The sequence below is a fragment of the Setaria italica genome, chromosome V, assembly GCF_000263155.2.
Source record: "Setaria italica strain Yugu1 chromosome V, Setaria_italica_v2.0, whole genome shotgun sequence".
Classification (NCBI taxonomy): domain Eukaryota; kingdom Viridiplantae; phylum Streptophyta; class Magnoliopsida; order Poales; family Poaceae; genus Setaria; species Setaria italica.
This window is the reverse complement of record NC_028454.1, coordinates 37,149,786-37,220,849: the sequence shown is the minus strand read 5'-3', so window position 1 is coordinate 37,220,849 and position 71,064 is coordinate 37,149,786. Positions and strand designations below refer to the sequence as shown.

Here is a 71,064-nt window from a genome sequence, read left to right as displayed (position 1 = left end):
TTGGAGCTTGAAGTCAGTTCTGGTTCATATTTTTCTGTAGATCGGGCTTTTCATACATATATGTTGCTTTGGTTTGCCCTGAAACGTGGGAAGCTGGCTAGGAGCGGGCCAGTTAAGAATGATCATAAATGTTCCTTTATCATGTTGAAGGTTGACGAATTCAGTTTGGTGGCTTATTGTATGGGTCTTGATGACTGGAGCACATGGGCTGGACTTTTCTGTAGCGCAAACGTGAGTAATATTCTATTTTCAGTTTGCAGGTTGAGTTTTCAGGAGCTCTTGCTGTAGCTCGGCTGAGCTCCTTGACCTTGACGGTCTTGTGATTGCAGGGTTTGTCCATTGTTCTTTTAGATGTGGATTTGGGGCCGCAGTTTTTTGGTATCCTGGTGCTTGGTGTGGCCCTTTATTGTTCTTTGTTTTCCCTTTTGATCTGCTCTTGCAATACCTCAATACCTGGCTTCTGCTCTTTTAGCGGTGGTCACGGTCTACACTCACAGTTTAGCCGCAGTTTGTATGATAAGAATGGCAGCGATTTTAGTGGACTAGTCATGGCAGAAAGAAGGCACTGCAATCATCAGATATGTTCAGCTAAAGTTTGTCTGACGAACATTTTCCTCTTCCACTCGGTTTCACACTTCGTCATCAGTGTTGTACTGTTGTCTACATTGACCGGATGCTGAAGCCAGGAACGCACTCCTGTTGGGTCAGCAGGCAGAAGTCAAGTGCAGGGCGACGTTCGTGTCCACTGTCTACCTTCCATTGTTCCATCTTCCATGAAGCTGGCTGTTATGGATTAGTGTCACGACCCGAAGAGCCATGAAGAAGCACCAGAAGCGAGCATCTTGAAAGCCAAATGTTTGCTGACTGAAGATGCCGGAGTTGCAGATGTTCAGATCATTCAGAACGGTGAGTAGTAGTAGTTGAAGCTTATTTGGGCCTCGTGTGTGATCATGAGTCCTGAATGTGCCGTGTCGATGGGCTTGGGCCCAGTGTAACGCTGTCGAATGCGAGCGAGGATATTTACGGCGACGATGAAGAACGAGACCAAAGCATGATGTTCTTCCCCCTCTCGTCGGCTCCATCCGTATAACATCCAGCTTTTTAGAGTATTTAAAAATATGAATTTTTATTTTTTTAAAACTAAATCTAGTCTCCTTCCTTAAATATTTAAAAATTATTTTACAAACAAATCTTGCATAAATTATCAGCATGTGTGCTGCATTTGATTGACTTTAGGAAACCTTCCCTCCTTCCTAAGAATTCCAGAAACGAAACCTTCTCTCCTTCGTAAGAATTCATGAAACGAATCCTTCCAAATATCTTTCCCCTAAGAAACTTTAATATAATAATGTCCAAACCCATATAAGGCCATACCCATTCTTAGACATTAAAACCATAACTCCCTCAAAATTTCTATTTCCATGTTTCATCCAAACCTATACCTTGAAACCTATTCCAATTTGTTAGGAGAAATATTAACGACCTCCCCCTCAAAACAACAACCATGAAGGCCCAGGCCCACCTGCGGTAATGACGATTGCCACCGGCCTAGCATAGGCAGGGAACATCCCGCTCCGTCTCGCCCGACCCAGGGTCCTAGGGTCGGACACTCCCAACCCCTCGATGGCAAAACTCCACCTCGCCCGACCCACGGTCCCAGGGTCGGAAGCGCCCAACCCCTCGCCGCAAGACTCCGCCTCGCCCGACCCCGGGCGTAGGGGGTCGGACTCATCCGAGCCCACAAGACAAGTATCCGCCTCGGGCGTAGGCCAGCGGACGAGGGCGCGGATCTCGTGGGCCCCCCACTGATCTCGCCATAAATGCGCCGCGGCTCTGGCGCGCAGAAAGGCGCCCGCGCCCCTCGACGTGACCCGCCACAAGTACCCGAGCGGAACACTGTAGCCACGACCGCATAGGCTACAGTGGCTGCGGATCTCCCTGATTCGCCATAGGGCACTCATGGCATGCGCCGCCTAGCACAGGAGGGAGCTCCGCCCGTTCTCGCGCCCCGCGTATTCGGCGACAGGGACGCGACATTCGTATCCCGCGAGCCATAAGCAGGACAACAGGGGTCAACCGTCTCCCCCCAACGTGCACAGTTGCCACGACCGAACACCATCATCATGCTTGGCGGCAGCGGTCGCTAGGAAGATCGTCGACAGGATCCGAAGACAGCCGTCCTCCTCCGGTGGACGCGCTGATAGGAGCCGAAGGCTGGAGCAGGAGGCGGCGACCCGGGGACTTGGTCCTTCTCCTTATACTTTACTTAGCTTAGCTTATCTCTTTTACTTCTCCACACACCCGGTTCACCTGTAACCCTGAGCCCTCCCTGCGCTATAAAAGGAGAACCAGAGGCCCCAATACCAGGAGGACTCTCAAGCCAACAGAACCCACACACTCACCTCTAGAGCATTAGTGCACACCCAAGAGACTTGGGACCGGCTCCCTCTCTCGCCTGTTTGTAACCCCTACTACAGACCCCGCGTGGGCAACATGAGCAGCTCCTCATACTGGACGTAGTGCTTTCCTTGCCCGAACCAGTCTAACCCCGTGTCTTCCCACACCACCATCCGAAGCCTTACACGCATAAAAGAAATTTACTAGCTGTAGTCTTGATCCACAAATCTTGACAATGACACAATTCAAATTTGGATTTAAATCCTCATAAATAAATAGAAAACCCATTCCAAATCCTAACCAGGCCACAACCTCCTTTTTGCCTATTGCTTCTTCCGGCTCGGCGTGCCCCACCCTCCTTTCCCAGCCCAACTCCCCCTCCTCCAGCCCAACACCCCGCCTCTAGCCCACCTTGCTCCGGCTCAAGGCACCACGGCCCAGCTCGGCCTGCCCAGCCTACCATAGCGACCCGGCCAACCTCGCGGTCAACGCTGCCGCCGCCAGCATCCCCTCCCCGCCATCGCGTGCCGCCGCCGCTCCAGCCAGCCTCCGCCGCACGGATCCATTCTCCCCGCTGCTGCCACTATTTCCCGCTGCTCCACTGTTCCCCGCCGTCTGCCACCTCTATCGCGCCATTAATGCCAGCCAAGCTTATCCCTACTGGCCGCCGGAGCACATTCCCTTGCCCGCCTTCAGCCCCACGCAAGCTCATGCACTCCCTCCTTCCCATATCCCCTCTCCTCCCTATCCCTGCCACCTGACAAAGCCTGCCTCGTCCACGTGCTGTTGGTATTTCTTAACGTTTACGAATAAATCCTGGTGGGGTTCGCTAGGATAGGCGAGGAAGGAAGAGTTTTCTAAAATGTGATCTAGGATTTCTTTTCATTCCGTCAGAGTTTTGTGTGCAAACGAACCTCCAGCGGCAATGTCGAGATGTAGGGCAGAGGTCATGTCTAAACCAATGCAAAAGATGTGTAATAATGCATCATCAGGTATAGACAAGACTGGGCTTGATGCTAAAAGGCTTGAAAATCTAGCCCATGCTACACCTATGCACTCCTTCTCTAATTGCTCAAATTCAAGAATGTCACTCCGGAGAGAGGCTATGTGGGATAAAAAAAGAATGAGTGACAAATGTCATCTCGGAGCTTTTTCCAATCACCGTTCACACTCCCCATGTTGTGAGTGTACCATTGCCCCGCCTTCTCTGTGAGAGAGAAAGGAAACAATTTCCACCTTAAGGTTTCCTGTGTCATGCCTGGGACTACAACACGAACACAGTTCCTCGAACTCTTGCAAATGACGGTAAGGGTTTTCATTTTCAAATCCAGAGAAGGTTAGTCCCCAAACCATGGCAATGATGCTAGGATGGAGGTCATAGCCATAAGCTATGATAGGCTGATAGGCTTTGAAAAGGGTGATGGCTCTAAGAACTCATATTTAGGAGCAGAAAGTTTTGGGATAGAAATATTTTTCATCATAAAGAAAGGATAAAATAAAGAGAAATATAAAATAAAAGATACGAGGACGAACTAGGTTCGAAGATAATACAGCAACCGTTCCCCGGCAACGGCGCCAGAATGCTTGTTGGCATCTCTTAACGTTCACGAATAAGTCCGCAAGCGCACGGATATACCGTTGTAGCACTTCACCCGAAAAGTATTCAGGGTATCGTTATTTATATTCTCCCAAAGGAACAAATGTGTAAAAGGTCTTCTAGCTGGTTTGTCCAAGGACAACAAGAGTTAGGTAGGTGAGGGTAGAGAGGATTCCTATAGCTTAGGGTCTTTGGATAAGATAAACTCAACTTCTATTGCTTACTTCAGGCACCGGCTTACACCTGGTCTGCCAAGTGTCTCCGGCCATTAGCTCTACGTCGAACCTGAATGTGGAGGGACACAAGGGATGGATAGGGCTGTCACTACCTGTTGCCTACCTCTCGGACCGTGGGGAAAGGTAGCAAACAAAGGCAACCTCAAGACTAGACACCACATGTGTAAAAGGAATCGATGTGTAAAAGGTCTTCTAGCTGGTTCAAACAAGGACATGAAGAGTTAGGTAGGCGAGGGTAGAGAGGATTCCTATGGCTTTAGGGTCTTTGGATAAGTGAGGGATACGAGTACCCCGTGGGTCCCCACCAACCACGATACTGGCCGGACCTGATAAGTGAACCCGCCCGACCAGGGCGTGCGGGCTAAGCACATGAAGATACTTGGAGTACACGCTAAGGAGGCCGAACGATTCAAATCAGCCTGGATATTACAAGACATGTGTTGTAGTCCAACTCATATTACCTTCCATGTAACCAAGTAAATTAGATTCAAACCGACTTGTAACCCTAGGTCGCCAGCCTATATAAGGTGGCCAAGGGAGCCTCCCGAGGGCAATCCAATCCAATTTGTAAAACACGCACCAGCGCAAAGTAATACAAGCCACCAAGCATACAGGACGTAGGGTATTAATCTCCGGAGGCTCGAACCTGTCTAAATCCCTCGTATCCCTCGTGTTCTCACGATCACCTTCGAGTTCTTGATTTCGTAATCCCCTCCACCTACAAATCAACCACTTGGGTAACCCTTTGGTGGACTGCTGGGCTATTAAATCCGACAGTTGGCACGCCAGGTGAGGATGATTGTGAAATCTCTCCCCGGCGAGCTTGATGGTATCCTGCCCTGACGTCGTCTTCCCCGAGAGCTTGAAGGACTTCCTCGCCAATTCGATCCAGCTCCGCTTCGGGAGCATGCCGGTGGACTCTGACTCCACCGCGTCTTCCATCGACTCGGCATCCGTCACCAGCTCAGCAGCCGTCGGATCTACTTCGACGGAGCAAGATCTTCATCCGAGGATAATCACACCGGTTACCCAGCAGGTTAGCTCTCTCTCTCTCTCTCTCTCTCTCTCTCTCTCTCTCTCCGAGAGGATCCCCAACATCCTTATGGCGACTCGCCCAACCACGCCCTCCGATTTGATCGCGGGGCTAGATCGCATCAGCAACACCATCGCTGAGTGTATCAACCTCTCTGAGGTGTCCCTACGCCCAACAAGGTCAGCGCAGGGTCCTTCCCTCGCCCCGTTTGGTTTAAAGAACTCGGCTGCTGTGTTTTCCATGAAACTCGCGCAGTCTCTTCAGATCCAATCTGGAGACCCACCCATACCCACCCAGTTTCCAGACTGCGGTGAGTTCCAGATCCCCCACATCGTGCTGACTCCTAATCCCTATGGAAGCGACGACGAGAGTAGCTCCACCAGGCTAGATCGCGAAGCCTTCGTGGTTTCTGCCGACGATCCACCAAGGGATTGAAGCGTCCCCACATCAGCGGAGACTAAATGTGATACAAATATCAGTCCCAGGAGGCTGATAACACATTTATTCAATAGATAGTTCAAATACCGGACAACTCCCGAGGGAGTGGGCGCGGAAGCCACGCCGAAATGATAATCAAATAAATAACAGCAGCGAGCCAAGCTAGTGTTAAGAGACAACACTCGGGACTACACGGCAGCGGAAGCATTCTGCAAAGGCCAACACCACAGGCAGCGTTGGGAGCGACCTCCTACTCAAAATTCTCGGCGACGAAGTCTGGGTCTTCCTCTATAGCAACAAAACAAGGGTGAGTACGAAAGTACTCAACAAGTCCAACCCCTTCCACGGAGGGGGATACAATTAAGAATATGCACAGGATATAGCAAGGATAAGGTTAAGGTTTATTTGCCATAAATCTAGGTTTTTTCAACACATCCAAGGATTCATTTTTAAAAGAGTTTTCGCAAAGCATTTCTTTTAGTAACTGAATCATTAAGTGGGGTTGATCCTACACAAAGAATCCAAGTTTTAATGCTACCGGACTCCCCGTCCGTAGTAGCTCACGGCACAACTGCCGGACACTTCCAAAATTCAACACACGCCATAAAAATTACCCAACTCCAAGCACTAGTTATGTGACCAAGCCGTAACTCGTCCAATGCTGTGGACACGGCTACCCGGATAGGTTTTAACTCTGCAGAGGTTGTACACTTTTCCCACAAGTTGGGTACCGCAGCACGAACACCTTAGTGTCGGTGCAGATCCTAACAAAGCTATTACCCACCTTAGCTAAGACTGACTAGTCAACACGGAAGCAACCAAGGGGTTAACAACCTACCAACGAGGTCTTAACCGGGACCTAAGTCACAAAGATCTTACTCCCTTTTCCATGGTCTCCCGCTGCTCACCAGCTCTCCTGATGACTAGTAGACTAGCTAGTGGGATTTATGCTAAGCTGTTGCCGCATACAACGGTCGAGTGGTAGCACGATGGATTGGGTTAGGCAAGATGACACATCAACTTGGTCCTTAACCATGACAAGATGGATATCTCCCAACCTTGCTCAACCACAAAGGTACGAGCCCAACTTATTGGCATTTCACACAAGAAACACCCATCCATCTCATCTAAGCATGTCTTTCCTTCACTTCCGAAAACCCATTTTCCCAGTTTAAAACACTCACACCTTTACTCTTTAACAAAACACAATGTAGTCATGGTTGAATTGAGTAACAAGGTCCTAAGCATTCTAGCAGTAATTATCATCCAAACAGAGCAAGTCATATTTAGAGATAATTATAGGACAAGCAAGGAATAATCATAGCAATCAAGGGGTGGCTATCCAATCATGTTTCAGCGGTAAAACAATATGCAATTTGTAAAACAGGCCAATAGGTTGTGTTTGAAAAACTAGGAATAAATATGCATCAAAGGGTGAGATTGGACTTGCCATCCTCAAAGCCTTCCGGGAGTTCCTGCTCGCGGTGCTGGTCCTCGGCCTCGGGCTCGTGGTCAAACTTCTCCTCGTGCTCCTCCTCGGGTACTCCGCGACCTACGGCATACACAATCGTGCACACAATAAATAAAAGAAAATTAAAGTTTTACCCGTTGAGCTCCGAACAGATAACGTGAACGAAAAATAGAAGGAATGAGTATTTTCATGAAATTTGGATATGACTCGGCGGAGGTATATTGTAGGATGACGTGGTCAAATTTGGGGTTAATTGGAGGAAGTTTGACGCATGAAATGATGAGATAACCGTGTATTTAGGGGTTAAAACAAGGCTTAGGACTAATCTGCGAGAAACCAGGGACCTATTTGTAAATACTTTTGGGAGGTGGAGGGGCTGATCTGTGGAAAGAGTATGAGAGAGTGGGAGGGTTATTTCGCGAATAGAGAGAAGTAGGGGGTTAGATCGAAATTGGGGAGGTTCTTCTTCCTCCTTTGAACCGTGACTTGGAGAGGAGAGAGGAGGGGAAATCCTATGGGGGCGGCCGGCCATGGCTCGCCGGCGACGAGATTGGACGGCGGGGGAAGGTGGAGGAGGCCGTGGGGACTCCATTTTGCCCCTTACCTTGGGGTTTTGGTGATGGGAAGGTGGTCTCCCGGCGGTGGGTAGGGAGGTGGCGGCGCTACTATCCACCGGAAGGCGGTGCATGCGAAAGGCAGGCTTCTCGTTGAGGTGATGGTGGGGCGATCAGGCAAGGTCGGGACTCTGACTGCTTTTATAGGCGGCGAGGAAAGGAGCCACCGGTGGGGGCCTGGACGGGGCAGACGTCGCAGCGCGACAGCGCGGCCTACGGTGCCGCGGCCGATGCAGGGCGGGGTCACCGCGGTGGTGGAGCGAGGACTGGAGGCGGGGCCGAGCAGGTGCGGTGGCGGAGTGGGGGCCAGAGGCGGGGCCGAGCAGGCGCGGTGGCGGAGCGGGGCTGGTCGGGGACGAGCCGGCAGCACGGTCGTTGAGGCGCGGCCGGCCGGGGTCGGGGATGGCGCGCCAAAAGCAGCGGGCGCCGGGCATGGGCGGGTCCGGGCACAGGTGAGACTGGCCAAGGGAAGGGCCGGCCGCACAGGCGCTAGGGGAGTAATGGCGCTTGGGGGGCCGGCCAGGAGGGGGGCGCTAGGAAGGGGGGGCCGGCCTGGAGGGTGGCGTGCGTGACCAGCCAGGGAAGAAGGTAGGAGAAGGAAGAAGGAAGAAGAAGAAGGAAGAAGAAAGAAGAAGGAGAAGGAAGAAAAAGAAAAGAGAAAGAGGAGATAGGAGAGAGAGAAAAAAGAAAGGGAGAGTCTGCGGTGATTGCGGAGAACGGTCGCAGCACGCGCGGCAGTTTGTCGACTGGCACGCGGCAAAATTTACGGCGAGGATAAAAAGATGGTTGTCGGCTTTGGGTGCTGAGACGACGAAATCGCCGGGAAGATTAGACTCTCGGGAGCTCAACGGTAAAAAGATTTTGAAAATAATTTTTAATGGGTGATTTAAGTTGGTGATTTTTACGGATGTTACAGGGATGGAGAAACCTATTCTCAGGAAGCAGGCTGAAACGCCAAGAACTAGGACAGTGCAGTACAACACCAATAGGAGCAAGCCGACGCCCGACAATGCTAACAAGCTGCTGCTAACATGGGAGCTGAGGCAGCAGGCGACCAACGCCGATTATCGCCCATCACTCACGCCGATCCACCGCGCACTAACAATGGTGACAACGCCGATCAGGACGATGCCCGGGGTAGATGCAGGCGCCGTATACGTGCCCGCAATCTACAAGCCAACCTCGAGGAAGCCGGCCGCTACATTTCCACCACACCCCAGGCTAACCTGGGGCCTGCCTTCGCCGACCTGGAAAAACCTTCTAGACTTGGAGCCACTTCGGCGGATCCGAGCACGTATCTGCATCGCTAGTGCCTAGATCGAAGAATGGGCCCGGAGCTGGTCAACACACTCCTGGTCTACATCTATACGGCACCCTCGAAGCCGATCCGCTCACAGCAGATCCGGTCACCACCGAGGCAACCATAGTAAACGCGAGGGAGGTCGGCTGGAGCCCATCCGCAAAGAGGAGGTGAAGTCCTCCTGATTTCAAAAAAGGGCCCCCAAGGTCCTCATTGCTAAAGCTGATCCTGCCAGACCAACCACCTTCCTCTGGGAGGAGTTTGATGACTCCATGAATGCTCGGTGCCCCTTCCATGAGGATGCACGTCATAATCTCTGGGACTGCATCAGTGCCGGCCCTAGGGGTGGGGCAGGAGGTGCGATGGCCTAGGGCCCAGGCGGGATGGGGGTCCAACTCAAGTATAGAAGACCAGACCCCATACGGCCATACGCAGTATGCCCATACTTGATCGGTAGCGCCGCAACGGCTCCTCGTCGCGTGTGCGTGTCGCCTCGCCTCCTGAGCCGCAAGGCGCCAAGCCAACGCGGCAACGCCACATCCCCGAAAGACGGTAAGAGATCGCGGGCGAGATGGAAAGAGATCGCAGGGTGCCAGGGTCACAGTCGCAGGCGAGATGGCATCACAGGCTCACGCCGATCGGGATTCCGGCGACTGCGAGACGGCGATCAGGATTCGGAATCGGGCGGGCGATCACCATTGACCATTCACCAGTTTTGCAGTTCACCACGCGACACGCCGCACGCAAGTCAGTCCAGGCTGTCCAGCGAGGTATGAAAAAAACTCGAGCTAGGCAATTAGGCTGCATGCCTGCATGATTGCACTGATATATCATATATTCATATATAACCTGTTTTGTTTATTGAACCACACTTTGTCTAGGCCCTAGTTTTTTTCCCTGTTCAATTTTTGTCTAGTACTTTGTACTCATATAGTCATATTTTTCTTGTAATTTAGGTCAGGTGTAAGAATTTTAGAATGTTACCTAAGAAATATTTGTCAGGGCCTGCGAAAAGAAAAACAGTTTGTTCAGTCACAACAAGGTGCTTTAGATAAGTTTTTTTCAGCTTCAAGTAGTGCTGTGCGTGATGACAACCCTATAGATGCATCTGATAATCAAGAAGAAGAGCAACAACAAGTTAATGATAATTTAAGTGAACAAGTTGATACTATAAAGAATTAAAATTTACAGCCTTCCTCTCAACCTGAAAATTCAATTGATGATGTGCAACCTTCTATTCATGATGTCTTTGATCCTAGAACTTGGGAGAATCTTGATAATATGGGTAGAGATATTTTGATTAAAAAAGGACCAGTGAGAGAATTGAATCTTGCGTTCCCTGTAGATGCTCACAACAGACATTTTTCATATGCTTACTACTCCAGAAAGTGAAGCAATGGTGAGGTGATTGATAGAAAATGGTTGGTTTACTCTAAACATGTGGACAAAGATTTTTGTTTTTGCTGCAAATTGTTCAAATCAAATCAGAACAAAAGTTTGGTAGCACATGATGGATTGAAGGACTGGAAACATCTTAGTTTAAGACTCAAAGAACATGAGAATAGTGTTGAGCATATAAGAAACATGAATACTTGGAATGAATTTAGGCTGATTTTGTGCAAAAATAAAACAATTGATGATGATTTGCAACGAGAAATTGCAAAGGAGAGAGAGCGTTGAAGACAAGTTTTAGTAAGAATCGTTTCTGCTGTCAAGTTTCTTGCTAAACATAATTTGGCTTTCCGAGGGCAAAATGAGAAACTATATCAAGCTAACAATGGTAACTTTCTGGGCACAGTTGAAATGATGGGTGAATTTGATCCTGTGATGCAAGACCATATTAGGCGGATTCAAAATAGTGAGATTCATCATCATTATCTTGGGCATAAAATTCAGAATGAGATGATTTTTCTTCTTGCAGATTGTGTGAAACAAACTATTTTAAAGATCATTAAGGATGCCAAGTATTTTTCTGTGATTTTAGATTGTACTCCAAATGTAAGACATGAAGAACAAATGACTCTAATTATTAGGTGTGTCAATATGTCGAGGAATGTTCCAAGGGTAGAGGAGTTTCTTCCTAGAGTTCTTGAAGGTAGATGACACATCAGGATTGGGTCTTTTTAATGAATTAAAGAATGTATAGGCCTCTCTTGATTTGAATATTGATGATGTAAGAGGACAAGGCTATGATAATGGTTCAAATATGAAGGGTTATCACCAAGGTGTTCAGAAGCGCTTGCTTGAAATTAATCCAAGAGCACTATACATGCCATGTGCATGTCATAGTCTGAATCTTACTCTTTGTCATATGGGAAAATCTTGCATGTAAACTATGATTTATTTTATATGTTATATATTGTTTTCATATAATATGTCATTATTTGGGATCTTACTATTTGTGATATTTGAAATCTTGCAAGCAAGCTATTTATTTTTTTGCCATTATCCAACGTATATACACCCTGTTTGCAAAATCTACCAAAAGGTCGAAGATTTTGGTTGACAATGTCCCAGGATTGACAGTTAAGTCATGGTCTAATACTCGCTGGGAAAGTCGAATAAAAAGTGTTTAAGCTATCAGATTCCAAACTCCTCAAATAAGATCAGCTTTAATAGCGCTAGAGAAGGCTTCAACTGATGACCCAATGGCAGTTACTGAATGTCAATCTTTGGTGAGTGCACTTGAGAATTTTGAATTTCTTGTTGGTTTGGTTATTTGGCACGACATTTTATTCTCTATAAATAAGGTTAGCTAGAAGTTGCAATCTAAAATAGTGAGTATAGATGCTACTCTCAAAAACATTGAAGGTGTCATATCATATTTTAAGAAGTACAGAGATGAAAGTTTCACTTCTAGTATGGATACAACAAAAAACATTGCATCTGAATTGAATATAGAGCCAATATTTCCTACAAAATGTCAACGAAAGAGAAAGAAACATTTTGATGACCAAGATGACCACGACGAGGAAATACAACAGTCTGCTGTGGACTCCTTTAGAAGAGAGTACTTCCTAGTTATGATTGATTCTGCAATTGCTTCATTGACTAGTGAATTTGAGCAGATGACAGCATTTGATAATGTTTTTGGGTTCTTGTTCAACTCAGAAAATTTGAAATCCTTGGATGAAGCTGATCTTTGGTTGCGCAGCAAGATTTTTGTGGAAAAATTTTCTCATGATAACTCATCCGATGTTGAGATCAATGATTTTTTTTTTCAGAATTAAAGGTGTTGCAAGTTACTTTGCCAGATTCTTTGATGTCGGCACCAGAGATTTTGAAGTTTGCTATGGATGCAGATTGCTATCCAAATGTTTCAGTTGCCTATCGAATTCTTTTAACTGTACCTGTGACTGTTGCTTCGTCCGAAAGAAGATTCTCAAAATTGAAATTGTGAAGAACTATTTGAGATCAACTATGTCACAAGAAAGGCTAAATGACTTGGCTATATGCACCATCGAGAAGGATATCTTAGACACTATTGATCTCAATACCATCCTTGATTATTTTGCATCAAGAAATGCCCGAAGAAGTATCTTTTTATAAGAAGCAGTGAATATGATGGAGTTCTATTCTTCTTTAAGGTAATCATATTAGTTCTAGAAGTACAAATATATTACTCTTTTAGTCTATGTTGTTTCTCGCTCTTGATAATTATCACACATGTTAAATTAAAAATATATTATTGGATTTTCTTTTCCTGTACAAGTAAAATTAGCCTATATATTATTAAGATCTTATGGTCTAGAGGGGCCGTCGCGACGAATTCGTCAGAGGGCCCTCAAAATCATACGACCGGCGCTGGACTGCATAGTCGTCAAGAAAGAGCTCGGCGCCCCGGTGAAGTACAAATGACCTCGCCGCAACAACTACCGCAGGGACAACAATCGTTGCGACAACCGCCACCGCGATGACCGTGATGCCCCTTCATTGTTCGAGAGGTCAACCAGCCAGGCACCTATCGACCCCAATGGGCAGACAGCTCAGGCATCCCCAATCCATGGTTTCTAAGACAATTAAATGCATCACATATGTAGGTTCAATGCATGGTTGATTTGTAAATTAGCTTTGATTATTTTGGGAAGACGAGTTTAGTTCGTATTTAAAGAAAAATTTTAAAAAGCTTGTATTTTCCTCAAATTCTATTTAATTTAAGATTTTCTTTCTCTTAGATTATTCCAGATGTAGATTTGGCTATCCAAGATTTCTTTTGTCCAAAATTTCATATGTTTATCCAAGGTTTTCTCTTGGACATCTCCATATTATCTCGAGGGTACGTGCCAGTCTTGTGATATTCCATTTTTATGTGGGCTCCTAATGGCCCGTATCGAGATGAACTTGAACAAACACAGATGACAATGGAGACATGATCTTTCTTGACGAGGTTCATGTAACGACCTTGTTAAATCAGCCGAGTTAATCTCAATCCAAGTCCCTAATCCCGTTGACTCAGCTCCCCTGAGCTTAAGCGCTCCTCCAGTTCCCGGTCCCGACCCCTGAAAACCCAACCAAAACCGCCGGTTCGTTCTGAATCCCAAAGGCAGTGTTCCTTTCCATCTTGGAGCAGAGGAGAAACCGAGACTGACTGGTGGACCCGCAAATCTTTTCCCTGGATCTCCCGAGGCAGACGCGCCCGAGCAGCATGCGCCCGCTTCAGAGCTTCTCCGCCGCGTGGCTTGATCTCTCCGACGCCCGCCGCTTCGCCCAGTCGCCGGCCACGACAGGATGGATTCCCGCGCCCTCCTCCCCAATCGCAGCGGAAGCCCCTCTGCAACCCTTTCTGCCTCGCCTCGTCTCGCTCGCGCCCTCGCCGGTCGCGCCATGGTGCCTCGTCGCTGCCGTGGCAGTGCTTTGCCGCTGCTGCGTCAGACCGCCTCGCAACCCGCGCTCATCATCTCGCCGAATCCCCGGCTGCATGCCCCGATGACCTCCAGCTTTTCCGCCTCTCCACAATCGCGCCGCCCACAAACTCGCTACGCGACGATTCCTCCCTCGCCAACCCTGACTCCGGCAGCGACAACTCCTTTTCCGCCTTGCCAGAACTGTGCCCCGGCAAGCCGCTATTTCGCGCTCGCCCGCGCAGCTGCAGCTCGCCCTGTCTTTTCACCTGTTGCAACCTCGCTTGTAGCGCCGTTCTCCCTGTCACACCAATCAAATCCGCCGCTCGACGATGCCCGCCTCCGCCAAATCTCAACCCCGGCAAAACCACGCCTGCGCCGCCTTGTCTCCAGTGCCCAATGGCTGAAGACGCTATCTCCGAAGTTCTGTTCCGCCGCCCATCGCCGCTCAATCGCCGCCATGGCAGCGCACTCCATCCTTTTCTTCCGGTCTTCGTGCTACTCCAACTCTCTCTCTTCCGCGCCGCTATAAAAGGGAATGCCAGAGTTCCACCGCAGTTCCTTCACCTTTGTTATTTCAGCGCCCCTACTCTGAGCACACTTGAGCAATCCCACAAACTCTTGAGAAGTTACCCTCTCCGCTCAAACCCGCTTCTCCCCAATCCACCCAGCCGTCTGCTCCTCCGCGCTGTGCTAGAGCTGCCTTGTTGTCCACAAGAAGCTCCGTCGCCGCCGGAGCACCGCCGGACATCGCCGACGCCTAAGCCTTAGTGCTTAAGACCTTCCGCCCAAGCCTGCTCCTTCCCGACCCCAAAGTTTCACCAGTAGACCTGGAGGTAAGCTGCCGACCCCTTACCGTTTCGCCCGACCCCTTTTTTCGTCTCGCCCGACCGTGTCTGTTTCGCTTGACCCCTTTTTTCGTCTCGCCCGACCCTGTCTGTTTCGCCCGACCCCTTTTTTCCGTCTCGCCCGACCCTGTCTGTTTAGCCGACCCTTATCCGCCTCGCCCGAGGACTCGGCTGTATCCTTTTCCTTGACCTGAGGGTATCTGTGTAAAAGATCTGGGACTTCTCTGCGTTAAGTTTGAGGGCCCCCAGCGCAGCTATTCCTCTAGTTTAAGGGTCAGATCACAAGTTTATCCCCATCCGACCCCTTTTATCTTGCTCTCCACCAACTAAAGTAAACTTCCCCACTTTTTCTGTAGCTTTGCTACAAGTGTCCGAGCTTTAACTGCAAGTGTTGTTGAAATAACCGTCTAAACACTAACTCCTGCATTGCATTCGTGTAGAGTTACACCTAGCTGACGGCGTCTACGAGCTACACCTGGCGCCCGAAGATGGAGCTGTAGCTGAGCTGCCAATCCCAGAAGCCGAAGCAGCCCCAGCTGAAGACCAGTTCCCTTCCTCCTCGCTTGAAGGCAAGCCCCGGAGCATGAACCCCAAATTGCTAAACTTGCACATGCCTTCCTCCTCGTGTTTGTGCATTTACGTATAGGAGTTGTTTGCAACCATAGATGCATGACATAGTTCCTTTGATCTGAACACTAGTTTGTTGGGCCGAGTAGTTGCTATGCTTAAATAGGAAATCGGTAAAAGTTGAGTGATTTCCTGTCACTCGCGAGTTATAAGAGTTGGTTGTTTCTCCTTCTGTTACAACTATAAGGACGACAGACGGGGCAAGATTTTGGTTAACTCTTTTGGTGGTCAGCTGATCGCCCCGTCTGTTTACTGAATCTGTTAAGGCCCGACAGTGGTGGTGTTCGTGATCAAGTGTTTGAAAGTACTAACCTCATACTCAGTATGGGATGGGGAAGCCTAGTACCTGATTGAACCTAGACGTGAGCGGTCGCTCCACTGTCCTTGGAACAAAGTTCCCCTGCGGCCGCACGTGGTGGCAAGTGTGGTCACAGAACGGCAGAGGCCGGGTCTGTGGAACCTTGCACCAAAGGAAGTGGACCCGACACGGGTTAGGGAATTGATGGGGAAGGCCGACACAGGAAGCGACCATCGGTGGTGCGCGGATGTCATGAGGTTAGGTTCACCATGCATGGTTAAAGAACTCGAATCGATTTGTCTGCCTCTCACAGTTTGAGACTGCTTGATCATAATGTCTTACTGAGTAATGAAGGAATCTGATGATGACATGGTCTTGATGATGAGCTTATATACATAAAGTTGGATCTATGCTTGCTTAGAGTAAGTTGCCAACATAGACTGGTTAATGAACTAGAATCTGAGCTAAAACTTGAAAATAAGGACCCAACATAGTCGCTTTTGGCAAACAAAACCCCTCAGCCAAAGAGCCTTGCATGTCTAGACGTGGTGGAGTAGTTTTTCCACCGGTCGGTTAAGTGTTGTTGAGCTTAGAAGCTCAGCCTTGTTTGTGGCTTCTCTTTTCAGGTGAAGTTGCAGCCTCTGAGCTTGCTACTGGCACTTGGCCACCCCAGCTCCCTCCGGGTTGGACGGTCGAGTGGGATCCTTCCTCGGACGGCGGGGAATGGGATCACTGATGTCCTGGCTGCCTCACCAGGAACATCCGACCCCGACGAGTAGCTTCCGCTTTGGTTTTTATCTTCTGTTGTTTTCTTCAGAACTTGTAAAACTCTGATTTATAACCGAGTGTGTAACAACTTGTTAATCTAATGGTGGACCTGTTGTATTCTCTGGAACCACTCACCTTCGTGTGGGTCATGCTAACTCGGTCCTGTTAAGTGGTTAAATCGGATGAAATCCGACGGTACTTCGAGTTAACTTGACTAAGGCATGAGTGTCGCGTGTCAAGCGGCTTGATCGTGCTTTAATTAAATTAATCCGAGGTGGTTCCGCCACAGTTCAGCTGAAGCCTACATCCCCGGGACATTGACTACGGGCGCTCCACCCCAATACCGCAACACCGACTGCTCCGGGGTCCCGGCATCGTGCTGCCTCCCACCTGCGAGCCTGTCACTATGTCGTCATGGTCACAAAAGAAGCCCTCCTCTCATATTTATGAAGAGGCTTAGGTTATAGAGATGGACTCTTCCCTATACTACTAAATACAACTCAAGTCCTATCATAACCGGATTGTAGAAATATTCAACACAATATCTAACAAACTTCACCTTGGAGAATATTCCACCATCTTGAAGCCATCAATGTGCGAATCTCCATGTACACCGGACTTGAATTGTCACCTTTGGCCGTTCCCTCAAAGCTGCCCAAAGATACACTGCTATCCTTGCAATTCCCAACTCCGTGACTCCATCTGCAACTGTGCATCCTTCTTTTCTATCACCACAATCTTTGCCGAGCAAAATTAGATTCTTAAACAGCAACTGAATCTAACACCATGCTCAAGCTGACTGCACACATGATACTGAGAACCTCACAATCGCTATCAAAGTCACATATAGGAATTGCCACATTAGCATGCTCTTCCGTTACCAGCTACCATACTACGTTTGACGTCTTACACCATAGTCTCCTACAGCCCTGACCAACCAGATTACTCTAGTTGTAAGTACAGATACCACAGTCAATACTTCCTTCCAGTTCAGCCCTTTGAAGCTTCTTCACGCCCTTCAATCCACACTTCAGAACCCCGCACGTGCAACTCGAATCGATCCACGCCCGTGCTAATTTGGAAGCACGCAAACTCCTATGCAAACCTACATCCTAAGCTCGCGGCGCGTGTCCCACGCCACAGAGAACAACAACCCCATCAGCCACCACGCTCCTATGTCGTCATCGCTGATCCTATCACTGCCTCTGACCACGGTATGATCAGCCTGTCGCCGCTGGTCTCTCCGCCGCGCACCACGGTATGTTCACCCTCCAAGTGAACTATCCGCTAGCCGTCTTGAACTGTCCGCTTTATGCCCCGTGAAATATTCAGCCCAGTCTATCCATCACAGGTAGACACCTGTCAAGCTGCTCTACACCTCAACCATGTCAACTTACCACTGACTCTATCGTTCTTGAGCACCCACCGAACCGCCATCGAACTCCAATCAGTTGCCTTGGGCGCCACAACTGAACATTGTCTTTAGATCGGCTCGTCGCCAACGAGCCTGCAACACCGGCATGAGGTATGGTCTGCCGATCACTACCTCTCCTCCATTGCCTGTTGCAATTCTCCATCAGCTTCCGCGACGTCCTATCGTACCCTTTAGCTCCGCTGTACACATAGCCCTGCCACACACGACACACCTCATCACCATATAATAATCCGACCGACGTGACTCGTCGATCGCCAGACTGACCACCCTCACCGCAGACTGTCTGCCTCAGGTTCATCACAGAACCTAGGCCTTGTTTAGTTGCCAAAGTTGGAAGATGCCAAATTACTGTTACAGCACTGTAGCACACTGTAGTGTTTCGTTTGTATTTGTGAATTATTGTCCAAACATTAACTAATTAGGCTCAAAAGATTCGTCTCGCAAAGTACAACAAAACTGTACAATTAGTTTTTAATTTCGTCTACATTTAGTACTCCATGCATGCACCGCAAGTTTGATGTGATGGGGAATCTTCTTTTTGCATAGTGCCAAAGTTGGAAGTTAGGGTGAAGTAAACAAGGGCCTACATGTCGTCGTCGAACCGCCCTCGCACAACCCTGCAGGTTCACGCCGTCTCCTGTGCAGCTCCACCGTGACACACAACTTTCTGTCAAGCATGCTGGCCAACTAGCCAACTAGCACCCTCACGTTGTCTCCATGTAACCAATCACGTAGCCCCAACACACATTAGCAATCCAGAGCCAGCACGCATGCACACGTACATCCACTTTTTAATGCCAATGGTCATCCTGCTGATCGGTCAACCTGACTCCATGTAGTACCGAAACTTGATCCCGATGCATGCCAAAGACCTGCTCCACCACGACGTTTGACCCCGCTGCCTTGATGCACGCGCCCGCTCCATATCCAAAACGGACACCGCCGCCCAATGGAACTCCATGCAACAGCACAACACCATGCATGAACCCCACGCAGGATTCCCAACTTGGACAAGAATCCACGGTGACTCCGTCCGAACTTGACTCCTCGTGTTGCATCAACTTCGACGATAACACCCGCTAGTAAATTCTAGCCACCGTGGACGCTCACGTCGACCCGCTGCGACCATACGCGGACAACCTTCACGCTCCGATCACACAGCTATGCTTCACCTTACGCTGAATCCGCTTCGCACCAACTGCACGTTGCACGACGCCTTGTGGATGCATAATCCTCCCGACTCTAGGTGATCTTCCGCACAGTCTCTAGACCAATCCAAATCATAGCTCTCGACATAAATTGTTAGAAAATTAGCCCTCGCGACGATGAGCCGCCTGCTAATCTCCACCAGTGGAAGTGTCGATTGGATCTATCGAGACGAACTTAAACGATCACAGATGATAACGGAGACACGATCTTTGTGGACAAGGATCAGCCAAAGCCTACAGCCTCGGGGCATGACTACGAGCGCTTCTCCCCAATAACGCAACACCGGCCGTCGGTGTCTCGGCATCGTGCCGTCTCCCCCTGCAAGGCTATCGCTATGTCGTCGTGGTTACAATAACAACCCTTCTCTCATATTTATGAGGAGGTTCGGGTAACAGAGTATGATATGAACTCTACACTATACTGCTAAATACAACTCAAGTCACATCGTAACCGGATTGTACTAATATTCGACGTAATTTCTAACACTGCCCACCTATCTGACGTCCCTTCCGAAGACGCAGAGCATTTCCACGGGAGCAGAGCCACGACACCGCAGAAAGCAGAACGAGCGATGCCACCCATCCCTCTCATGATTCATCCCAGCCGGAAGCGAGCGCGAGGCTACGAACAGCACGGGTGGCGCTGTCGAAACACAGAAGGGAAACAAGAGCCGTGGCGGCGGCGGGCACACGGCTGGTAGCTTGGCGGCGAGCGCGCGGGGGTCGGCCGCCGCCTGCCGGGTCGTGCTCGAGACCATGTGCGCTAGCCTGCTAGGCGGTTTTGCGACACGAACGGGTGCGTTCCGATACGATCCCGAGTTCCCCCACCAACTTGCTGCGAAACGATCCCGGTCGGCTGTCCGATGGATTCGCCGCGCCGCTTTGCGCAGGTCGTCGGCTCGCGAACGCGAGAGTCCGAGCAAGAAGTGGGCAATCTCGCGCCTAAAGCCTCGTCCAGATACGTGTGGCTTTGTGATGCGACTAATCGCCGTCCCGTCAGTTTCTGGGGCCACCTCCTCTTTTGCTCCCGGTCAGCCTCATACTCCCTTTTGCTACTCCCAGCTCACAAGAGCCCCTTGTCGTTTTACCAAGTTGAGAATCAGGAACATTTCAATCAACAACTTGGGGCGAGGCCCAAAGCATGTCGACCAGTTAGATCTCTCCGTGGATTATGGATAAATATCTGTGTGTGTTCGAAAATAGCTACTCCAGCGGATAAAGCCTGCATTTTGCTGTGCTGTTTTTGCATAAATAATATCTTGATCATCTGACTTTTCTTTGCACTTTTTTGTTGCGACTAATTTGCATTACCATTTGTAGCAGGATTTTCTCCATGCGGGTCTCCATTTACACGCTATGAGCCTCTGAAACTTGCTTTTCCATGTGCTCGGACGATGCACCAACCAGCGCACGCTCTGTTGATGTGGCACCTGGCCCACTCGGTGAGACTTTGAGCGCGAATGTTCAACACTTCAGCTCTGGTTTCAGATAACTACTTGTGCAGAGTAAGAAGACATACTGCCTTTTATGCTGCTTTCAGGTGCTGGTCTCTATCTCTCTCTCTTCTTCTTCTTCTTCTTCTTTTGGGTTCACGGTGCTTATTTGATTCTCCGTCTCTCTTAAGGACAGTCTTTATTGGTTCTCTGTCTCTCTTAAGGAGAGTCTTCACCCCTCTCTCTCCATCCATAAAAGGAAGAGTCCTGATCACAGGGCAAAAAAGGTGTGGCCTAAATACAGGCATGGTTTCAGCAGATGCTGTGAGGGTTATCCGCAATCCGGTTTCCAGTACTTCACGCTACCTGCAGCCTACTAGTACTAGTCCTGATGTGATGTCATTATCCTCCGCCTTATCTGGAATAGCCTGTTAACCTAAGGTTAATTTTATCGTAGTAGTAGTAACCACTAACCAGTAGGGTAGTGGTACTATTAATCATGCGAGAAGCATGAGGCCGGTGAGCTTTATCTTAGCTTTATCCTTATAATCTTCGAGGCCCGAATCGATTCCTGCTAATCCAGAGCACTTAGTGCCCTCGACGGATGGTCCAAATTGAAGCATCGGAGCACAAACAAACTTTTCATGTTCGGCAAGGTTCCATGCTACCCTGATGCCCTGCCCCCTAAACCTTGTTTACCACTAAGCCAAAGCAAATCACTCGTCATAGAATAATCACAAGCCGGACTCGGCATGTTTATCTCGCTCTGCCCCCAAACACGGATCGGAGATGCCTCGCTTCTCTATTCAAATTAGGGCACTCGAGGCCGCTGCTGCACTATCACATCCATTCCCATATGGAACTCGAGCCGAATTGCTCTCGCGGATGGATGCTCCGTCGGCCGGCCGGCCGGTCCCGTCCAACTACCTACTCGCCGGGGGGGCCTAGTCTATAGTCTAGCCGGGCCGGCCGGCTGGAATCCCGTTGCCGTCGATCTCTTTTTCCCCGGCGATCCAACCGAATTTTCTTGGCCCGGTACGGCGACGTCACCGGCGACTTTCCAAGTCACCGGCCGCAACTTTCGTGTAGGCGGGCGCAGCTTTTGCGTCGGACGGGCACTCCCGGCCTGCCTGCTTTTCCGCCAGCAGATGCAAAGACTTCGAGTGCGGAGAGAACCAGCGGGTCGGGAGTTCTTTGGGCGACGGCGACACGCGCGGCGTTTTTCCTCGCCGCGCTGAGGCTGACCCCCGGCTGGTGCAGTGGTGCTGCCTCGCTGGCTGGTGTTGACTCGTGTGGACGGACACTTCCTCTTGAGCACTGCGTACTCCTCCTACGTGAGAACCGGCACCTGTAATGTGATCGCTCCGTGCGCGAATACTCTATGGGAACGGGGCGAACGGCAGGGCAGTGCGTGGCAGCGGAAAGTTGGAATGGGCACGAGGGTCAACTTGAGCATTCGCAGCTTCCGTTCCGTGAGTGGGCGCTTCCACACTATAGTAAGCTTATCCGGAATGCCGCATGATGTTCATCCACCGTTGTTTTCTTTAGCCTCGGTAAAAATGACAGGACTGCTTTTCTAGTTGTCTTTTCTATGCGAACCTTTGTGGACGAGCAAGAGCAAGTATATTACTACACGTCAGCAGTTTTATAGGTCGTCTCATGCAGTGTCACGTAGGATTTTTGATAATGTGGAAGAGAACAAGGAGATAGAAAAAGATCGTTGTTTCATGAGCTAAATTGTAGGACTACGAGATAACTCAACAACCATTTGTACGAGTTATTATGGCCATGCAACTCATAATATTTTCTTTTTCATATGCACAAATTAAGAAATTATATAACTATACTAGACAACTTATAAGACAACTCATTGTACGGGTTGACTGTTGAGTCGTCTCAAGATTACATGTCAATGCACCTATTAGACGGCACTAATGCATTTTCTAACTTTTTTTAAACTAAAAAACATAGGATACTGTAGTGATGTGATGATTGCAGGTTCGGAGAATGTACTTGGCTCATCTCATAAGAGCATTCCTGTCATGCACCGTCACTTGCAAAGGTGAGCTTAAAAACTGTCTGGGACCTTAAACCATTTTTCTACTCAACAAATAAACGTGAAACTTGTTTGTAGTTGAGTCGTGTTAAATAATTTTAGATTTCAAGTAAATAGACTTTAAATTATGAGACCCGTAGAAAATAGATAATTTGTACCTACAGCAGAAAATTTTGGACTCTGAAAAATAAAAAAATAGGATAAAGGCGTGCAAAAAAAAAAGTGACGTTCTTTACCTAAAACCTCGAGGGGACCAAAATAGAGTGAAGTTTGAGAGACAACATCATGCAACAAAAAGACAAATGTGCCAGTTGGTTGAGTGAGACTGCGAGAGTAGGGAAGAGGAAAGCGGGAAGGAATGTGTTTTCATATGTTCTAGACACATCTTAATTAATTCCTATATATTTTAGGATCTACGTATAGGCGTCAATCCATGTTGCCACATATCAATGTCATCTTTAAGACACATATGCCTAGTGGGAACCACTTTGCTGGTAAAACTTTTAGCTTAGCTTTATCCACTCGCCTTGTTTACGGGCACAAGAGGAAATTGCAAGCTTCATCCACTGCTGCTAAGCATCATTACCTGAGTTAAAGGGTGGATAAACCGGAAAATTTAGGATTTTGTTCACACTTGAACAAAATAAACTGTAGATTGGAACCATATCACTTCTTTCCCAATGAGCCCATACATCCATTAAAAAAATGAGGAGCTCACACACTTCTCTTAGTACTTCTCCACTCACGCAAGTGCGGGATGTACAAATGATGAGGAAAATTACCAAATTAAAAAGAATAAATAGATTAATTATTCACTGCCTGCAGCTGACGTTCCAAGTCGTCTAGCTCCCCGTCGTCGGCATGGACGGCGCTCTGTGGCCTCCGCGGCGCCGGCCTCTCCCTGCTCAGCATCTTCATCAGCGACGCGCAGGCACTGATCCCGCGCTCCGGCGTCGAGCTGCAGCTGCCCGCCTCCTCCTTCACGGCGTCCTGCAGCTTCTCCTGCACCAGCCGAGCCGCGCCCTCCTCCATCGGCGGCGGCTCCACCTCGGCGCGGCAGACCGGGCACGACGAGCTTGACGCGAGCCACGTGTCGACGCAGGGGACGTGGAACACGTGGCCGCAGGCGGGCAGCGCCCTCACGACCTCCCCTTCCTGCACGTTGCCGAGGCAGATGGCGCACTCGGTGCAGGCGCCCGGCTCGCCGCCCGCCTCCCCGCCGTACACGGCGGTCGGCAGCGCCGCTATGGCCGCGGGGTCCAGCCCGCACTTCGCCGCAGCGGCGGTCGTGGTCGGCAGCACGGCCGCGGCTGCCGCGGCGCGGCGCCGGTTCCGGCGGCGGACGTGGCAGACGTAGAGGTGGAGGAAGAGGGCGAGGCCGAGCACGGACACGAACGCCGCGACGGCCGTGGTGATGAGCCGCACGTTGTGGCCGCCGCCCATCCCCGCCGGCGGGGTCCGGGCGCCGCTGCCGAACCACGCGGACCCCGGGTCGCTCGCCTTCATCGACGACATCGACATGGCCGCTCGCTGGCTGCTCCGACAAATAAACTCGACGCTCGCGCGCGCTGCGCTCCTCTCGCTAGTCCTCGGCGTGTCGCGGGTGTCCGCGGCAAGTCTGTGCTGCTTGGTTGGTGAGTTCACTGGGATGGCGCGGGGGGTTTGGTGAGCGTGGTTAGGAGCATCCCCGCGCCTGGTCTTATAAGGTTAAGGGTCCGCGCCTCCTCCCCGCGCGCCGCTAATGATTCGCGCTGGGTTTGGCTTAGTGGCTTGCTTAGGCGCATAGGTTTCGGACGTGGCCGGTTGGGACCCGACCTGGGCCCTGGGCGGTGCGGTAGTGGGTGGGGCAGGCAGGCAGCTGCGAGCGGGCCCGGTTCGGATGTCTGTCAAGTCATGTACTGTGTGTGTGGGGCAAAGCCGTGGCGCGCTCGGTGCGTATTTGAAATTTCGACGTGGCCATTGGCGTCGCGCGGGCCCTTTCCCTTTTTCTACCCCCTCGACGAGACGTGGGACGGCCCTGACGGGGTCGTGACGCGAATCGTGGACGGACACGTGCGTCTGGGCCCCACGAATAAACTTGCTTAGCCTCGGAGGTAAAGGGTAAAGTAAAGGTCCAGGAGAGGAGACGGGCAGCGGCAGCACAGCACTGCCGAGTGCCGTCGAGCTTCGCCGATGTACGTCGAGACAGTGCCTCTTGACGCTGATACGGATACGGTGGTTTCCAGCGATGCTCGTGGCGGCGGAGGTGGCGGCAGCTCTGCGGTCAGACGGGTCGGCCGGCCGCGGCGTGGGCAGACAGGGATGGGGGGAGAGTCCCTGCGAATACTTGTGTTGCTTGGTGACAAGCCGTGACACCCGGCAGCCGGCTGGTCGGCTACTGAAGCCTCACCGTCGTGAACTCGTGATGGTGGTTGCTCGCCATCGGAGATACTGACCGGAGTAGCTACAGTGCGAATCGAGGTCTTAGCTAAGGGCCGGCCGGTTGTCAGTTGTCACTTGTTCTGGACTCCTCGTCCAGCCTTCTCGACCGACAAGGACAGGGCCGCTTCCCTGATCCGTTCTGGGTCGTTGCGTGTCAACTGTCAAGAATTGCTCCGTGCACTGTTCAACTAACGAAGTGTTTACTTTTCCCTCGTGCCTTCAAAAGTAGGTCCACAGCACTGATTCTTGTTTCAAGGGTTCCGAATATTACCTAATAGTATCCAATACCATGGTGTACGTGCATAAGGAATCTACAGAGCAGTACGGTAGTACCCCAGTCATGCACTCATGCCTCGATGAACTTTGCAGCACAGCAGCAGGCTTCAGAGTCTGAAGGGGATGTGACACTATCAGTTTGCAGTTTGCACAAGAGACCCAACACCAACTCACCAAGTTTCATTTGCCATTTGCCACTTCCAGTCCCATGTTCTTCTGGCTGGCCTAGGTATAATCCTGCAAGTGATGACGCCTTAATTCGGCCTTAATCCGTACCAGGCCAGTTTTCTTCCACTGAAAAGAGACACTGGGCTAGATTTGGTGCCGCAGAAGAAGTACTGGGCCAGACCTTGAGCGCCGCCGGGGTAACTGAACTGGGCCGACCGTGCACGTGGGAAGAAATCTGACCCACGACGTTACGGTGCCGAGGCCGCCGGGAAACGCTTCCGGAAGTTTTTTTATCCAACTTTCACTGTCTGAGATTCGTGTGAACAATTTCCTTGGTTGGATGCAACCCACATCCTTAACCCTAACTCCACACCTCCACCTGACGCTGCCGGCCGCCGCCACCGCCGCCGCCGCAGCCTGCCCCTGCTCACCGCTGGCCGTCCGCGCCGCCTCCCCTGCACGCCGGAGCCCCGAGGCTAGCCGCACCCTGCGGGCGCGCGGGCCTCCGCCGCGAGCGCCCCAGCCACCACGCATGCCTGCGGCCGCATCCTGCGCGTCGGAGGTTGAAAAAGAAAAAAACAAAAATGTTGAATCCACGCATCCTGCGCGTCGGAGGTTGAAAAAGAAAAAAACAAAAATGTTGAATCCAGTTTATCAAAATTTTGAAGCAGGTAGTTAAAAATGTTGAATGTAGTATTTTTATTACAAAATGTTGATCTATATTTTTAAAAAAATGTTAAATCTGTTAATTTTATATGTTGATCAACTGTTGAAAAACGTTGAAACTAGTTTGCTAAAATGTTAACTTAAACTTCTAAATGGGCTAATGGGCTTTAAAGCTAGGTTACTTATCTAGCTTCCACTAGCTACATGGGAGCTCCCGAGGCCGCCACTTCGCCTGCTTTTGACTGAACTGAAGAAGATTTGCCGAGCATGCCATTATCGGGGACAGGCCAATATTTCGGTGCACGACTTGTCAGTGGTCACCACCTTTGGCGCGCATCCGTCGACGTCATCGTGCGTGGCGGTGGCGGCACAAAGCTTTGGTAGTGGACTCGCAAAGCGGAATATGCCGCAAGCCGACGCTTCCTGATAAGCAACCCGCCGAATCACCAAAAGAGAGCAGCCGCGATTTTCCGATCTGGTGGCTACCGCCGCCGATGTGATGCCGGATACGTCGACCGGAGGGGAGATGCGGGTCGTTCAATTCCTTGGGAGGGCCGAAATCGAAGCGAAACCTCGGCGAGGTTCGTCGATAGCCCTCATCAACCCGGTCGAAAGCGCCACCAGCTGGGTTGACGGGCACTGTGCTCGTGAGGAAAAAAGGCTGGGGAGAGGGAGACGTCTACGTGCTCGGCAGCGGCATAGGCGCGCGTATGGCGGCAGTGGCGCCTGTGCGTGCTACGTGGACGGCAGGACGAGGACGATGGGCTTTAAAGCGATTCGGCGTACGAGAGATGCCATTGCAATCGAAGGGAGAGGCGGAGGCGGGAGGCCTTTCTGGGAGATGCTGAGTTGCGCGCTGGTTGCAGCCTTGCTAGCGGGACACCTTTTGGCGAGCGCTTCTCTCGTGAAGGCATCTCTCTCCAGTCAAGAAGAATAGAAGATGGCCGGGCTAAGAAGAGAAAATGTGCTCCACGTAGACTGGACATTTGGGCACATTGCCATCTCGATTACATGGTATTTCGTACATTCGTTTAGGACTTATTTGATAGATGATGATGGGAGTGGAACGAAAGGGATTGAGTCTAAAATGAACTAGTTTCCCCTCCTATTCCTTTCATTTCACTTTGATCCACTACTACCTAAACAAACCCTTAGTTGGGTCCACAATTTTCAAACCATCCCATCCCATCTAGTTTTTCTCTGTCCAACCAAAGGGCAGTGGTACTTTTGATCTAGTCCACATTCACTTTCTTCGCAAATTGCTTGTTGCTCCACCGTCAGCAGTCAATCTCGGCGGAGCACACACGGCTAGCTAGTCAGCCGTCAAGCATGCAGTCTAAGGAACCCATAAGCATGCTCATCTTTTCTGATGCCCACGTATTATAATTATGAACACCAAGCTATTAGGGTATAGCTTACAGACACGACAGTTTGAAATCACTCGATGGAAGCTCATAAAGGTTTCCTTTAAAAAAAAGATCATAAATGCATTGGATGATTTAGATGACTATGTGTTGACGCCCAAAAGTGGCAGGACTTAGAAGATCCGATCAGACCTGTCTAGACCGGTCTCCCAACCAGTTAGACCGATTCGAGAAAAGTTTCCAAAATACAAATTGGACTTCACCATGGCGTAGCTTTCGTTGATATGATTGAAATTCATATATGGAACGTCTAATTTGGACTTCGGATGAGAGAGTTATGCCCTCGGGAAGATCAGCACCCTGTGCAGACAAGTCAGACCGGTTAACCCCACCGGTCAGACCGGTTGGATCAAGGTGCTCCAAATGAAGATTGGACTCCACCATTGTGTAGACCTCATCGAATAGATCAAGATTAATATATAGAACGTCCGATTTGGAGTTCGGATGAGGGAGATACGACCTTCACAAGATCTGCACCCGGTCAGACCGGTTGCCCAGGCCGGTCTGACCAGTCTGGCTCTGTGTAATCCGAGTAGGAGTTGTAGTTTAGCACGAGTTGTATTAGGGTTTCGACTCCTGCGTGGGGAAGATCTTCCCTCCCTGTAAATATAAAGGGATTCGGCCGATTGAGGACATCCAACCCAATCGACAACAACCAATCTACTATTTATCGTCTTTTTCTTTATTCTTTTACCCTAGCTTTTCCAATCTACTACCTGCTGTTCTTCCTTCGTCTCGACGATGTCTGAAGGCGCTCTAGGTGGCCTGCCAATCCTAGAGCAACCCTGCTTGCGCCTGCCCCGACGGGATCCTTCCCCGACGAGCGTTCGAAGGTCTACCGTCGGCTTGCCCGATAACTGGTCAAACCGATCCCTAAACCGGTCAGACCGGCCTGCGCCGAGGTGCTGTAGCGAGCCCCTCCGCATGCCGCACGGTCGTGTGCGTTCATGTGTTGGCCCAAAAAAGTGTCAACACATTTTGGCGACTCCGCTGGGGAAGAAGAAGAAAGACACATCGGTTGCAATGGTCGGTGAAGAAGATCTTTCCAATGTTACTATAAAGAACGTGGTCAACCCGACATTCGAGCAACTTCCTGAAGAGATCTGCCAGATGTTGGAGGAGTGCAAGAAGAAGCACGATGAGGAAGACTTGCGAGCCGCAATTGTGAGCTTTGAAGTCGACCGAAGAGGCGCGGTCAAGAAGATTAAGGAGATCGACTTCGCTTCTACCTCCAACAACGCTTTCAGCACTCTACCACCTGAGGTACAAACCAATGTGAGCACATCATCACTGCCATCTCCTTTTGTTACCATGGTTGATCTTACTACCGTAATTGACAATCTGCGCTTATCGATAAATGAGAGTGTGCAAGATATGGTAGATAAGGCTAATGGTAAACGTGTGGAGGAGGGCAATGATGTTGCATCTGTTTCTAATCCTGTACCACCTCAGATCCCATCTAATAGTACATCGGCAACACCCATAGCGGGGCCTCAGTATGGCATACTGTTGAACTACTTTGTGGGACAATCACCTCTACCTCGATCTGGTCAGTATCAACCGGTCAGACCGCATGGTCTAACTGGTCAGACCGGTCAGGGTGCTTTGGTCCTGTATGTGTCGTCTCCTGAGCCTATAGCTGTTGTACCTCCCGTTCAAGCTATCTCTAGCCGATCTGGTGAGATTCCTGGAGTTTTAAATCCATATCCTACAGCAGCTTATAGCGCTCCACCTACGGTGCCTTTTGGGTTGGGTAGTTCATATGGTTCCATGCCTGATTCCCAATTCAATAGCCGTTTGCAACAGAATGTTTATAGTCCACCTATACAACAGAATGTGTTGCAATCGAATGCTCTTACACCACAATTGCCTCCGCCAACCACTATTCAAGAAGTTCTTGATAGGTTTCATGCCAATCTCGCTAAACAAATGAAGGAAGATTATGGAATAGAGGTGAAGCATAAAACCCATACCTATCAAATGTCGTATCCTTTGAGTTTTGATTCAGCTCCTTATCCTTCTGGTTGGCGTTGTCCTGAATTTGTGAAGTTTAGTGGGGATGATGGCAAAACCACTTGGGAGCATATTAGCCAATATCTTGCTCAATTAGGAGAAGCTGGTTCTGTAGAAGAATTAAAAGTACGGTTATTTTCTTTATCTTTAACTCGAACCGCTTTCTCGTGATTTGCTTCATTACCTGTTAATTCTATTCATACTTGGGTACAATTAGAACAAAAATTTCATGACCACTTTTATAGTGGAGATGATGAGTTAAGATTGAGTCATTTAACATTGGTTAAGCAAAAGCCTGATGAGTCTACTGCTGATTATATCAGAATGTTCGGAGATGTAAAAAACCGTTGTTATAGTCTTGTCATCTCTGAGAGGAATCTTGCTGAATTAGCTTTTAATGGATTGCGATCCTATATTAGAGATAAATTGGAAGGTCATGAATTTGCTAATGTTACCCAAGTCTTGCAAAGAGCTTTGGCTTAGGAAAGCCGAACTAAAGATAGTCGGCTCAAATCTGATCATCCTAACATGCAGATGTTAGATTATGATTCCTCGGACGATGAGAGCAATGATGTTTTAACCGCTAAGTTTGTATTGCCCCACAAGGGTAAACCTGGTACTTATGCTTCTCTCAAGCCGGTCCGAAAGAATTGGCAAGAAGATATGAAATTTACTTTTGATGTAGCCAAGTACGATAGGATTTTTGACGAGTTGCTTAAACTTGGGCACCTAAAAATTTCTCATACTATGCCTCCGTTTGAAGAGTTGAAGACGAAAGCATATTGCAAGTTCCATAATACTTTCTCACATGCCACTAATGATTGCAATGTGTTTCGCCGGCAAATACAATCGGCCATTAATGAAGGTCGTTTGACTTTTCATGAAATGCAAGTTGATCAAAATCCTTTTTCGGTGAATACTCTTGAGTTGACAAATCCTAAAGTGCTAATTCGGCCGGATCAAGCCGAAAAGGATAAAGGGAAGAATGTGATTATTGGTGAAGGAAGACCTGAGAAAAAGGTGCCTCAAGTCACAGCAAAGACTTCTATGCTCAGGGGGCAAGGCAAAAGCAAGGCTACCGGTTCTGCATAGACCGGTCTGACCGGTTAGGGAACCGGTCTGACCGGTCATCCTAAAAAATCTGGAGCCAAGTGAGATCTGAAGAATAAGGCAAAGCTGACTTTCAAGGATCTGTTGGCCAAATATGAGAAGAAAGCATCTAGTCAGAAACAAGGGAGTCGGCATAATAAAGGTAAAAATCAAAATCTGTCTTGTTCTTGTGAATATCATGCAAACTATGCTGCTGCATTACATACACCTTTTTGGCTGACTACGCCATGGTCTTGGCCATACCCCTACTATTATTCACCTCCTGATCATAAGGGTTTCTATATGCAACCATGTATTGCTTCATATTCTTCTGTATATTCAAACTGTGGTTCATTACAAAGACCAATTGTTGCTAGCAATAATCTGGTTAAAAGTGCACCCTTTTGTTACTAAAGGTGGTAAGAAAGATAGCAAGGAAGATTCAAAATACCTGCAGCCGAGGTGGTGTCCCTCAGGCTTATCTCATACTCAAAAAAGAAGGTTACAACGGATGCGGAAGCAAGAATCAATGGAGAAACAAGCAATGACTATACCAGCAAGGTCAGCAGCCACCAAACAGGTATGGAGGCCAAAGCAAGTTGTTTCTTAAATCAAGAACAAAGTTTATGGCCGATGAGACAATTATCGCTCTTAGAAAAAATATATGACCGATGTTGTGTTCATCATCATCCTTAGGCACTTTTGGACCAGGAGAGTATTTTCTGGCATACAAGCTTTACCAGAAAATAGGGGGGCATGTGTTGACGCCCAAAAGTGGCAGGACTTGGAAGATCCTGTCAGACCTGTCCAGACCGGTCTCCCAACCAGTTAGACCGATTCGAGAAAAGTTCCCAAAATACAAATTGGACTTCACCATGGTGTAGCTCTTGTTGAGAAGATCGAAATGCATATATGGAACGTCCGATTTGGACTTCGGATGAGAGAGTTATGCCCTCGGAAGATCAGCACCCTCTGCAGATAGGTCAGACCGGTTGACCCCACCGGTCAGACCGGTTGGATCAAGGTGCTTCAAATGAAGATTGGACTCCACCATTGCATATATCTCATTGAGTAGAGCAAGATTCATATATAGAACGTCCGATTTGGAGTTCAGATGAGGGAGATACGACCTTCGCAAGATATGCACCCGGGCAGACCGGTTGCCCAGGCTCTGTGTAATCCGAGTAGGAGTTGTGGTTTAGCACGAGTTGTATTAGGGTTTCGACTCCTGCGTGGGGAAGACCTTCCCTCCCTATAAATATAAAGGGATTCGGCCGATTGAGGACATCCAACCCAATCGACAAAAACCAATCTACTATCATCTTTTCCTTTATTCTTTTACTCTAGCTTTTCCAATCTACTACCTGTTGTTCTTCCTTCGTCTCGACGACGTCTGAAGGCACTCTAGGTGGCCTGCCGATCCTAGAGCAACCCTGCGTGCGCCTGCCCCGCGGGATCCTTCCCGGACAAGCATTCAAAGGTCTACCGTCGGCCTGCCTGACAACCGGTCAGATCGTTCCTAAAACCGGTCCGACCGGCCTGCGCCGAGGTGCTGCAGTGAGCCCCTCCGCCCGCCGCACGGTCGTGTGCGTTCGTGTGTTGGCCCAAAAAGGCGTCAACACTATGTATACTTTCTATATAAAGGAAAAAAATCCAGCCTTTTGCGTTGGTCAATGCATATAGAACCATCGTTAATTGCTTATTATTACACCATCAAAGTGTATGATATCGGAATGGTGAAAAAAAAGAAGATATACAACAAAGACTACATGCAAACACTAGCACATAGATTGGTTGCGTGCATGTACCTGGGTAGTACACAAATTATTTCCCTATAACTACATTACAATCAGGTGGCACTACTTAACTACTTCACTAATCTCTCCCTCTATTATACACCTGGTCTCTTTACTTCATGTTTTGCAACATGGTCACACGGTGTCTGTAGTCGATCCATACACTACAAACACTTACAATTATTCATATGTAAGCTAACACTGGCGAATCATACCAAACGCAGAAGCAATTTCGATGATGAATTTGCTAATATGATATTAGTAATAACTTCAGTGTGGTACTACCACTGGTGAAATATGGTCTCCTGTTTCATGTTTTACAATGTGGTCATAGTGTCCGTAGTCCGTACAAACACCTAGCGTTATTAGTAATTTACACAAATTAGTAATATCATTACTAGGTAGTAAAAGCTTTTTAAGGGGTAATTGCATGTAGTGTTGTGTTGGGGACACCATATTTCCATCTGTAGAGTGAGATGATGTCACAAACTAACTGAAATAGTTGGAGACTACCTTAATTTTCACTAATTAACCGGTGTACAGCACAAAATAAATGTACCATCATATGTAGTTTGTACTAAACAGAAGTAAGTTTGGATATAATTATGAAAAATATCCACCTTTCATTCAAGTCCGTAAGTACCCAATGAATCTTTTTAAAAGATTAGTACTTCGTACCGCGTTCCAAACCGGCAGGCCTCTTCTTGTGTTGTAGTGTGGTTGCAGTAATAAACGTCCATGCCTTTTTATTTTATTTCCTACTACAAGCTGGAACGACAAAGTACAAACGGTCTGCGAGCACTATATGCAAAAGAGAGTGGCCATAGCTGGCGACTGCGGATCTGCTCTGTGGCAGTAGAAAGTGACCTATCCTCAGCATCTTCAAATGGGAAAGAGAGCCCGCAATCATTGTGTGCCATACTTTTATCTACCACGTTCGATGTCTGAGCAAGCTGAGCTCCAATGCAGAAGAGAGGGGGGGAGCGATTCACCCGGCCCTTTGCTCTACAACGGCAGCTTTCCCATTCCACTACGTCCTGCAAGCTGCAAATCTGCTGTCTGCAGCAGCAAAACAGCGTGCGAAAAGGAAAAACCTTCAGAAGAATATGGATTTGTGAACCGTTGTGTGCTTTCCCAAAAGAGTATGTATGTGATGACCAGTTTCTCTTTCAGACAAACGGGACGGGAATTCTGTTTCGTCAAGCAAATGGAAGCATCTCCCTTTTTAGTTTCAATCCAAAGTTTGAAGTTCATCAGACAAATTCATGATATTTCCCCCCCGGAAGCTGTGTGTGTTCGTTGTGGTAGATCTGTTGTGAGGTCGATGCAATGACAGGTATGTGCATGCATGGGAATGAGCAAGATGTACATACTTCCATGAACTGGCGAACAAAAATTCAGAGGAATATGGAGGCTGACATGCAAAGCAGCAAGTCCCTAGGCTAAAAACAACCAGAAGCGAACACCGGCGGGCTCTGCGCCGAGCCCCTGCCAAATTAGCAGGTCGTTGATATGCTATTGTCCCGGCCCCTTTCATGCAATTGTCAGGGGTACGGCATGCCATCCATGCAATTTTCAGAAGATTCACAGTCTCTGGTGAGCGGAAAGATACCCCCAAACAGTGAAAGCAAAGGGAAGAGGAAAGTGGGGAGGAGGCCAAGCAAAGATACCACACTCACTTCCAATAATAGAGGCATGCAATGCATATGCATCGAGCAGCGGCCGTCCCCCCTATCATTATCGGCATGGAGACATCAGAGGCAAACAGCACAGCACTTGCACTCCAGCTGCTACAGGGGACTAAGCTGGTTTTAAATTCAGCTGCCGGTCTCTTTGTTTATTCACATTGCCCCGATCCGATCCCTTTTGCTGCTTTCTTCCTGCCCCTGCGTCGCCTACAGAGGCTACAACATATCATTGGAGCCCTGAAATTGCCTGCTTTATGGAATCAGGATCTAGGCCGGGGGCGACAACCTTCAAATTGGCTAAAGGCCGCCCGGAATCTTCCTTAGAATAATGAGGCGAGAAACATTAAAAGGTCCAAAGGGGGAAACCCGTCGAGAGATCACGCTACTGTCTCGTCTCATCGTCACCACATCTTGTCCATGCCGAGAATCATGAAAGGGAGAAAAGGAAAACAGGCAGTAGCAACTAATGCAACAGTAACGGCTGTCTAGTTCCAACTTCCAAGGGAACGACTTGATTAAACCTTAGTTATACATGCATGAATAATATAGCAGCAGCAGCTAGCCAGCTAATGGAAAATTCCATCGCCTAATAAACAAACTCCTACATGAAATGACATACAACTGATCGACCAGATCAATGGAGAGTGCGTGTTATTAGAAAGCTCACACACCTCATAAGCACCATGATATATCACTCTCTCATCGCCTCGCTTCCTTGCTCCTCCTCGCTCTGGAGCCGCTGGGCCGCTGCCGGCGCGAGGAACCCCATGAACCCGCCGCCGGCGCCAACCAGATGGCTGAACCCGATCTGCCCAGCCATTGCCGCTGGCTGGTGGATCGCGGCGAGAGGGTCTAGCCAAGTGCGGGCGGACGACGCCCACCCGCCACTGGACTGAAGGGGTTCCCCTTGGGAGAAGAGCTGGCTCTGGTGCTCTAGCCCTTGCCGCGGCTGCGCGCCGAACATGTAGCCGTCGCCATTGCCGGCGCCGCGGCCGTCTCCCGCGCCGCTCTCCGAGGCATGCCACGGCGGCATTCTCTGGCCGTGCTCCGGCCAGCCTGGGACGCCTGCACCAGAGATCATACCTTGATGGCTGAAGATCTGGTGCTGGTTGGACTGGAGGGTGAGGCAAAGCTCCTGCGGCTGGCTGCTGGTCGTGCGCGACAGGAGGTCTGGCGGCGAGCCCCTGTACTCGTCGTGGGCGGGGGTGGTGCTGGCTGTCGACGACGAGGGGAATAAAGACTTGACGTTGCCGGAGACGCCATCGGCGCCGACTGAATGCGGAACGAACGAGCCGGCGGACACACCGCCGATGGCGCCACCGGGGTTGCCGAACCCGTAGGACGTCGAGGTCACCTGCTCGGCCGGCTCCGCGGCGGCATCTGCAGCCTCCGCGGCAGGCGGCGCCTCTGCCCGGTCCGGGAGCTCGTCGATGGCGTTCTTGGCGTTGCGGATGAGCCAGTCGACGGCTTTGCTGGGGCGGTCATAGCCTAGCCGGTCTTGCACGTCGTAGAACCGGATGGCCGTGTGCGCGGCGAGGCGGACGCGGCGGTCGCGCAGCCCGCGCGCCGTGCACACCTTGCTGTGGCGGTCCTTGCGCCCGGCTGCGGACCGCACGATGCGGCCGCTCCCGAATGCGGTCGCCAGGGCGTCCACGGGCGTCGACTCGCCGCTGCTGACGCCATCGCCGCCCGCTCCAGCTGCCCTCGACTGCTGCTGCCTCCGGTGGTGCTGGAGGTAGCTGAATCCTTGCTGGTGGTAGATCTGGAGCTGCTCCTGCGCCTGCGCTCTCTCCTTCTCCTGGAGCAGGTAGTGCAGGGTGCTGGTGGTGGCGGTAGGGTTGTTGCCCCAAGGGTCCAAGCCCTTGGACAACTGGTTCTTGTCCTCCTCCAGCTTGAGCTACCTCACTTGCACTCCCCACAGCAGGAAAGAAGAAAGAACGAAGAAGCTGGTAGGAATCAAAATGGGAAAGGAAAATCCCTAATTAATCACCTAAAGAGCCCGACTACAGCTGCATGCGATTGCCATGTATATCTTGCCCCGCGCCAAAGCTCACTCGGCTGGCCATGTTCGAGGAAAAAGATTTAATGGCCATGGGAACGAACCCCACAAGCACAACTCCGTCCGCAGGAGGCAGAAACCACACCACCCCCAGCTTAATAGCTCCTGCGCTCTTGGTGGCCTGGGTGCAGCCGGCCGGCCTCTCTTTTGTGAAAGTGACAAGCAAAAGAGGGCAGTGCAGATCTTATCTCTCGGCAATCTCTTTGTGTGCAGCTAGCGAAGCTTACACTGGACGGGGAGGAGGAGGGAGGAAAAGAAGATCTAGCGGAGGAGAAAAAGATTAGGACCTCTCTACCAAAAGGTGAGAAAATTATTAGTATACTAGTACTACTACTTCTTACCTACACCTTGACAAGGACATGAGCTACTACCATATTGAGCTTAGGAAGATCATGTATCTCTTCTCCAATTTCTGTTCTCTTCATTTAATTTTTGTGGGACTGTGTGGGTAAAGTGTGTAGAGAGAGATCGAGATAGAGTTGAAAGAGGCTGCGCTAGCCTGCTATAGATTGATAGGATGATGCAGGGAGAGGGAGGGAAGAGAGGGGTGGCGAGGACAGGCTCAGAGACAGGAGGAGTCAGGTTGTAGGGCAGAAACTTTGGTGAGATCACGTCTCCGTCTGCTTCAGTTCCTGATTTTAATTGATTAGGAGAAGCGACAATAAATTCTTCCCCCTCACTCTTCCTGCACAAGACTGTGCTGCTCCAATTGGACAGCCCCACATGCTGCACGATACACAAGCTGATTGTGTGCTACGTGTAATGATATTCTGTGGTGCCTACATGATGTGTTCTGGTTCACTGGTTGCAAAGTTGTTCACATGTTCCTGTGATGGAGAATTCCGTTACGATCATATCCATGTTTTCCCTTGTAGTTTAAACAATTGAACTTATAATTGTTTTCGGTTGCTCGTTCAATTTATTATGGGTGACGACTAGCCATGAGCTCTCATTTCACATTAAAAAGCTAAATGTGAGAAATAAAAAAAAATGTATATAAGGATCCACGTATGCCTGTGACCTTCCTAATGCTTGTAAAATTTTGAAGTGTCATTGCCATGGGTAAATGTGGTCATGATGGCCGAACCCCACATTTCTGACAAATTACTTGAGAAAATATTTTTCTCTATTTACTATGATCAAATAATACAAAGCAAGTTATTTTTTCTTAGTTTTGGTCCTTCAAGATTCAACGTATTTTTTTCTCGATAAAGAAATAATACTATCCGAGAGCTTGCATCAACCAAGCACGCAAACAAAGCCGTAGCTTCGGAATGTCGGAAGCTCACGACTTGCTTTGTCTAATACTCCCTCCCTCTGTTTCAAATGTAGGTCGTTTTGATTTTTTATAGATAGATTTTACTATATATCTAGACATAACATTATACTAAGGTGCATAGCAAAATCTATGTATCTAAAAAAAATTCAAAACGACCTACATTTTGAAACGGAGGGAGTACCGATGTATAATAAAAACAATATGCTAAATAATATCTTTAGTTACTAGCTAAGTACACCACAAAATCATACACTTGCAAGATAAGGCGCTAGCTGATTTTGCATGATACATGCATTTACTTGTCAAACACAGATCCTGATGTGTGATTATTGTTTCAAGTAAGTAAATAGTGATGTTTTAGGCCCGTTCTAATGGGAGTTTCATTCATGTTAAGCGATGTGCCGCATGCGTGAATCTGATGATGAAGTAACGGAGAGAGATATACACTCTTTTCAAAACTCGAGAACTATTCCACATTCCCGTTAGGGGGAGAAATTTAATTTATTTCATCCGACGACACCCCGACCACCACATTATTTGACAACCTATGAAAGGACAAAATGACACTATGCACTAGGGAGGATTGTTTAATTCACCAAATTAAAAGTACTCTAAATGATGTGTCACTCTTGTAAACAACGAAATGTAACTTCCTATATATCCTTAATGAACTCTAGATCGACGGACCATAGGTGAAATGATCTTGGGCGGCCCCGTTTATGAGATGCCATGCCATTTTCCAAGGTCATCCCGTCTAGGTGATTCGTCGAGATTAGTTGCCACATGCAGGTGTACGTTGCCCAATTAGAGCAGATGAGGAGCACTCCAGGCTACTTGGATGGTCCACAAGCTCGAATGATACTCTTTTATAGGACATTTTTTTGAATATTAGAGTGCCACTCTTTGCATGACTTTCTGCAGGTCACCCTAATTAAAGTCAAAGGCATTATGGAACAGTTGGTGGTCTAACCTGTTGAGTTTACTTGGAGTCTTCCCTGCACTTGACAAATAAGCTTCATGATGAGACAAAGGACGGAAGTCATGCATGTTTTGACCAAACCCTTTGATCCCGTACGTGTAGGTGTTTGGATATCCTGTAAACTTTAGCACATGTCATGTCGGATATTCGGATACTAATTAGGAGTATTAAACATAGTCTAATTACAAAACTAATTGCACAAATGGAGTCTAATTCATGGACGAATCTATTAAGCCTAATTAGTTCATGATTTGACAGTGTGGTGCTACCGTAACCATTTGCTAATGATGGATTAATTAGCCTTAATAGATTCGTCTCGTGAATTAGACTCCATCTGTGCAATTAATTTTGTAAATAGCTCATGTTTAGTCCTTCTAATTAGCATTCGAACATCCGATGTGACCCTGCTAAAGTTTAGCACCTCGTATCTAAATTGTTTGTTTCTTTAGTCCCTCCTAAAATTCCTGTCACATCGAATGTTTGGATAGTATTAAACATAGATTAATTACAAAACTAATTGCACAAATGGAGACTAATTTGCGAGACGAATCTATTAAGTCTAATTAGTCCATGATTTAACAATGTGATGCTACAGTAAACATGTGCTAATGATGAATTAATTAGGCTTAGTATATTCATCTCATGAATTAGCCTCCATCTGTGTAATTAGTTTTATAATTAGCTCATGTTTAGTCTTCCTAATTAGCCTCCGAATATTCGATGTGACATGAATTTTAGTCCGGACTAAAGATCCAAACACCTCTCTGCGCAACATGGTCAAAGTTGTGTGAGAAAACAATATACTACGATGTCCGTCTTTCTTTCATCATTTTGTTCAAATGTGTATTCAGTATGAGATAGGGATTTTGGTTCATCAGCAAGGAATTATTCACCCAAACGCGCACACACCCGGGTAACTAATAATCTGTTACAGTTCAACTTTCAAGTATACGATGCTCATGGTAATGCCACCAAAATAATTTGATCCGATTGGAAAGAAAACTACCGCTAATCATGTATCAGAAATGCTGTAAACTGGATATTTGTTGCCGTCCTTGAGTTGATGTCATTTTGTATGTTTGATGATCTGTCCATTTTAGCATTTACCACCCTGTTCCACAGTACCCGAACCCTATCTGGCTCTTCCTGAAGGCCCCTATCGGAGTAGACGACGTACGGCGGCCTCTCTTCTCTCCCCGCCGTCGTACCGCCTAGCTACCGCGGCTGGTACAAAGAGTACCCGACCGCGCCATCACGCAGGCACAGTCGCCCTTCCTCCCCGCCATTAAGCCCCCCTTTGGCATGGCTCTCCGAGCGGCTCTCGCTGCAGCTTCACCCCAAGCCGTCCCAAACGCGTCAGAGGAAAATAGCTTCCGTGCGTGAGCCGGCGAAAAGCCGCACTGGGAAACAACGGCGCGCGACGAGCCAAAAAAAATGGCTCCCCCCGGCTTCTCCCGTCCGCATGCATGAAAGTTGAAAGAAATTACAACTTTGCCACCGCCCTCATCAATTCCTACCGGTTCATCTCCCCCATCCGCCTGCCTCCTCTCTCCCGCTCCTCCTCCCACGAAGCTCCTGGCGGCGCCGGATGAATCGGCAGGGGCGGCCGGCGGCAGGTGGGCGAAGTGGTGGCGGAATGGATGGATCCGGCGGAGGCCATCCTGATCCATGGGCTCGTTTTCCCGGAGGCGTCGCCTCCCCTCGTCCGGCCGGCGCGGGCTCTCTGCATCCCGCCGGCGCCACCTCCCCTCGTCCGGCCGGCGCGGGCTCTCTGCATCCCGCCGGCGCCACCTACCCTCCACCCGCCGGCCCTCAACCCGCCGGCGCCGCCCCCCTTCAGGCCGGCGGCCCTCAACCCGCCGGCGCCGCCCCCCTTCAGGCCGGCGGCCCTCAACCCGCCGGCGCCACCTCCCTTCAGGCCGGCGGCCCTCAACTCGTCGGCGCCGCCTCCCTTCAGGCCGCCGGTGCCGCCTCCCATCATGGCGCGGGCGACCCTGCCTTGGGTGCGAGCGCATGGCGAGGAGGCCACACGGCCTTTCTTGCTGCTGCGGCCGCGAGCGCGGCAGCTGGACCGTCTGGGGGAGGCGCTGGAGCATTTGCTGCAGCCGCCGCCGCCGCCGCTGCCACTGGAGAATGGCCGGATTGGTGGAGGGCTTCGGCTGCGGCAGCGGAGGCTCTAGGGCCTGATTGGCTCGGTTGGCTTGGTCCAGAGGCCGGTGCCACCGGAGGAATCGAAGAGGAAGTGCCCATTGTGGCCAATCCAAGTCGCCGTCGTGCTGGGAGAGGTGGTATTGGTGCGAGAGCTGGCCGTGCAACAAGGCCACCGGAGCGTGCTGTGTCTACGGATGTTGATGTCGACCTCACTGATTCCAGGTGATAAATGCTACTGTTTGTAATACACATTCCATAATGACTTGCTAATGGAGAATGCCTTGTGTTAGAAGAAGATAGGTTGTTTTTGTATGAAATTGATGAGCCATTCATGTTTGTGATGCGTGTTTATAACATGTCAAAGCCATACTGTCAAAACTGAGAAAAAGCCATACTTCGGCTTATAACAACCTTTTCTTTGTTGCCAACAGCACTGCCGATTGGTGCGATGAGAATACCCGAATAGTGTGTGAGCTTTTTGCAGCCGAAGTACTGATAGGAAATCGTGATAGCACACATTTAAATAAGGCTGGGTATAAGAATGTAATGGAAAAATTCAAACAGAGGACTGGGATTGAGTACAATAGAAAACAATTCAAAAATAAATGGGATAGGTTGAAAAATGATTATGTTATTTGGAAGAAATTGATAAATAAGGAGACGGGCATTGGATGGGATGCAACTCATACAAATATTGTTATGCCAGAGGCATGGTGGAAGAAGACAGCAAAGGTGAGTGCAACATTACCAGTACATTTTTTGCCTCTTTTCAGGCACTAATAGCTTATGATGGTTATGTGATAAACCATTCTTTTATTTCATTGCAGGCTATAAAGGGAGCTAACAGATTTAAGAATAAGGGCCTTCAAAATGAGGACCAGCTGGGGATTATGTTTGAAGATCTTCGCAACACTGGTGATGATCATTGGTGTGCCTCTAGTGGTGTACGGCCATCTGAGGCAAACTTGACTCGTGAGGATGCACCATTGCCTGTTGACGATGATGAGGATGATGATGCAGCCGACGATGATGATGACAGTGAGGCAGAAGAAGTGACACCTACAAGTGTGAGAGGAAAGAGAGCTAGAGTGACTGAGAGCACCAGGGGAAGGAAACCAAAGACTGCTACTGGTCAATGGTTTCAAGAACAGATGGGGAAAATTGTGGAGATGAATGAGAGAACGACCGCATCATGTGAGTCTATTGCAAGGAGGGAGGATACATCTGGTTGTTCCATCCAAGATGTAATGGCATTGGTTAAGAATTGTGGTGCTACAACTGGGACAAATGAACACTTCATTGCATCCATAGTTTTTACCAAGAGAGCGGAAAGGGAGATGTTTATGACTTTAGACACTGCCGAGGAGAGATTCCAGTGGCTGACAAAAAAGTATGAGTGGATGAATAGAAATGTTGTGGATAAGTAGAACAGTTCGTATTTGTATGAACCCTTGTATCCTTTTTAATTTGCATGAACCCTTGTAGTACATTTGTTCCTGTATAACTTCCAATAATTTGTGCTAGTTTGTTTGAATTCCAATAATTTGTGCTAGTTTGTTGTCTTGTTACTACTATTATTCATGGTATTGGTTGTTGCTTATTCATGTGTCCTGTTTAAATGACAGTGGTTCTTCTGATGCTGATGAGTGGGCTTCAAAGACTATTGAGTTGATTCGGTCGGTGCAGAACAATCTTTTTGCAAGCGCTGTTGTGGCAGGGAAATATTTTATGACATATCATGACAAGCATGAAACTGCTATGCCAGGTCAAAGTGGGTATGGATGGACTCTGGAAAAACTTAACACTCCAGGTCAAAGTCATAAGATGTTTAGGATGACTGCATCTCTCTTTTACAAGCTGCATGATCTGTTAGTGAGTACTTATGGGCTCAAGTCATCCCTTCATATGAACTCTATTGAATCACTTGCCATCTTTCTAGTTGTGTGTGGTCATGGTTGGTCTAATAGTGGTCTACATGGTGTATTCAAGCGTTCTGGGGAGACAATTAGCAGAAAATTTGATGAGGTCCTCATGTGTGTGGTGGCTATGTGTCAGGATTACATACGACCAATTGATCCTAATTTCTGTACAACACACACTAGAATTACTGGAGATCGGAGGATGATGCCATATTTTAAGGATTGCATTGGAGCACTAGATGGTACTCATATTTCAGCAACACCATCTCAGCATGATTTTATTAGATACATTGGACGAACCGGGAAAGCAACCCAGAATGTTCTTGCTATTGTTGACTTTGATATGCGATTTACATATGCTTCTATAGGGCAACCTGGCTCTATGCATGACACTAGTGTGCTCTTTCATGCATTGGAAAATGATCATGACACATTCCCACACCCTCCTGTAGGTATGTTAACCTATTTGTATGTAGAATGCTAACGTTAGTACATCTTCTAATTACTTCCTTATTTGTCTTTCCACATTTGTGTCTAGGGAAATATTACGTTGTCGATGCCGGATACCCAAATCGGCCTGGATACTTGGCGCCATACAAGGGTGAAAGATACCATGTACCTGATTGGCGGAGAGGTCCGGCTCCTAGTGGTGAGCAAGAGCTTTTTAACCATTTGCACTCCAGTATTCGTAATGTGGTAGAGCGTACTTTTGGTGTTTGGAAAATGAAATGGAGAATCCTTCTCAAGATGCCGAGTTACCCTTTGGAAAAGCAAATGATGATGGTTGCAGCTACCATGTGTCTTCATAACTATATTCGTGAGAATCATGCCCTAGATAAACATTTTCGAAAGTGCGATCGAAATCCTGATTTTGTGCCTATAATACCTGAGAGATATGCAGCACATCATCCTCCTCGGAGTGCTTCAGATAGTTCAACTCGACATTCTAATGATCGAAGCATGGATAGATTCCGTGATGACATTGCAAGGGCAATATTTCTTTCTAGATCATCGTGATATTGTATTGTTTGTATGGTTGGATGCTATGTGTATCCCCTGAATGTATTATTTTGTCAACAGCACTTTGTAACAACAACCTAATTATTAGCTTACCTATATTTTATATTTATTGTTTTTTTTATTTGACGCAAATCACATTATCAATAGAGTCAACACATAAAACTCATATCTCCAAGCAATACACATATGCAAGGGCGCAATGGACAATTGACATCTTCTATACATTCTAAAAAGCTAGGAGAAGCCGTTTTGCCAAACGTTTTCGTACAAAATAAGCCAGAGCCAGAAAAAGCTGCTTTTCCATACGAGCCAGAGCCAAAGCTGTTTTTTCACGAGCCAGAGCCTTGCCAAACGGACCCTAACTACGCCAAGCAGACTACGCCCCGGTAGCTGCAGCCGAGCTGCGAGGGCTAGGGGCCGGGGCGCGCGCTGCCGCTGCGCGCGCTAGCTACACACTACTGATAGCCAGATCCATCGGCTGATCGGCTCCTGCCTGCGTGCACTCAATGCCAATGCATGCATACGCCCGCGCGCGGCCAATTATTCGAGACCAGACAATTGGTTTTATTGGACCGTCCTCTCGTGCCGCTGGGTCGCGTCGCGTCGTCGTCGCCGTCGCCGTCCCTGCCGCGCGCGGGCGTATGCATGCTCGGTGGCTCCCCCCGCTCGCTCCTTCCAGTCCGGTCCGGTTGTTTATTAGGTGCGGCGGCCGGGGCCGGCGGCGCCATTGCTAAACTTGGTTAACCTCTACTTGCCCGAAATAAATCGGTCCCAGGAAAGCCTCTGTGAGCTTCCTCGCTCACATTCAATTGTGTATCATGTCGATCACCTTCCCCGGCCGGTCGCCGGCCAAAAGACGTAGCTGCTGCCTGCCTGCTAGTGCTAGAACTAAGCTAGAAGTCTACTGGAACCCTTGCATGCCCCGGCCGTCCGCTACTCCGCTCCTTTGCTGCGCATCAATGCAGGTAGTAGGCTCGGGTCCACGGCCACTTCTCTTCTTTCCTGCGCGCGGCATGTCCGACGACAGTACTGTGGACATGTCACGTGTATGCGCATGTTACTGTGTACTGAAGATACTTTATTCAAAACAAGTGTACACTTATGCTAGTGTGATCTTAGTTCGTTAAGTACGGCTTAATACTCATGGATTCTTCAGTTATTAACTTTGAAAAGATTGTTAAGCTAACTGCATATCACATCAGTCCGGCCGGGCAGGTGTCCGATCAAATAAGTGCACACCATCCTTACCAAACAAAATAAATACACTATCTGCATGCTGCAAAAAAAATGATTGGAATATCCATGCGCCACGGCCAAGGCCAATACATACGTTCTCTTCTTTTCTCTCTCTCTCGGCGAGGCTGATCGTGCATGTTTGAAAGTTGAAACTGATCTGCTTGCAACCGCCGATGCAGAGTAGAAGTATTTAACGACCATGGGTAGAACTTAGAATTACCGTTGGAGCGGTGAAAAATGCATGCATGCATGCTGGGTAACAATGCCCTGATCGATCGCTTCTTCATTCCCAGCGCAAGTTTACACTCGCAAGTCGCAAATATTATTGCGCAGTTGCTTGGTCTGTTGGGCATCGATTGATCGCCTGGATCTTTATGTCCCTACACAAGTAGCAGGAGCAGCCGATCGCCAACTCGCCATACTAGCTGTTAATGCTGATCACATGAATCTCGGGCACAAGCTAGCAAATGCATCCCTGCCATCAATATGTAGACAAAAACGCTGTACGCCTGCAGAATGAATGTCAATCAAACAGGAGTTAATACCACGCCCGCCGGTATGAGATGTTGCCTTCGGCCGCGTTCGCTTCGTTCGTTGTAACTCCTTTTTGTTCGAGCCAAAAACAACAAAATTCTACTTCGACGGCTTTGAGACTACACCGGAGCCAATCGCCAATGACTCTTGCTTGCAGCTCTGTCGCGATCGATCTCGGGCCCTTGATGTAGTTTTCACCGATCGAGGGACAGTTTAACCAGGCTAATAAGCCGATCGATCGAGATGTGCAGGTGGCTCTTTGTGCCTGACGCGTCACGCACGTCGTGCTCGCGGTTTTAGCTTCGCTTTGCTGGCCGGCCTCCCCCGCCGCGTCCTTTTCAGCCTTTTGCGGCGGCTCCAAGTGTCCCGCCGCGCGCTCGATCGGGGCCCCAAGTCCGCGCTAGCAAGGCAAAGCCAAGCCCGCGCGTGGGGTTCGGCCCGTAGCGCGCGCCACGAGCTAGCCGTCCTTCACGAGGCACACCATACCAAACCCACCCGCCCGCCACGGCGCCAGTACCACGGGGGCACTTCCCCACCGAGCAAATCTGCCTCAGATCACGTGTCACGCGCCCGAGTACGGCGACCGCCCGCTCGCCTGCTCGTCACGCATGCGGCCGCGCGCGGCCGAGGAAGCCGCCACGCGCGTGCGTCCGAGCAAAGGGCCCTCTCTCTCTCTCTCTCTCTCTCTCTCTCTCTCGGCCGCGCGCAGATCGATCGACAGGCGGCTCACCCGGGCACGAGCTAGGGCCGCGACAATTCGGCAGGAGGAGGTGGCGACGGGGGTGAGCGCGACGTGCATGGCGGGCGGGCCGGGGGCCCTCCGTGTGGCCACTCCGCAGCGTTGGCGCCGGGCGGGACGTGAAGGTGAAGCCAACCGGCCAGCGCAGCGGCCCCCTTGCCAGGGAGAGACGCCCCGCAGCAGGGGGCGATCGGCACCGGCCGGGTCGAGCGCGACGCGTCAGGGCCGCGCTGGAGCGTGCGTGCCTGCCTGCGCCCGGCCGGCACTCACGCGGGGTTTGTCATTCTTGCATGGACCCTGCCGCGCGGGCCCCCCGCCGGCCGGCTTCCTCGAAACTTTTATAGCGACGCGTGAGGGCGAGGGAGATGCCGATGCGCCGCCGGGCCGGGCCGGCCACCTTACGTACGTCGTCGTTGGCAGGGCAGGCGTCGCATGCAGCGAGCGCGATCGTACAATGATGGGCGCCAATAGTCGGGCGTGCTGCAGCCTGCAGGGTCGCACAGGCAAAGTTGTTCGGGGGTACGGTGGTGGATCTCATCTCGGCGCGCTGTACACGCATGTCCGGGCGGGGAGTTTCCCATGCGGCCAGCCGGCCACACACACCAGACACCGCAACACGCTGCGCAACAGGAGGGGAACAGCCGAACAGCAGCGGCCAGCGGCCGACCTGTATGCTGTATCTCTATCTCGATTAGCTGCCGCGGCCTCTGCCGTGCTGCCGACTGGTCCGTGTGTGTCCAGCTGCTGCATGCAAACTGCCAAGATCCCGCACCGAAAGCTCATCTACTAAAGTCAAGGAGGCGTATAATTACACCACGCCATGGTAGCATACCACTCCGATCTCGGTTTTCTCGTAAAGGGCCATCGCGCTCTTTTCCTTTCAGTTCATGCTGCTGCGGCTGACCCTAGTTGGGGGAGGCAGGTTTTGGCACGACTGCTCTGCTCTCTGAGCATCTCGGCGAAACCTGTGGATTGAGATCACGAGATGCACGTATATATACTCCCTCATTCTAAAAATGTATGTTGTTTTAATCTAAAATGTATAGATTTTGTTATGCATCTAGACATAACCTTATATTGTATCTAGAAAATCTAAAACGACCTACATTTTCAAATAGATGAAGTATGACATGTTCAATATATATACATGGTTCAAACAGATGAAGTATGGCATGTTCAATATATATACATGGTTCCAAATGGATGCGGGTTAGCGACAAACCTATCGACTACGCAAAATGCACAACCTTATTTATGAGTATATTTTCTTTTGAGCAGTATCAGTGATATTTATCAAGGAAAATAGTAGTAATAAGTAGTATTGTAGTATAAAAGAACGCCAATGCAAGTTTGATGCAAAGCGACCTCTAAAACAATAAGGTTTATTTGTTTGAGCTATAGTTTTTGAGCTTTTTTGAAAAGCTGCTACTACTGATTTTTTATTCTGAAAAGCCAACACTAAATTTTAGAAGATGTGTTTAGCTTCCTGAACTCAAAAAACTACAAAAAGCTGAGAAAACTAACTTTTCAGCTTTCTATATAAACTTAGCTTTTCTAAGCTTCTGACTTTCCAGAAGCTGCACAAGAAGTTTGCTGTTTGTTTGAACTTCTAATTTTTAACATTGAGAAGCGGCCAGACTCCAAAAGTCTCATCGTTTTTTTCTTTCGATAGTTCGCCGCAGGACCGCCCCTGCTAGGGCTCCCCAAATTATGTTTCGTTCCTATAACATGTATATTTGCCTTTGTTTTGATTAACTATAGTCTAGTTTTATGGCTCTTGAGAGCAGCCGGCAATATTGTTTCGATTCCAATTGCGTTCGTTTTCATCTCCTAATCGGTACCCTTGCCGTGTTCTTGCAGTTACAAATTAGGCGGCCAGGCAGCATTCGTGCATGGTAATTCGGCAATTGGCAGCTTCGCATCAGGCCACCAGTCCATCGGGGAATTATTAGGTTTATCTCACTCTGATTCATCGATAAGGAGAATTATTAGGTTTAGCTTATTGATGATCCGTCCCTCAGGTTCATGTCATGGATGCGTCCATTGGTTTAGTTTATTGTGTCCACCGATGAGTTCTTTTCATCCAAGGTTATCCATTAATTTTGTTCTTTTCATCTTTTGTGTAGATGTGTGTAAGTTCATCTTTTATGTATCTATAAGTCATATTCTTTCACAAATCAGGTTAGAAAATATGATTTGGCTATAAAAACGTAAAAAACAAAGATTAGAGGATCTAACTCAATTTCTAAAGGAGCTATTGAGAGGTTTATAAAAGAACCGCATCGTTTTATTTTTTTTCGCACTGAAATTTAGGCCTCCATTTAGTATTTTGCATAGACCCCTCAATTTCGTGGGATGGTCCTATTTGTCGCCAGCCGGAGCTTAAAAATTATGCTGAAAACTTTTGTGCAACAAAAAGGTCAAATTCACGTACAGATATAAAAAAGTGATCCCCTTTATTCCAACTTTCAAAATGTAGCACATTAGGTAAATTCAGCCATCAACTTGGAGGTTCAGTTTGGCATCTGCTGGAGCATGAACTCATTAACACCCTATCTTTCACGATGATGGAGAAACATAAGGAGCGATACCGAATGCTCTTTCCGTCCCAAATTGCATGTCATTTTGTAACTTTTAGGTTCATAGCTTTAGCAGCTATACATCTAAATATATACTATGTCTAGATATACAGTAAACATTATGAATCTAAAAATATCGAAATAACTTATAATTTGGGACGGGGAGAGCACAACATTAGAAAAAATATGAGTAATGTGCAATCACGAACAAACAACTAGCATCATTAGAAAATAAATTCACCCTTATTTTAAATCCTAGTTATTACTTACTTCAGTATATTTTGTAGAATATGCAGGAGAGCTGCGTATTATTCTATTAAGAAGGAGCTTACTCCAGTATATAAATTATAAAGTAAATATATTTGTAATTTGAGATATCTTTATGCATTGATGAAAAAAATTAGCATGACGCTGCCATCCACGACCACGACTCCACGAGTGCCCGAGCCCGAGAGCTTCGCTGCCGGTTCGCTGTTGCATCCACCCGCTTTTTGAATTTTTTTTTTCTCCCGTTCACCTCTCTCTCGTGGCCTTCCTTTCCCCTTTCCTGGCGTCGACGACTGGGCGAGCGGCGCCGCCTCTCGCTGTCTCGCAAGGTCTTCGCCGGGCCCTTCTCCGGCGACGAGCATCCGCCAGGTATGCCCGCCCCTTCCCTCACCTCGTGCTGTGCGGAACCGAGCAACAAAACCCCAATGTACACCCCTGACGTCCTGAGTTCTCCCCTGACGCGAACCCCCTGCAGCGAACTGGGTGTTCGGTGTTCCTCCCCTCCCTTACCGCCACAGCCAGAGCCGCGCCTTCTCCGTCCGTGCTCAACGGCTCTCCCTTCTCTCCTCCGACGATTCGTGCCCGTAGAACTCTGGTGGATGGTGATAGACGGCCGGCGACGAGGTGGTCCTCCTCCTCCTGCTCCTCATTCCTCTCTCGGATTGAGGCATGGTGGTGGCTGGGTTAGGGTTTCCGGTTCGGGATCGTCGGGGGAGGGCTCCATGGCCGGCGGGCTTAGAGGAGCGTCTGGCGGCGGTGGCGGATCGAGGTTGTGGCGGTACACTATCTCTTTTACTACGAGTTTTATCGCGCATGTTCGCTCCACCTAAAATTTAGAGCGTGCTCCGCCGCTGTGTCAGGGGATCAGGTCCACTAGAAATTCACGGGAATTAACAGTGTCGTGATACTCTCCTGGTTGTTATTAGTTGTTCTCGTTAGCTGCTGGCTGGACCTGGACATGTTCAGTCTTATTGACAACTGTTCCGTTGCCTTTTGGTCCCCATATCACGATGCTGTTTGCTTGCTTGCATGGGGTGTTCTTAAGGTAGAAAATTCATTGTGTTAGTGTTAAGCCTTTTTACATGTTTCCTCTTGCTGCGTTTTTGGAGAAAATTACTGGCAGTACTTTATTCAATTGAGCAAAGTGGCTTTTCCTGTCTACGAGTGCTTGGTATAATGTGGTGTCTCCCTTGTTTCAATTTGGAATGAGGGGAATGGACCTCTTACTGGAAATAGCCTTTGTCCTTGCTTATAACCTTTATTTGCTTACTTGTAGAACCTGTTGCTTCTTAAGGACATTTGGTGTACTTTAGGTCATCATTTTCGTTCTCTTGTGCCAGAGCTATTAAATTTTTTCACTTCATAGCTGATTAAATGGCATCTTAAATACACTCAGTTCTGCAGAGCGTATCATACAAATGTACCATGATTCTGTACTGATTTGCATTGCGAGACTTTTCATTCGATGACAGGCCTATTTTGTAGTGGTAGTAGGTACCCATGATTCATTTTTAAGCCCCCATCTCCTCTTTAAAATTAAAGGTGCATTGTTGGTCCCGTTGTTGTGCTGCTGATATATTTAATATTTAGAGATAGCTAGTGAATGGTGTTAACTTTGATAGAAGTAACATCTTAGAGAGGGAGGCATGTAATCCAAACTTGTCATAACTAGTAGATAAAACATTTTACTTGTTTTTCCTACTGCTTGTCAACTTTACATGCTTTATTCATCATTGAGGTGATTTTCCCTCTTCTGAATTAGTTTGATACTAATGTGTGTGTGGGTGTGTGTGGGTGTGTGGGGGTTGGGGTTGCTTCTGCAGTAATATCAGACATATTTGGATATTTTCCTGTATCCATTGATTCTATCTGCAGTAACACCAGGTGATCTTCATCGTGTTCTATGTCTATTTGGTGGTTTCTAATGCATTTCCCTTTTCATTAAATGCAGCCTGAGTTTGTTTACACTATGGAGGAATCACGAAAAAGAGATGTTTCTACTGCAAATGCTAAAAATATAAGCTCACATCTTGGTATGTCCTCCTATGTACTGTCAGTACCCGATCATCTCAGGAACTTGTTCCTTATTTATGCTCTGATTGGAAACTACTTAGGGCTCATTTTCATCATACTTGCCTCGTCCTACCTTCAGAAAGTAATTGATGATACTTGATCTGTATCTGCAATGTGTTGCTATGGGTTGATTGAAGTTTTTTCTAATTAATTATTTGACCTGACATATGCTTGTTATATGTTGGCAGATGAAGACTTTGGAAATGATTTTCTTTCATCTTGGAAGCTACCAAAATCAGGAAAAAACACAATTGACTTCAGTGTTGACTCAATTCCAAAGAGTAGCAAGAAATTCAACTTTGACAACCTGTGAGTTAATCTTTTGAAAGGCTTGACCCATCAACATTTAATGCATTCAACTGCTGGTTGTTCATGATGTCTCTAACAAATTATTTCTTTAACCAGGGATGATTTCGGACTTGATGGAGCCTTTGACAAATTACCATCTTTTAAAATGGGCATGTCTGATCTGGATTTCTCTAGTCCTCTTAAGAAAAAGGTGAAGCACAGCAGTTCAAATGGTGATGATCTTTCTGAAGGGAAAAAGGAAACTGAAAAGGACATTTTCTCCTTCTCCTTTGATTTCAATGAGTAAGTTCAACTGACTGGCCTGTGAAGACTGAAAGGTGCTTATGATAAATGATATAGAAATAAAGCTATTAGTTGTTCTGTTTCTGGTTTTGTTTGCTTTCAGGCTGGGAAAGTTTAGTCTTGATGCTAAGCTAGGAATTAAGGAAAAGACTATGAGTAAAGGTACCGGTAAAGTTGACCCTGTCTCTTTAGAGGGTAACAAGGATACACAAAGAGGCCTTTTGGCCAAGGGCACTGCTATTCTTGAAGATAACAATAGTAAGGACAAACAAACACAGGATGTTTGTGCATCAAGACCTTATCCGGCAAATCATGAGATTGTAAAGAACGCCAGTCGACTGGCTTCAAATGTTAATGCTGCCGCTTCATCTGACAAGATCCAAGAACATACCAGTGCCAATCCTGCAACAATGGAACAAACTAAAGTAGACTCTGTGCGCAGTGGCAATCATGGAGAGCATCCTAAAGAGATATACCCAACAAAAGAAGCTGTTAACATAGCTTCCCAGAATTTCTCATGCAGTGCTCTATCCGGTGAAGATCCAACACAAGTGCTACCAGATCCTATGAACAGTAAAGATGCTCCTATAGCGGACTTTGGTAAAGCTCAAGTATCAAGGGAGAGTAATGACAATGAGCAGTCGATTGGTTCACAATCCAGGGACACTAACATTATTAATCTCAATGTCTCAAGAAGACCGGTGGGTCAATTTGATTCCCGGAATGAGGTTGTGGAGGAAAGTGTGTCTCTTAATGAAGGAAGTCAAGGTAACCAAAGTTTTAGTGATGTTCCTAAGAAGTTTTTAAAGAAGACATCATGTGGGACAACGAATACTGAGGAAGGGACTTCAGGGCATAAGAGTCTCTCTTCTTCGACGCGGAGGTCTGTCTTTGCCGCAAGTTTCTTCATTCACAAAATAAAACCCTCATAAGTCATCCACTGTACTTTATCTTAAATCAGATAGTAATGTTACAGACTAAACGGACAGTCTGCCATTCTGATTCTGCTTCTGGTGCGCCATGCTTCTATTCATATTTCATTCTGATGTCGTGGCAGTGAATCTAATATAGAGAACTGTGACACAGTGGTTCTATTTACACGTCTTTGCCACAAGTTTCTTCATTCACAAAATAAAACCCTCATAAGTCATCCACTGTACTTTATCTTAAATCAGATAGTAATGTTACAGACTAAACGGACAGTCTGCCATTCTGATTCTGCTTCTGGTGCGCCATGCTTCTATTCATAATTCATTCTGATGTCGTAACAGTGAATCTAATATAGAGAACTGTGACACAATGGTTCTATTTACACGTTTGTTACTTTCCTGAAATAACTTACATTATATGCAGGGGAACCAGAAATGTTGAACCTGCACTGGCAAATGAGAGAGGAAGCTTTTCTCTTTTATACAAGTCTGAGAATATGAAAGTAAGCAGGGTCGAACTAACTTCAGAAACAGCCTTAAATCAATTATCTGGTGCAAGTAAAGTGATAAAAAAGATGACTACGCATCCTACAGATTTGAAAAGGTGGTAGACAGATGGGCAGATTAGCATATATTCATGAATGATGAATCTTACTAGCGTATGGAATAATGAATGTTGTTTTGAATACACAGGGAACACAAGCAAGCTAATGCAGGACCTGACAAATCTAAAACTGCATTCTCAAAAACATACAGCAAGCCAGCATCACATGGGCTATTGACCACCTCCATTAATGCCAAAGGTGACAGAAATGTCAAATCAGGGTACGAAACTATCATCCTTCATCTTGCACATTATGAATGTGCCATATTTGAAATTGGTTCTGCAGGTATTTTTTTGGGCATGCACAGTGTTCCCCATTTTCTCTTTGGTGTCTTTTTTGCACATGTTGTCTATGTGTCATGGTTGACATAATTCAATTATTTTCAGTATCTTAATTACGTCTGCTACTAGCTTGCCTGATGTTAACCTGAATGAAGCTTGTAGAAAAAGCTGCTATGCTATCTGGCTTACTCTTTAGAACTATTTTTCATTAGCAACAGTGCAAATCTGACCTATCTGTGCTATCTTCCATACTTTCAGTTCAGTGTTTTGTCCCTTCTGGTGGTAATCGCCTAATATTGAACTGTATGAAGATCGCTGTAAAGTTTCAATTTTATTGGTCTTGTTTTTCTAATTGATTTCTATTAGAGTTGATGAGGACCTTCATAATTTATTGGAAATATTATAATTTTGCATTCATGGAAAGGGTCTGACCATTTTTTAAACTGTCTAGTGCATTTGTCTATAAAAGGATGTTGCAGAGGTGGAATGGTTCATTAAGTAGAATGGATCACATCGACTTTGCTTGTTTTGTAGTTTCCATGATGGCCATTTGTTGCAATATTTTTTTTTCAACCATCCATGTCATTGAGTGGCTAGAGAGTGTCGGATTTAGTGACCGGCAGTCCACCTAGGGGGTACCCAGATGGTTGATTTGTAGGCAGAGAGGATCGCAAGACCATGAACTTGATGGTAACGCAAGGCACAAAACACAGAGATTTATACAGGTTTGGGCTACTAGTGTAGCGTAATACCCTACATCCTGTTTGGAGGATTGTATTGCGCCCTGCACTCGGGTGTTTAGGGTTCGTATGGTGGGATTGGATGTCCTCTAAGTGGTACCCCTACCTCCCCTTATATACTCCGAGGGGTAGGGTTACGTGGCAAGTCCCCTGGTCAGTTACTATAGATGGGATCTAGTCGGATTACAACACGTGGGGAGCCCTAGCCGGACTCTATCTTCTGCCTTCTTCATCAAGTTGGGCCGGCTCATTAGTGGTCGGCTGGGCCCTCCATGAGGGTACCCAGGTATCTATAACCGTCAGAGAGTATCCTTATATGATATCTGTTGCTAATTCTCAGCACTGCTTCCGGCTGCTTTTGCACACAAATTTGTAAAATCGCGTACCAGTTTGCACAGGTAGAATTAATAGGTTGATTGCTGGAGATAGAGTCTGTTGATCATTATATGGAAAATTACTCCATAGGCAACAACTGTACCACTGATTGATGTACTCTTTTTACTGTGCTACCTGATAAAATTACATCATTTGACCGTTCACACAATCTGTCTTTATGTATTGCTAATTGTGGCCGATTATAACATATTTTCAACCATATCCATGTAATTCTGTGAATGTATTTACTTCTGCAGCTAAACTACCTTTTTAGTGTAATTATGGCATTCTTGAATTCTTGTCAGATTTGATCCCATGCTAATATATATGTACATTTTTTTTAGCCTTGAGGCTCCTAGCTCAGGGAATTCATCTCTGCTGAATGCTCGAATGAGCACAGCACATGGCAGTGGTCATAAAATTGTTGCAAATCATGTGCTTCTAAAAAGCAGCAACGCTTCTGATTCATTGCAAGTCGCTCCCTCCAAAGATAATAAAATATCAATAATTTCTCAAATGACAGGAGCAAGGTATAATATCCTTATGCTCCGGTTATCCTTTGCCTTCTGAAATTACATGAGTGGCATGCTGGCAGCTAAAAATAATCTATCTGAATGCAGAATTGCAAAATTAGGAATCAGAAGTCCAAAGTCTGACAGGGTTCTAGAGAAGGAATCGGTTCAACTGAGTGGGACCAAGGGTTCCCCTGTAACAACATCCAAAATCCTTAAGTCCGTTCCTGAAGGAAAACCTGCATTGCCTAGCCCAGCCATAATGCAAAAGGTTCCTGAGGCATGTTCTCTTCCTGTCGAGTATTACATTTCCTTAGAAAGGGGTTCCCATTTCTACTCTAAAACTTGTTTTCTACTTGGGTTATCCTCATTGTCTTCTGCTGAGGTTTGTTTTCCATTTTACCTAGAAGCTTAGTTTATAATCAGAAGCAAAGGTACCCTGCTGAGTAAACTGCTTTCAGAAATATACGAAATTGTGTCTGGGCAGCCGTTATTTGGTGCCTTTCTCGACCTTAATTGCAATGCCTTGCGGACGTCTCTCTCCATGGGTTGAGCTTTATATAATTGGATTTTTTAGCTATATTTGTTGAATCAATATTATATTGTACTTGCTGATTTCATATTAAAGTTTGCTAGAGGTTATTCACTCTGTATGTCAGAATCTAAAAAAATACCTGGAGGAATTACTTAAATTCCTAGAATGACATGATAAAGGATCATATCCATCTATTTGTGAACTCTTATAGCTCATTCTTGAGACCATAACTCATAACTGAAGAGATGAACCATGCAACAACAGGGAATTGTATAAGGACTTATCTTCTCAAATATCAGGTTTCTAGTTTGTCCTGTAAATGCATTTTATGGGGTTTGAATAAAAACCTACTGTGATGTATTTATTATTGTAGAGACTAATTATGTTTCTTGTGGTGTTAAGTAAAAATTATGTACCATGTTTGAATTTATCAGTACATTGCTACATCTAGAGTAATAGTTTTTTTGTTGTCTATCTTAAACTTAAACTGAAAGTTAAATATGATATCAACTAATTCACTATTATAAGCAGACTGCAGAACCAATTTGCGGTTATAGGTAGCAAATCTTTATTCGGTAATAAAATACTGAAGCTATTTGGAAAAAATAGTATTGTGATGTATCCCTATTTTATAAAAAATAGAAAATAAAATAATTATCTGTGTTAATTTAGTTGCAATTTTCTTCATGCTGTTAACTTCACTTGCAGGAATCAGTTCTAGATCCAAAAGCTCCTACAGTTCTCAAATGCATCATGAGGTCTCCAGCTGTAAGGTTATTAGTTGGACCACATTTGAGAAACTTAATACTACCTCTGTTCTCAAATATATGACGACGTTTAGGACAAGCAAGCTAATTCATTTTTGAAGTAAGTAGCTTGTCCTAAACGTGGTGCATTTAAGAACGGAGGGAGTATCTTTTATTACTATATAATGTCTTTCTATTGGAAGTAACAACTTTGCAAATGATCATGCAGAAAATCACCTCAAACTGTTCCAGAGTTGGGAAATGGAATGGTAAGTGTCATGAAAGTTCTGATGATTCTCAAGTCATTGTGGTGCATAGTCAAAATATTTGAAACAATCATAACTTACATGAATGGAACCTTGAATGAAAAAAATCAATAGATTTGTCAAGAAATAGCATAAAGGACATATATTTCATTTCATTTAAAAATATATTACTACAGCGACCATTTGCCAATTCTCACTTATAGATTGTGAGAAGACAAAAGTTGGCTCACATTTTGAACTGGAGTCAGTATTATGCTAATCACCATCTCGGCATCTCCTTATTAATTTCACTTGTTAGATTCTGGGAAGTGGAACTCCAAAAGCTCATATGGATAATGCGATCTCTTCATGTATGCCATCTGGGATGGGAGACATTTCAGATCTAGAGTTGCCTATGCTGTTAGAAAATGATGGCAACTTAGAAAAAGCTGAGACTTGCAGAAAGGAGCTTGAAGATGTGAGTAAATCTGTCAAATGCTTTACCATAAAAGAATTGTCCGATGTTTTATTATCTTTATGAGGAATGCTATAACTTGAGTGCAAATTGCTTTACTGCATGAAACTACCCGTAGAGGTTCTCTTAGTGCTTTATTAAGTGTACACAAAAAAGAAGGTTGTCTTGGAGTTTGAGCAGTGGCTTACCCACCTTTATAATTGATATAGCCTGAGAACTTTCATTTTTGGACTAATTAGCTTGTCCTAAACGTCATATATTTTAAGAACTGAGGGAGTATGTTTTGTTCTCCTAATATTGCCTCCTTTCTTTAACCTAAACTGTTTGCTTTAGCATGATGATGATATTCCTGAGCTAGTATGCTGATGGATCTAGATTAACAAAGTTTCACTTAATACCTTCTGTTTGCAGATATGCATTTTATTGAAAAGGAAACATGCAGAAGCTAAAGAGCTAGCAGTTAAGGCTATCGTTAACAACAATACGATGCTGATGTTAAACCACCCAATGTTTGAGGAGAAGATATCCTAATTGAATGTTTTTTTTACACCTTCAATTTTACATTTATGGATACTAAACTTGTTATGCCTTCACCACATGAACATTCGCTCGATTCAGAAATTTGCGAATGACCTGAGATCCAAAAAGTACTTATTTGAGGAAGTTGGCACCATTAACGCCGTAAGTTAACAAAGCCTCTTTCAATTTATGCTATTATCTTAAGCTGAAGTTCTTTGTAAGTGAAGATAGAGGAAGCTGAGGTAGTGGTGCCTATAATTTTCTGTGGCCGAAATTACTCTTCAATTTTCATTAGTGGTCTTAGCCTCCACGTAGTCAGCCCCATCACCAGTTTTTCCATGTTTGCAGCCACATCAGCACACTACCAGCCAGTATGTAGTCCATGCATGGCACCCTCTTTCTCCTCCATCACCTCTTTCTCCCGGTAATTTTGTACCTTTTACCTCTCCTATGTCCTTGCTGCCCCCAACCTGCCATGGGCTCTCCAGTTGCCACCTGCAGCCATTGGTGACCACATTCTGCACTTTTTTTTTCTTGAACTACGCAGGAGAGCTGCGTGTCTTTCATTAAGGTAGAAGAGAAACAGTACAACGATCCTGAAAACACTCAGGTCGAATATAGAAAACCACACACACCCACTAAAAATACAAAGTTACAGACTTGCCACAGCCTAGTAACAAAACACGACTCAGGGATTCATAGGGCCTAAGCCACCAGTAAAAATTCACATAGTGCTCTCAGTGGTATACTGGTATGTTTAGTTCATACAAGAAACTAGAACTTCACCTAGTGCTCATCCTTCTATCACAGTGCCTTTTTAAATAAGTCTTTTCAACCATAAGGATCACACTGCCACCCTTGTTTTGTGCCATTTTCCCACTTGGATGCCCTATTTTTCTTATTTATATATATAGGGATGTGTCATATATTAGTTTCTGGCCAATCTTGAAACAGAAAACCTTTAGTTTCAGATCTTCTATATATATGGCTTCTAGGTTCCAATCTATCATGACCTCTGAGGCTATCTAATTCTAGGTTTCTCCAAATATGAAATAAAATTTGTCATTGATGTTAGTCTTTCTTGTTTTACTGTTGGAGGTTCATAAAGAGGATGTCCTATTCCACATTAAGAAATGGTGCAGGAATATGATGCAAATGTGTGGGGCTATAAAATTTAAACATTTCATTTGGTATTGAAAACTGCAACCTAGCTTGTACCATCCTTTTCTTTCTAAAAGTATTTTGAAAAAACCTATTTTCCTAGAATAATTCCTCAAAAATATGAAAGAACTGTTGGCATCTTCCAGAAAGCACTTATTTCTATCCACTTTTTAGTTTTACAGAGAGCACTTATTGTTGCGATTCTTGTTAAGCTGCTATTTGATCATACCAGTCCCATTTTTTTTTGTGATCGAGTGTAATGAAGGCTAAATATTTGATGTTTTAGCACCCTATGAGTATTCTCAAGGCTTGTTTCATTCGTATTCTTTTAGTTTAGCATATCAGGATTTGGTTCAGAAAAACTTAGGTTATTTGATGAAATGTGGGTTCCAAAATAAAATTGAGATCATGCACCTGATGTATGCTTATTTACCCATATTGCACAATATTTTGATGTGTGCCTTGCATGCAGCCTTATCAGATTGCTTTCTCTTCTAGTTTAGGCTGGAAAGAGCTAATACTGATTGACTGGACAGCCATGTAATTTTAGGACCTGTATTTATGAACTTCTTGTCGATCAATTATCAATATTGCCTTTGCACAGACCTCTTATGTGCCACTTCTACAGCAATAAAGCTATCATCATTGCTGATTAGTAATGGCCTATATTCGTAAAGGAGACCAAAAGTGGGTTATTTGTCTCTGTATGTATACAACACTGCCAGTTGCACCAATACACACACTCAGTGCTTTTGGCTGAAGCTCCAAAAAGTGACTCTAGGTTTTGATAAATTTGATGCATGCATCACCGTGAGGAATCATACCTTTTGACCAATGATTATGGTTGCTGTGTTACAGTTTTCTTTATCCTGATGTTACATTAGTTGTTTTGGTAACTTGGTGCTTCTGCGCTTGGCAGCATTGATGCGGGACAAGTGCGGGGAAAAAAATGCCTCGCCCTGGTGGAGTTCGGATAATGTAAGTGCAACGAAACAGCTCAGGATCCAGTGTAAATGCAATCTTGAACCTAAAAAAACTGCCTTCCTCGTGCATTTTGTTAGATGGCTGGCTTCAGTACACATGTCCATCCACACAGTATAGCAATTTTTTGAGTGTCTATATCTTCTTGTAACCTGATAATTCTGGTTGTGGACTCAATGACTAGATGAGCACCATGTCAATCTCTAGTTCCATCTATGCTAATTGGAGTTGGCGTGAGAACATTCACATTAGATTGATTAGATTGATGCTAGGGAGATGTTGCAAGAAGAATGAGGATAGAGCAATTGTGGTGGATGACTAGGCTGCCCTTTCCACCCTAAACCTGATGTACAGAGTTAAAAGCTAGTAATTTTTGTTGCCTCTACCTTTTGGTATGTTAGTGTTAAAAGCTGGTAAATTTGTGGTCTTCCTTTTAGTTAGCTACTATGCTGGTTATCTAGTTGCAGCACACTCGGTAGCACTGACATTTTCAGATGGCTAAGAATTAAGAACGTAAGACATAGTGGGTTGGTGTTTCTTTCTCATTGTTTGCTTTCCGAGCATGCACGCTTGATCAATGTTAGTTAAACTGTAGCTTGAGCAGCCGGACCTCAGATCGTCCCATTGTGAATAGGCATGCCTCTACTAAGTTCTTGCTATTGTTCTCTATGTTGAAGTTTTTTTTTTTGCTTTAAATTCTTCAAATCCAATTATTGCGCTTGTGCTGCACATTTATGAACTTTGTTTGCTTTGTTTAAATCGATGATATAACAAAAAAGAGATTGTGCTTTACATCCTTATGATCCGGTCACTCAGCTAGTAGTGTAGGACCGGGAGTACATGAAGTTGGTGCTGCGGAGTAATCCATTAGTGAACTGTTTCTGAGTTACAGCTGGACACTTGACAAACACTACTGCTAACAAATAGAATAAACAGGATAAGGCCATTGTAATGGTCCGCTAAAGCTTTTTCATAACCTTACACTAATGTTAATGTGGGTTTGACACTCGTGGTGGGAAGCCATGTCGAGCTGCAATCCCTCTTGTGCCGGTCCCCTCGACCAAGTGCTGTCTACGAAATGCCCATGGCTCCCACCCTCAATCTGAACCCTACCCAATTTGGCTTACCATCGGTAAGGGTGAGTGGCCTATTGCGGCAAAGCTGATGTGTTTGGTTTGTGTAGTGAAATCTGCTAAGTAGATCGCTTGAACCTCTCCGTCGCTGAGGTTGCAGGCGAACTAGAATGCAGGGTCTATTCCGTAATTTCTCTCGTCTTTCTGCAAAACTTGGAGAACTTTACATTGTTACAACAGGCCTCGTTCGTCCCATCTCATTAACCTTCTCATTGGTTGTATCATTCTATTATGCCTGCCAACTCCTATCCTACCTGTCTCGTCCAATGTTGCGTTCTCCTTTTCTTCATGTGACGATCAAAAACGAAAAGTTTCAGAGAAACAGATGAGATCACTAATCCAAAGAGGATACCGACGAATTCACCTATACGTATCCACTGGAGTTAAAGTTGGAGGTGGAATTTTTTTCTCGGCTCCATGGCTCCGTCAGTTACCCATTGGCAGCAGGTGGCGTTCGATAGCGTGGCTCGTACAAGAAGCAATGCCGGTTGCTCTGTGCCTCTTGATCACATTAGGAACACACTTCGGCCGCCCCTGATAGATGGCCGGCCTCTGGTGCGAGTACGGAACGACGGGAGTGGTTGAGGGAAGCATCGGTGTACACGAAGGATCTGAATGGAGGCATGCAAAGTTCAGTTACTTTCAGATTGTCTTGTTTGTTTAAGTGATCGTCAGCCGGCTAAAAGGCCCTCTCAAACTGCCGGTTAACCGTTGAGGTCCACAGAATTGAATATTTTTTTGCCGCATTGCATTGGGCTAGAAAGAAAATGCAGGAGCGTTCTATTCTACGGGTCTTTCTTGCGTGGACGCCATAGCATCTGGCCTATATAAGGACTGTGTGCCTTGTAGCTCCAGAACCCCATCGCCTTCTGTTTATATGATCTTTATACATTGTTAGTACCGAGCTCTGTCTTTGCAAGTGCTCCTGCACGAGTGATAGGATTGCATTGCGTCTGCAGCTCAAGGCCCTCTCGAGTGCCAAAGGTCCATAGAGAGCCTCCGAAGCAAAGGATCCATGGCACGTGCCTGTACGGGTCACCTCCTCTGCATCGCCTTGCTGCTCGCCGCCATCGTGTGCTCGGAACCGGCCCGGGTCATGAGAGAAGGACCAGGAAAGACACCGGCCGGGGGTCGTGGGGACGTCGCTGAGACCAGTTTCTCCGTCCAATTCTCTAGTAACTTCAAGACGGTGACCGGCCAGGGGCAGCGCGCCGCCGTGGTTGGCTCGGCGGCGCACGAGTCCAAGCGCCTGAGCCCCGGAGGACCGGACCCTCAGCACCATTAGGCGACCACCATCGTGGTGAGATCGTGCGGTGCGCGCACGCGAGCTGCCACCGGAAGATTGGCAAGAGCTTATGGTCCATTTGGTTATCGTTGTCGTTCCTGCATGTTTTACTCTTACTCTTTTTTTAATGTTTCTTTCTTGGGGTCAAATGCCCACTATATATATCATGTTTTGTACCGAGACCACAATAATATTATTGGACCATAGCCATTCGGAACGAATCCTTTTTTGCTACTATCGTCAAAATTATCTATGCACTGTTCCAATAGTTCAAAAAGGAACAGAGAAGAAAAGGCCCGATGTCTTCACTGAATTTTCAAAGAATTTGTTCCCAACTCAATGTTGTTAAGTTCAGAATCGACTTCTTTGAGCTACCTGACATTAGATTTCACAAATGTGTACGGCACCTAACCTCTAAGCTCAAACTCGGTGAAACCCTACGACCAAGAGAAAAACGAGTAGGCCATCTGTTGGAGATGTCTCTCCGACCTTTGAAGACGGCAACTCCGGGGTTCTGATGATGACATTAACAGGAGCCTCCATGACGATGGACATCCCAGAGACCCGCGTGGCGATGGCTTCGACCGCAAAACATCCTTAAGGGTTTTGGAGTTACCATGTCCCGAAGCTCCAGATCCTCACCAAGCATGCATGGGCTCACGCTAAGGGATCTGCTGAAGCTAAATACGTAGATGACAATTGTACCGCATCCTAGAGACCCACGTGGCGACGTTTCGACCGCAGAAGCTTCAGGATCCTCAATATTGATGAAGAGACTGAGCTAGCACTCTAGGGGTTCTGATGACGGCATTTCCAGGGCCTCCATGACTTTGGACATAAGCCTCAAGATACTTGAGATTTATGAAGAAAAAATAAGTAACCGTGTCAAGTCTCGCGTACAAACGAAAGAATAGCGCTAGTTAAATTCTAAAATAAATAGAAGAAGAGCATTTGTGCTGAGGCAAAGACTCAAACCTGAGTGATCAGGATACACGACAAATAATCTTACAAACTGAGTTGTTTGCATTAATTACCGAATTTGTATTCTTTAAAATACGGAAAATTAGAACAGACCTGATTGGTGCCAGTCAATTTCCCCACTCATCCCATTGGTCGCTTCATCGTATTATGGCTGCCAACTCCTATCCTACTTGTCTCATCCAAAGTTGTGCGCTCCCCTTTTCTTTCATCGGCATATCAAAACCAAAAGTTTCCAAGATCGTCAGATGAGATCATTCGCTCGGATCAAATTAAGAGGATACCGACGAATTCACCCGTACATATCCACTCGAGTTAAAAGTTCAAGATGGAGTTGCTTTATCAGTTGCCTGCTGTACACACATACATATATAAAATAATACAAACCGTTTGTATAACAATTGTATATATGCACGTATGTGGTTACGTAATCAACCTGTACCTAAAAGTAAGCCAAAACACCTCCGTCAGTTGCCTATGCCTACTGGCAGCTGGTGGCACTCGATCGCGTGGCTCGCACATGAACCTTTGCCGGTTGCTCTGTATACCCGCCGAGCGCATTAGGAACACACTTTGGCCGTCCCTGATAGATGGCTTGGCCTCTGGTGCGAGTACGAAGCAATGCGAATGGTTGAATAAGGGAGCATCTGTTTGCGAGGGGATTTGAATGGAACAATGCATGAACTCCGGGCAGGCCAGGCTAGTGGCTCAGCGTCCACAGGGTTGCAAAGCTCGGTTACTTTCGGACGCTCTTTGGTTTTGTTTAAGTGATCGTCAGCCGGCTAAAAGGTCCTTCCCAACTGCCGGTTAACCGTCCAGGTCCACAGGATTGAGTTTTTTTTTTCCTTTTCTGCATTGGGTTCGAGAAGAAAATGCAGGAGCTTACGTGGATGCCACAGCATCGGGGCCTATATAAGACATGCTCCTCGTAGCTCTTAGACCCATCATTAGCTTCGCCTTGTATGATCTTCCCATCGCTAATAGCTCCTACTGGCACTGACCTCTCATCAGCAGGTGCTAGCGTCTGCACAAGCACAAGTGATACGATCGCATTGTCTTCTCTGCAGCTCACGGCATCTCGAGTGTCCAAGTCCGACCACCGTGAAGCGAGCGATGGCACGTATCGGCACGGGACACCTCCTCGTCATCGCCCTGCTGCTCTCCGCCGTCGCGCTCTCGGACTCGGCCCGGGTCTTGAGAGAGCACACGGCGGCAGCTCTGCTACCGGCCGGCGGCGGCCATGGGGAGGTCGCCGAGATGGCGGTGCCGGGGCAGGGGCAGAGCGGAGTCGTTGGCGCGGCGGCGCACGAGTCCAAGCGGCTGAGCCCCGGAGGACCGGACCCCCAGCATCATTAGGCGATGATGATCACCGTGGCGATGCGCTCGCGGGCTCCGCGCACGCGAGCTGCCGCCGGAAGATCGGCTCGTGGTCCATTTCGCGTAGTGTTGTTGTTCGTGTATATGTTTCAATTTACTAGTTTTTGTACGTTTCTTGCCCTCCAAAAAAAGTTTTTGTATGTTTCTTTTTTAAAGTCAAGGACCCATCACATACTGTTTTGTATTCTCTCCATTCTCAATGACAAGTTTTTCTAGTTTTGTTCTAAGTCATTATTTTAGCTTTGATCAAGATTATAGAAAAAATGCATAAATATCATTTGTTGTAGCAAGACCACACAATAGTGATGGGCCATAGTTCTTTTGTAATCGATCGTTTTTGGGGTCATCGTCAAACTAATCTCTGGTTCTCTGCATTGTTCAAATAGCTCCAGAAATGGAATGAACAGAGGAGAAAATAAAGGCACAATGCAAGAGAGATTGCGCTAGCTTTAATACACTTTTTTTTTTGCGAGGGCGCTAGCTTTAATACACGTTCTCTTTCGGAGTATATGCATGGAGTCATACTTTCCTTTCAAGCGCACAAAGTCACCTACTCTAGCAACTTTGGTTTTGTGCTGCACGGCTGGAACCCCATGCCTCTCCTCATCTGATTAGCCTAAACAAAAGTAAGCTCGATGCTTGACCATAAAGTAAATGCATTTATTAATGACCTTTTTTAGAGATGAAACATATAAAAATTGAAGGTCGGCTTGGGATTAACTCTTTTAATGTCCATCTTAAGGATCTGCCACTTAGCCCACATATACCCCATAATCAAATTGGCCAAGTAATATGTCCTCCTCGTCTATTACGGCATTTGCCGTTTTGTTCAAAAAAAAAGCTAGCAAGTATAGGCCAACACTTAGGTAGCAACAGCATCCCAATAGAGTTGCTACCTCATTCTCCAAGTCAAAATTTAGCAAGTCTATTGAAAAATTACAGTCCAACAGAATTGACATCCAACTTGCCATCCCATCCGACTTGCCAAATACTCCCCCACATTCTCCAAACTTGGCAAGCGAGTTTGGCCTGCCAAATGTGAGTCCCACGCACAAAATGGAGAGTGCAAAATTGAGAGTTTGTTGTAATGCGAAATGGAGAGACTGTTGGAGTGAATGGAGAGTGTAGATTTTTAGAAAGGAACCTAGTTATTAGGATTTGGAGAGTGGGAAATAGATAGTTTATTGGGATGAGCAACTCAATACGAAGAGGAATCTTTTTGCCAACTTAGTCTGTTGGAGTGGGAAATAGATAGTCTGCTCAATATGTAGAGGAATCTTTTAGCTAGAGAGTTAAATAGAGAATCAAAATGGATAGTTTGTTGGAGTTGCTCTCTAAGGATTATACCCATGATACGAGGAGTGGGAGGTAACTACCCCTGAACCTGCAAGTGACTCCTATTGGGTTGGGTAGTACTATGTTTGGTTGATTGGTTCCGGCTCCTAGACTTCGGCTTTTGCTTGCCTAAGAAGGACACCTATATTAGCACCTGCTAAAAAGGTAGATACAAATACTACTATCCCACGTAGAGCATTGTAAGTATGCGCTATGAGTGATAGGCAATTAGCAAGCCTCATCAGCCCGACCTCATTAGTCCCACCTTCTTTTCCTTCGCCATAGTTTAACAACGGATCAGCACTGACAGTGGTCAGCGTTCCCGATTATTATTTAATTTACTCCCTTTTGAAAAGCAACATAATCGTTTTGTCCCGTCGCCTCATGAAACTTTCACTGTCATCCACTACACCAAAAACGATTTGTGCTGACACATTAATTTTTGATTGCTAGCAAGTCTAATTGCTACCCGCTAGCATAAAAGGTCCCGGGCCGGTGCGTTAAAATCCGCCAGCACAGATGCATTTGTGTTGGCGGGTGGCATAAGCGCCCGCTAGCACAGATAACTTATGCCACCAGCTAGCACAAATACCTTTTCAATTTGCATTGTTGGAAAGAACAAAACATATTTAACTAGTCAAAAACTTTATATTACATATTAGAATATATTTTTTATATATTAAAAGACATGTGTTATTGTGTAGGAGTTTCAAAAATTTTAAAAGTCATTTACTATTTTATAAGATTAAATGATTATAAGCATACTTATTGATATTAATTGATATTTGAACTAAATCTTTCAGATATAAGATACAAAAATTCAGAAAAATGATGTTAAGGATAAATGTTCCATTTTAGCTCAAATTATGAAAGTAATGAAGGTTCACAAAATATATTAGGTGTATTTATCATTTCTATTTAAACTTTTGTGAAACCAAATTCTAAAAATGTCTAAATTTGATTTGAAAGTCATATAAATTGGTAAAGAATCATCAACAAGTTTTAAGAAAGTTGGACTATACATTGTTAAGAAATGGTTACATTACCTATAATGGTTCATAGGACTCAACTCAAACTCTCCAACTTGTGAGCTAACTTGCCAAAAAAAATCATCCTACATATCTCAATATAATTTGTACAAATATTAGACTACATATATACATTCTTTTGTAGGAGTTTCAATAATTTTGAACACATTCTCTTGGTTTAAAAAATTTAAAAAGAAAATAAAAAGTTTAGAAGGATTTCTGCTGGCGGGTGTGTATATCACCCGCCAGCACATAGTTGTGCCTGCCAGCGCAAATGGTGTAAATGTGGTGCGGGAAACGAAAATTCGCATCAGTGAATGTGGTGCGGGATACGAAAATTCGCATCAGTGAGCGCGAGCGAAACGTGCTGCCTCTCTCCTTTTTATCTACGTGCTCTTAGTCTCTCCTATCCTCACATCTCTTTCTCCTCTCTTCCCCCCTATCCCTTTCATTCCTCCCGTGGCGCGGGTGGCTAGAGCCATGGCTAGCGGAGATGGGGCCGGTGTGGGCCGGAGGAACCGCAGCCATCGCGAACCAACAGCGGTAGGTGCGAGCGCGTGGGCGCCGATGACGGTGAGCAGTGGCTGGTGCGGGCGCGCGGGCCATGACGAGGAGCAGCTGGTGCGGGCATGCGGGCCATGGTGACGGCCACGGCGAAGGCAAGCAGCGGCCGGTGCGGGCGCGCGGGCCACGGTGACGGCGAGCAACGCACCGGTGGGCGATGACAAGCTGCGGCGGAGGTCACGCGCATGGAGCTGTGGGCGCCTGGACGGCACGAGGGCCTGCCGCAGTCAAGTAAACTGCGTCAGGCTATGAACGCTCTCCTCTCCTATCTCTCTTGCTTGTCTCTGTGCTCTGGCCAGCCCAAGCAACGCCGGCTGGTGGGGGAGCCGCTGCCATCGCGGGGAGCGGCAAGCATGAGCTGAGCAGCAGAGGAGCAGTTGCCGGTGCGCGCGATGACGAGCAGTGGTTAGCCGGTGGAGGAGCGATTGCCGGCGCCGGTCAAGCAGAGCTTGTCATGCGGGGCTGTTTTTTTTTCCTAAAAATATCTTTGCTGGTGAGCGGCATAAGCACCCACCAGCACAAAAATTATCTACACTAGCGGGTGGCTTAAGAGGCCCGCCAACACAGAATCATCTGCGCTAATGGGCAGGCGACCGCCAGTGCAAATAGCTATTTCTGCCGGCTCAAGGTTGCTGACGGGTGCGGTACCCGTCAGTATAAACCTCTTCTATCTGCCAGCACAAAGTTTTTCCGACGTAGTTTTTCTAGCGTAGTGACCGGCATCACGACGTGCGTCGTCACGATCTGCTCGCGCGATAGGTTCTCAACGAAAAGGTAAAGGGATCAAAAGCTCTCCCGTTAGAAAAACCCGCAAAGAAACAAACAACTTTTCCATACGCCTCCGGATCGGAGGATACCTGCGTGTGTGCGCTTAGTTCGTTGGCAGTGCCGCCTCTTCACCCAGCTCGCTCTCGCAGTCTCGGGTCTTAATCCCAAATCAAAAAAGTTTTAAAAAAACCAAATCAAACGTTGGAGTTGGTGCCGTCACGACCTCTCATCAGGAGCTTTTGTGTATTTTTCGGGAGCCCTTTTGGCTTGCCCTATCGCCAAGCGGATTCGTCGGTTAGTTCGGCCGGTACGGATATGGCTATACGAGAGTACATAAAATGCGAGGCGACTCTTCAAAATTTCTTAATGCCAGTTGACTCCAACTGTGTGTGTGTTATTGTTTCTTCATTTGTCACCTGCGAGAAAGTGGGAATAAATCCTGCAGTCCTAGTCAGCGTTCGTTCGTATGGACGAGGTGATTGGCATCATCGTCTGTTATGCTTCAGCTGATTATTGGAAAGGGACAGGCATGTGTATATGCCATGCAGTATAATTCCACTCTGATTTGATCCATGCTGGTTCTCTGGTTGGACCGCATGGAAGAGTAAGTGCGCACGTTATCGTGGCAAAAGAAGGTCTTGTCAGTTACCTCAAAATTCTAACTTTGTCAATATGCAAAAAGAAGATTTCCCATCACATCAAACTTACGGTACATGCATGGAGTACTGAATTTAGATGAAATTAAAAACTAATTGCACAGTTTGATTGTACTTTGCGAGACGAATCTTTTGAGTTAATTAGTCAATATTTGGACAATAATTCACAAATACAAACGAAACGCTACAGTATACTACAGTGCTGGTACAGTGATTTTGTTTGTCCAAAATCGAGCAAAACCGAAGAAAGAAAAGAATGGAAGCAACGTAGAGAAACAGAGAGGGGATTTGAGACGTAGGTGCTGTCTTGCTGTGAGTGCTGACCATCTACAGGCGAGGGGATTGACGCGGCAGCAGTAGGCAACGACGAGGCTCTACTGGGCAGCTGCCAGCTGGCCCACCATCTCATCGCCGGGATCCAGCCTGCACGACCTCGAAGCCCGCCTTGACGGGAGCTCCGATCCGACCGCGGGCGTGAAGGAGGCAAACTCACGAGCTCGATTGCCGGGGGTCGGGGGGCTGCCGAGCTGGGCACTGGATCGCAGCCTCCGCTGCTGCACAGTTTGACAAGCCGGCAAGGCGGGTCGTTTTGTTTTTTTTTTCTAAATTCATAGATATTATTATACATCTAGATACATACTATATCTATGCATAGCAGCTATGTATTTAGAAAACCAAAATGATCTACAATTTGGAACCGGTGGAGTATATTGTGACCATATACTATGTTACTATTCCCTCCGTCTCCAAAGACTGTTCGTTTAGAAAATTTTAGATAAGACAGCAGTAATACTAAAAGTCCAAAGTACCCCTGATAACTCTTTTTAATCGGATGGATTACCGAGTAGAATTAATTATGCATGCACACTTGTAATAATTGTCGGACCTATTAACATTCCTTATTTAGCGAGTCTGGTTCGGGCATCGATGGTGGGAGTAAATGATTGATTCGTTAACTGGGTCAGAAGGTATTACGAGGGTCTTTGTTGGATTGTTTGAAAGTTATATGAACACTCTTTACGGGACAAATTTTGAAGGCTAAACCAATAGTTTTTTGGACGGGAAAGCATACGGCTAGCTAGGCTCCTTTGGTCCTTCCATCAAACAATTGTATAGATATATATACTATATACAAGTAAGGTCGGTGCAGTACCAGTACTGGCGGCAGAAATCAGGCAACCCATTTGAGCAGATAAGCAAGATAAGCGCCGCCACACCTGCAATCCGTGTAGGCCGGCAAGAGGATAACGATGCACAGCTGGTATCTAATTAGAACGCTAACAATCGACTACGCGATCTGGATTAAACATTAGTACTGCTGCTACTGCGTGCATGAGCGGCGATCACAATCATTATTGACACAGCATGCATGCAGGGCACAAGGCAACCTAACGTGCCAGCGATTCCAACATCGCCCGTCGGCCGTCGTCAGATCGTGTTGGCGGCGACCTGTACCTCCAGGTCGGCAAAAAGAACGCTAGTTTACTCCCCCGTGCATGTATCGGCGAAAGATTGGTCACTCCTGCCGATCGAGTGCTTCGTACACGGCTGGCAACAACTTCTGTCAGCTGCCTATCCGCGTGCATGGACGAGGACGACAGGCACGATCGATCGATCGATTAGGTGTGAGATGACGGAAACCGGAGGATTTTGAATCGTTGGTCGCACCGACCTTTTATCCGTTCCTTGCGTGAAAGGCATACACTACCATTCTACCAAGTATACAATGGCCGCCGCCGGAATGGAGTCGTAGCTTGTTGGTAGGTTTGGTCAGGGTTTATATTGGGATTAAGCTTAGACCCTGTTCCGATCCGATTCCCGTGCACTGCGTGTATTAGGGTGTATGACATGCATCTGATATTAAGGACGGCGTTTTCATAATGCTAGCCAGGTGATATGATCAAGATGTAAAATTAGAGGAGCGGAATTGTAGAACACCGACGTCCAAACTCAGGCTTTTAATTGGTATGAGTTGATCACGGGAGAGATTACATATATATAGCTTGAGTTGCTTGGCCAGGACTCATCTAGATATTCTAGTTACAACAGATTCAAACCGTATACAAAAGATATACAACATCTAAACTACCTACAAAGTCCTGGCACACACAATCAGATCTCTTTATCTAACACTCCCCCTCAATCTAAACTCCTCAAGTTGGGATTGTGATTGAATATTTACGGAGGCCGTACAACAAGCGGTTTTGTAAACCCATATGCCACGTGATCTTTAGTTGAAATAAATTCTATATCAAGTAATTTTCTGGTT

At 46.9% G+C, this 71,064-nt stretch overlaps 4 protein-coding genes across 6 annotated transcripts; 2 read left to right on the top strand and 2 right to left on the bottom strand.

Moving 5' to 3' along the window:
• Positions 1 to 23,215: 23,215 nt before the first annotated feature.
• LOC101755160 (RING-H2 finger protein ATL39) lies at positions 23,216 to 24,323 on the bottom strand. Its single transcript, XM_004969938.3, has one exon. The coding sequence runs from the start codon at positions 24,119 to 24,121 to the stop codon at positions 23,405 to 23,407; it is 717 nt and encodes a 238-aa protein (XP_004969995.1). The 5' UTR covers positions 24,122 to 24,323; the 3' UTR covers positions 23,216 to 23,404.
• A 10,275-nt stretch (positions 24,324 to 34,598) lies between these two features.
• Positions 34,599 to 36,207, bottom strand: LOC101771780 (transcription factor PCF7). The gene is made up of 2 exons (XM_004972124.2): positions 36,196 to 36,207; positions 34,599 to 36,038 (listed from the first exon to the last, which is right to left on the bottom strand). Exons 1-2 carry the CDS (start codon positions 36,205 to 36,207, stop codon positions 34,833 to 34,835), a joined length of 1,218 nt encoding a protein of 405 aa, XP_004972181.1. The 3' UTR covers positions 34,599 to 34,832.
• A 4,264-nt stretch (positions 36,208 to 40,471) lies between these two features.
• Positions 40,472 to 43,381, top strand: LOC101771385 (zinc finger CCCH domain-containing protein 43-like). Its single transcript, XM_022826554.1, has one exon. The coding sequence runs from the start codon at positions 41,281 to 41,283 to the stop codon at positions 42,034 to 42,036; it is 756 nt and encodes a 251-aa protein (XP_022682289.1). The 5' UTR covers positions 40,472 to 41,280; the 3' UTR covers positions 42,037 to 43,381.
• A 5,724-nt stretch (positions 43,382 to 49,105) lies between these two features.
• On the top strand, positions 49,106 to 60,056 carry LOC101754225 (uncharacterized protein At4g18490). 3 transcript variants are annotated; one of them, XM_004969936.3, is made up of 15 exons: positions 49,106 to 49,272; positions 50,855 to 50,936; positions 51,165 to 51,285; positions 51,382 to 51,567; positions 51,671 to 52,450; positions 52,921 to 53,100; positions 53,190 to 53,321; positions 54,842 to 55,027; positions 55,118 to 55,280; positions 56,253 to 56,317; positions 56,520 to 56,559; positions 56,855 to 57,013; positions 57,422 to 57,532; positions 57,614 to 57,691; positions 59,610 to 60,056. In XM_004969936.3, the coding sequence occupies exons 2-15, from the start codon at positions 50,873 to 50,875 to the stop codon at positions 59,613 to 59,615; spliced, it is 2,271 nt and encodes a 756-aa protein (XP_004969993.2). In that variant the 5' UTR covers positions 49,106 to 49,272; positions 50,855 to 50,872; the 3' UTR covers positions 59,616 to 60,056. The 3 variants fall into 3 exon arrangements, with proteins under 3 accessions (XP_004969993.2, XP_004969992.1, XP_012701968.1); XM_004969935.2 differs by having other exon boundaries at positions 49,107 to 49,272; positions 55,118 to 55,289; XM_012846514.2 differs by lacking the exon at positions 49,106 to 49,272 and adding an exon at positions 49,387 to 49,672 and having other exon boundaries at positions 55,118 to 55,289.
• The last annotated feature ends 11,008 nt before the right edge of the window (positions 60,057 to 71,064 follow it).

Bases quoted from the DNA above. Each gene is read 5' to 3' on its own strand.
- LOC101755160 (XM_004969938.3), bottom strand. From the start codon at position 24,121: ATGTCGATGTCGTCGATGAAGGCGAGCGACCCGGGGTCCGCGTGGTTC.
- LOC101771385 (XM_022826554.1), top strand. From the start codon at position 41,281: ATGGGATGCAACTCATACAAATATTGTTATGCCAGAGGCATGGTGGAA.
- LOC101754225 (XM_004969935.2), top strand. From the start codon at position 50,873: ATGGAGGAATCACGAAAAAGAGATGTTTCTACTGCAAATGCTAAAAAT. The intron at 52,451-52,920 runs GTCTGTCTTTGC...CATTATATGCAG, and splicing joins CTCTCTTCTTCGACGCGGAG to GGGAACCAGAAATGTTGAAC. The intron at 56,560-56,854 runs GTAAGTGTCATG...TTCACTTGTTAG, and splicing joins CAGAGTTGGGAAATGGAATG to ATTCTGGGAAGTGGAACTCC.